General features: G+C 33.5%; 4 protein-coding genes and 1 pseudogene across 4 annotated transcripts; 4 read left to right on the top strand and 1 right to left on the bottom strand.

Moving 5' to 3' along the window:
- The window catches only part of LOC25498268 (protein SMAX1-LIKE 6-like), a 4,830-nt pseudogene extending 2,827 nt beyond the window's left edge, over positions 1-2,003 (top strand).
- A 6,665-nt stretch (positions 2,004-8,668) lies between these two features.
- On the top strand, positions 8,669-12,693 carry LOC25498267 (E3 ubiquitin-protein ligase HAKAI homolog). The gene is made up of 3 exons (XM_013593152.3): positions 8,669-9,212; positions 10,007-10,065; positions 11,468-12,693. Exons 1-3 carry the CDS (start codon positions 8,958-8,960, stop codon positions 12,456-12,458), a joined length of 1,305 nt encoding a protein of 434 aa, XP_013448606.1. The 5' UTR covers positions 8,669-8,957; the 3' UTR covers positions 12,459-12,693.
- Positions 12,694-51,347: 38,654 nt separating this feature from the next.
- Positions 51,348-53,227, top strand: LOC11436577 (uncharacterized). The gene is made up of 3 exons (XM_039827940.1): positions 51,348-51,639; positions 51,915-52,651; positions 52,736-53,227. The coding sequence occupies exons 1-3, from the start codon at positions 51,348-51,350 to the stop codon at positions 53,225-53,227; spliced, it is 1,521 nt and encodes a 506-aa protein (XP_039683874.1).
- A 2,617-nt stretch (positions 53,228-55,844) lies between these two features.
- On the top strand, positions 55,845-58,092 carry LOC25498263 (cell division control protein 45 homolog). Its single transcript, XM_013593148.3, has one exon. It carries the CDS (start codon positions 56,019-56,021, stop codon positions 57,825-57,827), a length of 1,809 nt encoding a protein of 602 aa, XP_013448602.1. The 5' UTR covers positions 55,845-56,018; the 3' UTR covers positions 57,828-58,092.
- Positions 58,093-62,135: 4,043 nt separating this feature from the next.
- LOC25498261 (RPM1-interacting protein 4) lies at positions 62,136-66,253 on the bottom strand. Its single transcript, XM_013593144.3, has 4 exons — positions 66,045-66,253; positions 63,354-63,872; positions 62,726-62,914; positions 62,136-62,641 (listed from the first exon to the last, which is right to left on the bottom strand). Exons 1-4 carry the CDS (start codon positions 66,051-66,053, stop codon positions 62,612-62,614), a joined length of 747 nt encoding a protein of 248 aa, XP_013448598.1. The 5' UTR covers positions 66,054-66,253; the 3' UTR covers positions 62,136-62,611.
- Positions 66,254-72,089: the final 5,836 nt, after the last annotated feature.

Genomic DNA, 72,089 nt, shown 5'->3' with positions numbered 1-72,089 from the left:
CTTAATTTGACTTTAAAATAATTTACCTTTGTAATTTATTGAGTGATAATATTATTTTGTATTTTTCTTTCAAAGTATATATAGCCAAAATTCATTATATTAATTATTAAATAGTGTACCCTATAACTATTTATTCCTACTATTTTTATGTGTGCACGTGTAGAATTGCTCATCTTTATCTCATGTTAGTATTAATTTAATTAAGTATAATGATCAGCCAATAGTATAGAACAAGAAATGGGACAGGTATACAATAGGATAACTAGTGTAGAGAAAAAGAAATGTGTATAAGAAAGAAAGAAAAAAACCGTGTAACCTACCATTCCTCAAGTATAGTGCCACTCATCTAGGAAGAGAGTTAGTGGGAGAGTTATTTAACTAATAACAACAATCAGTTACCTCTTCTCTTCTATTTAGTCACCACTTTGCTGATTCTACACTTTGAAGTATAGAGAGAAAAGGAAGAACCATAGCGGAGAAGGATGAAGGGCTAATAGAGAGATTAGAGCAAACCTTAGGAAAACTATCATAATCAAGTGTAGATTCAGTGGAGCAAAGACCATGAGTATAAATATTAATAGCTGCTATATTGTTAAGGTAAGGGAAAGGGCGCTCCATTTTTTATTTTATATATGTATTTACTTGTTTTTTTTAAAGGATGATGTTTTTAACATGTTTATATATTGTATCATGCTTACATACTATGTGAACTTGATTTTGTATTGCTTCGTTGTGAGTATAACTTGTTGTTTCATGCTTGGATTGAGGTCTTGCATATTTTGTTAGTCAACGTTACTGTCGGTGTAATCAATGTCTCTAGCAGGTGGTTAAGACAATGATTAATTTAGTCGGATACTCATTGTGAGTGGTCTATTTTGTGGAGTTAATAAGCAGGTGTCGCATGCATACATTCAGTGTCGCGTGGTGCTCATAATTGGTTGGGACCCGAAGTCTTGAGTGCCATAATTGGTTGGGGCTTATTGTTTCCTTTTGAGTGCTCATAATTGGTTGAGGCTTGTTGTCTTCTTTTGGTGCCCATAATTGGTTGGGACCCGTGGGGTATGTGGTGTCCATAATTGTTTGGAGCCATGGTGGAGTGTTCATAATTGGTTGAAGCCCACAATTATCTACGAAGAACTTTTGTTGCCCTATAAGGGAGGTGATATCCAGATCATTTGTGTCGCATATAGGTCAACTTTAAGGTGTCGTTCATTTGTCGAGTCCACTGGTGTCTTGGGTCTTGACATTTGTGTAGTTTATATTATTATTTGTACTATTTGCTTGTCTTGAAATACCTGTTAAATATATGTATAACTTGTATATTTGTTTGTTTGGGAGTTGACCTTTTTCCGTATTTGAAAATCAGATAATGATAATGACTTACAGTTGGAGGCTCCGAGATATGTGGACCTTTGGTGCGCCTTGGTGAGATTTTTCACAAGTGTCCAAAGTTATGACCAGCTAGGATGTGTCTTTGGGTAGTGAAAGGCGGAAAGCCTTGTTCTTAGGAATTTTATATTTTGATGTAAAACAACTCTGATCTACTATTCTGAAGATTCAAGAGAAACTTATTTATTTCAACTTTTTGAAGTCAATGAGTTTTCTGTTACTTTTATTATTATTTCTTAAAAAAATGTTCATATTTTTCACTAAGAATTTCCTAAGTTAATCTCTCAAATTTTGGGTCGTTACACGCATGGACGAGAAGTTAGTGTAAACAATGTACTATTTGTTTTTTCTTTCTCAGGTTGCCAAAATAGTTTGATGCAAACAAGGGAACCTTCCAACTATTATGAGGAAAAAGAATAATAAGTGTAAGGGGCGGAGGTATCAAGATAAAAGTTGAACATATGGTTAGAGACATCAGAAACCAAAGCATCGGTGTAGCTAACAATTCAATAAATGTCATTCCTAATCTAAATTTCATAAACAAACGAAAATTGATTGGTGACAATGAACTTCACGATCCACATTTTGTTGAGGATTTCCTTTTCCAGTTTTAGCTTTAATGGGGTCGGATTTGGTGGTTTGAGTTTTAGGGTTTTGTGGTTCAGTGTGAGTAGTTTGGTTTTCAGCAGAATTATTTGGAATTTCTTCAATCACAACCTCAGAGATTTTGATTGGATTATCTTCATGAGTAAAGGAGGGAAGATTATTTAAAAAAGAGCGGTGAACAATAATAGCAAGAGGATTGGTTTCAAAAGGGGTTTTGAGAGTAGAAGAGCGTTATGGAGAAGAGGCAGGCGAGGGTTGAGAGGAAGGTTCTGGAAATTCTTGCATGAAAGATGAAGGTGGAGTTAGGAGAGGTGCAGAGGATGATGATGACGGCGAGTTTGGTTTAGACGGAGGAGAAGGTGGTGACGGCGACCGTTCCGGCGAGGGAGAGGGAGGTTTGTGGCGTGAAACTTTGGCTCCTCTTCCTTTGGTTCTAGCCATGATTTGGAGAAAATTTGTCTTGGATAATTTTGTGTGAAGGATGAAGAGCAGAAGAAAAGACAGATTTTAGAGAGAAGAAGAGAGAATTTCGAAAATGAAGAGAGAAGGAGGTAATGAGTGATTGATGGTTGTTTTTTGTGTTAGAGAGTGGTTTCAAGACTAATGATGTTTTTGCATTAAATTTTGGCTGCAAAGATGCCATTGGGAAGCGTGACATGAGAGTTTTAAGGGATTTTGATTTAATTAAAAATATTAAAAACAAATAACACACAAACAAGAAGATTAAAAGATGCGTGGGGAGCAAGTATAGAGACATAGTCGGAAATAATTTTAGAGATTGATCTGGAGATCAATTATACACTAGGTTTTCTAATAATATATTTTTCTTTAATGAAATTAAAGCGATCTTCAACTAAAGGTTTAGTAAAAATATCACAGTTGTGTGTGAGTTTATTTTCAGTGGATTACCACTTCATCTAAGACCAAAAATAAAATAAAAAATATCAGCTAGTTGATTTTCAGTGTTAACAAAAATTAATTCAATTTCCTTTTTATTTACATGATCTCTAATAAAATGATGTTTAATCTCAATGTGTTTTGATCTTGAATGCTGGATGGGATTTTTTGATAAATTAATTGCACTCGTATTATCAAAAAATATGGGAATATTTTCGTACCTTATTGAGAAATCCTCAAGTTGATTTTTGATCCATAATACCTGGGAACAACAGTTGACAGCTGATACGTACTCAGCTTCCGTAGTTGATAGAGCAATAGTATTTTGCTTTCTACATGACCAGCTTATTAGAGCATTTCCGAGAAACTGACATGTTCCACTTGTACTTTTTCTTTCAAGTTTGTCTCCAGCGTGGTCAGCGTCACAATAAGCTGTCAAATCAAAACAAGACCCTTTGCTATACCAAAGGCCAAGATCAGTAATACCAACTAGATATCTGAAAATTCTTTTTACAGCTATTAAATGAGATTTTTTTGGAGAAGTTTGAAAACGTGCACATAAACCAACATCAAAAACAATATCTGGTTTACTAGCAGTTAAGTACAACAGAGATCCAATCATACCTCTGTATTCTTTTTCAGAGACAGTTTTCCCATTTTCATCTTTATCTAAACTTGTAGGTGGATGCATGGGAGAGTTGCCATTATTTTGGCTTCATTCATTTTATATTTTTTTAGAAGATCTCTAACATATTTTTTCAAGTAAGTTTCCGCAATTAATCTTTCTTCAAAATCTCAAATTTCATCATTAACCAAACCCTTTATATTAAAAAAAAAAAAATCCCCTTTTTTAATTTAGGGTTTATTTAGGGTTTCTATGTAGATAACCAAGAATTACATCGAATTCGATCCTCATTTTGACAACTTTAGATTGAATTCAATATTATACTACAAATTCATGTCGTTTATATTGTTTTTATTTGATTCTTGTTTCTGGGCATATTCTGCACTTCTATTGATATGTATAAAGCTTAAGATTTATTTTCTTTTTTACAATGTCAATCAATTATAACCGTCTGATAGTAAAATTTGTTTTTCTTTAAGCAAGTTTTTTTAAAGTCAGACATATCGATGATTATGATTTATTGATAGTGTAAAAGTCTTTACACAGTGTATGAAATTAAACCCCAAAGGGAAATGCTAATCATTTTCCTTTTCAATTTGTTTTGGTTAAACTAGTAACAAATCCGTGCTGACGCACGTGTACAATAAATGTTTGTTATCTGTAAAAGATCATTAAATTTTAATAAGAATTTTGATATAATTCAATTTTATGTAAATGTAAAGTAAATGTCGAATTATTTGTGTATTATATGTTTGATGGTAGAATAAAGTAAAATTGCATTGATTAGGTAATTTAAACTTTTTTGAATTAGTAGAAGACACTTAAAATCAATTAAAAATATAGAAAAGACAATTGAGATGCAATGTTAATGTATTGGTACAGAATTAGATGATTATGAATTTTTTTTAGAAAAGTCATCAATTAAAATGTCGAATTATTATTCATTAGTTTTAATAAGGATGATTATAAAAATTTGATAGACTTTGTTTTTTATATATTGTTAGCAGAATTAGATGTTAGTAGATTTGTGTCAGTGACGACTTCGCCCTTGTATAATAATAGTTTAACAATGACAACTTGTTTCGTGTTAATAAATCTTATAAAGTTAACACATGAAATTAAGAAGATAATGAGTTTTAATAAGGACGATTATGAAATTTTGGTGGACTTTGATTTTTATATATTGTTATTATTGTTAGTAGATGTAGAAGTTAGTAAATTTGTATCAGTGATGACTTCGTCCGTGTATAAAAGTAATTATTAGTAGAAGTAGATGTTAGTACGTAGATTTGTATTAGTGACGACTTCGCCCGTGTATAATAATAATTTTTAAAGTTAACAGTGACAACTTGTTTCATGTATAATAAATCTTTTATAATATATATCAGTGATGACATGTCAAATGGTTAATAATTATCTTGAAATTTATATTAACGAAAACTTGTCTCTTTTGTTATAGTTATTTTAAATTTGTACCTAATGATAACATGTATCACGTATAAGGGATAAAAAAATGTATCACGTATAATACTAATTTCGCCATACTAATAGCAGTAACAACTTGTTTCATGTATAATAAATATTTTATAATATATATATATATATATATATATATATTAGTGATTACATGTCACATGGTTAATAATTATCTTAAAATTCATATCGGCTATAACTTGTCTCTTTGTGTTATAATTATTTTGAATTTGTACTCATGATAACAAATGCCGTGTATAATTCTTTTTTTTTTTTAAGTTAGTTTTTCACTTACGTTATGGTTTGAAAAAAAAAGGAGAGTAAAGTATTTTTGAAGGAAGGAGAATAATGTTTAATAATCGGGTTAATAGGTTTTTACCCCCTGCCATTTGGGAGTCTTTTGGTTTACCCCCCTATGAAGAAAAAAAACTTGGAGATTCCCCCTTGTAAAATAAAGATTATTTGGTTTACCCACATAGCCAACAGTCAGCATGTGACTGGATAAATTTGATGACGTGGCATGCTGATCTGGTATTTTAATTATTTTTTGATTTTTTTTAATTTCCAGCTGGCACAAATAATAATTTTTTTAAAAAAAAAATAATAATTAAAAAAAATAAGTTTTGATATTTTTAAAAGTCCACTTGGATTAACATGTTTTTTTTTTAAACAAAAACCCAATTAATTTATCTTCCATATTTCCCCCTTCACGCCACCATCATCTCCCTCCCTTCCATCCCTTTCTCCACCATCTCCTTACTTTGTTCTTCATCACCATCACCACTATCTTCCCATAAAAACCATCACTGTCTTTAAATATACCTTTAATTTCCCTTCCATTTGTTCTCACTAACAAAATAAAATCAAACCAATATACCCATTCTTCACACACATTTCAAAATTCAATAACCATTCTTCTCCACCTCTCCCTTCTATGCAATTTTCTCTTTTTCAGAACACCCATTTTCTTCTCTTCTCTCTTTTTCAGAAACCACCACCGCCAACACCACGATCCACCACCGGATTCAGATTTGAATGGGTTTGAATCGGACCCAATCAACAACAACACACAAAAACACTCATTTTCGGATCCAAAAACAACAACAACAACACACAAACAACCCATTTTCGGATCGAATCAAATAAGAAGGGAATAGAAGAGAAGGATGAAGAAAAAAAAGGGTTAGAATTTTCGGGCCCTTTTGTTTTTATTGGTTTTTTTGGGACTCATTTTCGTCTGTTGTTGATGTTGACATTGTGTTGTTGTTGGTTTGACCTGTTTTGTTGTTGATTCTGTGTTGTGTTGTGTTTGTTGCTGGAAAAAGAGAAGATGAGTTGATAATTTGGGAAGAAGAAGCTGGAGAATAAGAAGTTTCTAAGAAGGTTATTGTTTGTGATTTGGAGAAGAAGGAGAATTTTGTAAGAAGGGTGGAAAAGGAGTGAGTAAGAGAAGGATGAAGAGAAGAAGAAGGAGGGAGTAAGAGAAGAGAACGGTGGAGAGAGAGGAGAGAAAAGAAGATGAATTATTATTATTATTATTTTTTAATGTTTTAAGTTATTTAAATTAAGTGTTCTTTTATTAAAAGAAATTTAAATAGAACAAACAAAATTGAAAAAGAATTTTGTTAAAAAAAATTGGGATTTTTTAATTTAGCATTTGGGGTATTTTAGGTATTTCACATCTTTGGTATTATTATTTTTAAAAAAAAAATATTATTTGTGCCAGGTGGAAATTAAAAAAATAAAAAAATACTGTGTCAGCACATCACGTCATCAAATTTATCCAATCACATGCTGACTGTTGATTGTGGGGGGGTAAACCAAAGAATCTTTATTTTACAGGTGGAATCTCCAAGTTTTTTTTCTTCATAGGGGGGTAAACCAAACAACTCCCAAATGGCAGAGGGGAAAATGCCTATTAACCCTTAATAATATATATCAATGCATCTCTTGTCTCGTGTATAATATATATAAGTGATGGCAAATCATATGTTCAATACTTATGTCCTCGTGAGCTTAACTCAGTTGGTTTGGACAATGCATAATATATGCAAGGTCCGGGGTTCAAACACCGGCCACTACCAAAATATGTTCAATACTTATTTTAAAATTTATATCAGCATGTCTTGTTTATAATAATTTTTTTTAAAATTTTGCGAAGTGACAACTTGTCTCGTTACAACAATTATTTTAAAATTCTGAAGTGATAAGCTGACCCTTGTATCACTCTTTTTTAAAACTTGTCTCTTAAACTATTTATACCTCGTCTGTTAGTCCCTCACTTCAAATCTATAGGCTCTGTTTGGATAGCATGAAACTAACGGAGCGGAACGGAATGGAGCGGAGTGGAACAGAATGGAATGGAACGTAGCGGAATAAAGGTTCCATCCTATTGTTTGGATATTTTACTACGGAATGGAACTAATTTTCCACTCAATTGTTTGGAAAGTGAATGGAACGGAATGATTTATAATTTTTTTATTCCATTTTTACCCTTTACTTAAAAACATCACTTGTTGAATTCTCAACTCAATTCAATCAATATGTAGTTATTTTGACATTATTCATAAATAGCACAAAATAAACAAGTAAAAGAATAAACACAAGTAGCACCACAAATTAAGATAAGACAAAACATTTTTAAATTTCAGTTCTGGCATAATTTGCAACTACAGTATTTCCATTTGTCAGGTTAAATAAAACAATAATAATATAGGTTACACGTTACAATTCATCTATTTTCTAGCCTATGTAGGTTACATTAGTTGCAAATTACTATTCATCGTATTTTTAGATATAATTCAATATCAATAGTTTTTAGATATAATTCAAAATCGATCTAAAAGAGGTTTATAAATAAGAAACCTATGTGTTTTTCCATTTGTAACTGCTATAGTCAATTTTCGTGACACTTTAATAAGAAAGAAGAAGAAAGAGATTTATAAACAAGAAACACTCAATGGAAAAAAGAAACACGGAATGAGGAGTGGCTAATGAAATAGAAATAGTAGGGATAAAAATGTAATTCGGTTATTAATGTGTTCCATCCCATTGGATACACCACAATTTGGGAGGAATGGAAAATTGGATGAATGAGTGGTATTGGATGGAATTAGTTCCATCACATTCCATTCCATTCCATTACATTTTTGCAAAACCAAACAATGAAATCTGACTCTATTCCATCCCATTCCATTCCATTCCACCACTCTCCATCAATCCAAACATAGTCATACACATCACTCTTTTTCTACTACTCTATTTGGTATTTTGTACGTATCAAATGATCAATGTTTTACCGTTATTTTTATGTGACAATGAAATTTATTTATCTTATGTTTTTATGAATATAAAAAAAATTAAATTTTAATATTCATTAATTAATGTAACAACACGTCTTTAGATCTTATAAAAGTTATATATATATATATATATATATATATATATGTATGTGTGTGTAAAATAACATTTATTAAATTATATTTTTAGAGGTTAAATAAACTACTACTATTTTTTTATTATTTGATAAAGAAATTATTATTATTATAATTTTTTTAAAGATTTTTTTTTATTATGTTACACTAATTTTGCAATAAAAAAAGTCTATACCCCTTTCTATCCTCGTACAAACCTAGAGTATTTTTTTATAATTTTCTTTTTATTTTATTTTTTGTCATTTAACTTTATTCCACACACACCATATTTATTTCAAAGTTAATTTTGTCTCTCTTCACCAAAGAAATCTGGAAAACTATCTCATTCTCAAACAAACCATAGCCGCCTCCTCCTCCTCCTCCCTCCTTCAGTGTGTCTCCGGCGGTCGTTACATTGGTCCACCATCTTCATCCTCTCCTTTTCATCTGTAATTATACTCTATCAAATTTATTTCAAGTCAAAGATGATTTTAAATTTCCCTACGACCATCTTTTCGGCTATATCTTGACATCCACGTACAAGCTTTTGAAATATGCTTCAGATTCGGCTTAGTAAGAATCCATCCTCTGATGGGTCGGCAGGCGTGAAGCAATCGCCTGTTGAGACTGTTACGGTTGCCTGCCCTGACCATTTGGTCCTTGCTGATCTTCCTGTTGCAAAGGGTATTGGTACAGCTACTGCTTCTTCCGTTGTTAGGAATGTGGGTCGCAGATCTCGTCGCCAGCTTGGTGAGCGAGTTCATTTCTGTGTTCGATGTGATTTTCCTATTGCGATTTATGGAAGGCTGGTAATTACTCTCTTACATTCTAACCTTTATATTTGGGCTTAGGGTTTGTTTGGCTTGACTTATTTGAGTTTATCTATTGACATAAGCACTTGTGAAACTGTTCGGGAGATGTTACGGAAACAAGCTCTCTAGGATAACTTATGAAAACAACTTATATGAAAATAGTTTTACTTTATTTTGCCTTATCTTATAGAAATATCTTATATATAAGCCCTTATATGATAAGTGTTTATGCTATTAACATTTAATAAAGTTGGATATATTCTTTGTTCTAGTTTTACCATGTGTTCACTCCAAAAAATTCATTGCAGAAACAAATTAGAATCTATTTAAGTAAGCATGCATTGCTAGCTGAATTGCTGGGCAGTAATTTAGTGGAGTAGCGGAGAGCTGTTGTATGTCCTTGTTTGCCTTTGATTTGGTGTTGACTTTTTAATTTTCTACTTACCTCGTAATATATTACTTTTACTATAATGACCTTGTGGTTTTGTTCTTTAGCATTTATAGATGAAACTCGTTATTTCATCAATGACTTTGCGTTTTTATCAGAAATTTGGTTGAAAATGACAATGTATTTTATACCCGCATCAAAACACCTTTTTTTCTTATGTAGTTTTTCTTTTGCTGTTTAGTGTTCTAGATGTCTCCAAAGGTGGTTTGGTTTGTTTTGTGATTTGGCTGCTATGTTTAAAATTTTGATTGTGATAATGGGTTTTCTCACTGAATATGTGCTAGAAGCCTAGAACTTGTTAGTTTCCTTGATGTTGGCTTACTATAGGGTTGTTTTGTTGCAGAGCCCTTGTGACCATGCTTTCTGTCTCGATTGTGCTAGAAGTGATTCATCGTGCTACCTGTAAGTATTTTTCTTATCTTATTCTCTTCATAAAGCAAAGTAATGAAGACCATTGACTCTTCACTTTGAAGCTTAATGTTTGCTAGTTACTTAAGCAGTGAGGTAGCTATTAGAAAACAGTCGCCACTGTTCCGTGTTGTAATCGTCTTGTTCGCATGCTGTCTTTCACTGTTTGAGTTCTTCGCTTCACTACTCTGTTTTTTTCGTTTTCACAATCATTGCCCCTCGTTTAGTTGTTTTGTAAATTTCTTTCACACATTAACTAAGCTTAATTGTAATGTGTACACATGCTTTTCATTTTCCAGTCATTAACGCTGAATAATATTTCTATAGGGATGCATTAAACCTTTCCTTTGTACATTATTTTTATTAAATTTGATTAATCTATGGACATACAATTTTGAAATTCATTCTCAAATATTTGTGCACTTTTTTTTTAGTCCCTCTACTTTTCCACTTGTTGAGTCATCATTCTAACCTGACATGTGGAGGTAGGTTTTTTTAGTTACATGTCTGTGGGACCATCTTCACACAGATTAAAATCTGCCCACTTGAATAGGTGAAAATGGTGTCAATGCTATTGGCATGTATGTAGCAATATCTGTCCCCACTTTGCAATAAAATAGATACTAGAGTGGCACATTTATTCAATCATTTTTTCTGTTTTCCTTGTGTTTTGTCTCTGATATAAAATTATTAATGATCTCTAACTGAAGACCTTTTTGTTTAAGGATTGTTGATTTATAAAATGATATCAAGTGGTCTAGAGTTTGAAAGAAATCTAGGTAACTCTGAATTTTAAAATTGAGAGTACGGAAGAGAGCATTTGTGTGAGATGAAACTGAAAATCTATAAAATATTTCATGAATTGTTTCTTTGTACAACATAGATTTATATTTAAGACGACCTATCATAAGTCATAACTGCCTAGCTGACTCAGCCTAACAGAACTAACTGAGTAAATTAGTAATTGAAGAGAATACTCAGCACATTCTGTTATTTACGAGTGTTATGTGCAAGTGTAAGAAGCATGATAGCTTATCTCAAGATGTTTCTGCTACTATATGAACTAAAGTACTAAACTCTAATGGAGTTCAGCACTTGAGTTCCGTCCACTAATAAAAAGCTTAATGGTACTTTATGAGCCTATGTGCAAGTGTAAGGCTGTTGCATTATGCATGCTTTAAGGCCAATAGGCTCTTTCGTGATAAAGCATGTTAAATATATAATCATTCACACGCTTATATTAAAAAACTTGAATTTTCGGGATGATATCAACCTTAATGTTGACCTTCAGGGATTATGTTTTGCAATTGATAGGTTCGATTGGTAGAAGTTCTCTTTTCTGTGTGGCATATTGTCTGTATGTTACAAAGGGTTTTTCATCTTCCTTGGTACACAGGTGTGAAGGACGAATCCAGAAGATTCAGACTATCAAAGTGATGGAAGGAATCCTGATATGTGCAGCTCCTCATTGTCTCAAGTCATTCTTGAAGAGAGTTGATTTTGAATCTCATATCCATGAATTCCACGCCGATCTTCTTCGCCCCAATGCAGATAAAGAAGATGGAAATGAGTCAGAAGCACAAAGTGTTAGACAACCTACAGCCTCAGACTCCACTGCTCGAGGCCCCCTAAGGCAAGTTTTTTCTCCAGGTTCAAATTCTCATGATCTGGAAGACAGAACCCGTCGGCAACCACCAAGAGATCAAGCTCCTTCAAGGCCAGCAATGCAGCAAAAGCCACCATTTTTCGGCCAACAACATCACCCTTCAGATTCCATTTCTGGTTCTGTCGGAGGTATGCAGCAGGGCTTTCATCAACAAAGTTTCGACATGCAGCAGCACCCCCCACAAGAACCTGTTCAGTTTACCGACAGGCAGCAATCGGTTGGTCCAGATAACTCATTTCCTGAGTATCCAACAATGCACCCTGCACAACCCACCAATGTTCCCCCACACCCAAACTCAATGCTGAACCCACCTATGCCATTTGGTTATCCCCCTTTCCTGCAAGACCGAGCTCAACCATTTTATGCTGCTCCCTATGATATGCCTAGGCAGGACTCGTCTTCTGATATTGGTGGAGACCCAAATTCATTAATGGGTTACCCACAAGGGGTCCCAAATGGCCCAAACTTTCAAGGAAATTATCCCCAACCCTGGAATGCAGCAGGTGTTCCTTTTGAACAAGCACAAGCTAGTGGTATGGCTGTGGATCCAAGGGATTCCAAAGGTATATTGACACCACAGCCCATGGCTCTGCCACCACCACCACCACCACCTCCGGCCCACATGTTGAAACCAAACTACTATCCTGGTGATCATGGACATGATGGTCAAAGTTATGGTTGGCAGCATGATAACCGTGATAGCTTTAATGGTCAAGGCTGATAAGGTTTCCTATCATTCATGTCATGTCTCTTGCATCTTTGAAATCACTAAACTGCAATTTCTATTACATTTTGGTCTTTTTGTATTTGTACATTCTGATCGAGTTGAGTTTTTCCTTTATTGTTTACCATAGGTAATCGAAAGTTTTATTTTGCGTATTTTGCACTAGAATCGTCAAGTGAAAATGGAATCGAATGTATTCGAAAACTTGGGATAATATGGCTCTTCAACCTCATCGATATTTTTTTTTGGGTATGAATGCGTATGACAACCATCAATTTAGATCGAACTATATGAGTAACAAAGTTTCCCTTCATCTATTATTTGATGGTAGCGTGGTTAGTACTAAAGCATGAAACTTGAAATGTACTATCAATCCAAATGTTATTTTGTATGAAAAATAAAGAGAAGAGATTGAAAAGAATGAGAATTAATATTCAAAATATGTAGTTTTGGTTTTTTTTTTGGACAAAGGGCCTTCAAAGGAGTTCAAAGTAGGAGATCAAAATTCAACTCTCAAAACTCTTTTTTTTTTTGTCAAGTAGCTTAGTGACTCTCCTCTTATAACTACACACTTATTAACAATTGCTTACAAAACAAACGAGTTAATTATTTTTAAGATTCAAAATCAATCTCATTTAAGCTGCGTTGATTTTTTTAGCTTATTTTACTTTTCTGAAGGAGGAAAATGCAGAAAAACAAACTAGAAGATCAATCAAAACAAAATCACAAGTATGTCAGGGCAAAATAGGCAAACAAAATAAATCAAACAATTCACACATACTTCCCCTTTCTTTCATATTATCACAAAATGGAAATGAAATGGATCTATCAGAAGTTCAACACCACCAAGGTTTTACAGACTTCGTCTTCATATTATTAAACCAAGCATACATCCATATTCATATTATGGTGTTAGAGAATAGTAAGCCCATTTTATAGCTGCAGCATGCGTTGATGCTGTTGATTTGGTCTATTATTAATGTATATTTTTAAGAGAAATGTTAACTAGTGTCCTCGGGCTCAGGTTAAGGGCCTTAAATAGTAACTTTTTATGAAAAGTTGTATAATCAGTGCATTGGAAATTGAAAACTTTGACATTTTTAAAGAATAATTTCTTAATTTAGCATGCTTAATAATTTCGTTAACAAAACCCTATTTTTAATTAAAAAAAATGTGAGTGTTGAATAATATATTAGTGGAAGGATCTCTATACACAATGCCTTAAGATAGAACTCATATATGATGTATCCAATGTCTTAGATTTCGGGTGAAGATATAATATCTAATGTAGTTGTGTGATTAATAAAGTTGAAATTTATGTCCCGTAAATAAGGTTAAACTAATGATTTTCATTAAACTATTGAAAATATTCATCACAATTCTAATTATAGTTACTCATTACCTTTCTCTTCGTTCTAAATTAATTGTCGTTCTGAATTGTTCGAGAGAATCTAAAATTCGATTTCTAATGAAAATATTTTTTTTTGTTAAACTTTATTTACCTTTCTAACGAACTTCAGATTACTAGGATCACTAACCAAAATAATTGTCGACGTAAGCAAGTTGTGTTAAACATTTTGGAGCCCCTGTTTTTATTTTAGTTCTCAAAATTTTGGATGCTAAAAATGATATTTGCATTAATTTGGACTCTTAAAATTGGTATACGTTAGAATTTAAACTGATAAATATTTAGAAGACATAAAAATAAAATTATACTCCAGTCTCTTATTAACTCACAAAATTTAAGATATTATAAAAATTAGTTATAATGATAAATTTGTTGAAAATATGTACTACTACCTCCGTCCCTAATTATAGAGCTCTTTTGAAAAAATAACGGAAATTAAGATAGTGAATATTTGTATTAAATATGTTTGTAAATACTATTGTTTTTACAATTTTATCCTTTAAGAGAGAGGGTTGGTTTATATTTGCAACATGTTATTTGTTGCTAATTGAAGAAAAAGATGTATAATAAATAGGGGTATGTATGTAAAAAAATAATTAATGTAGTTGGAAATTGCAAAGGGTCTTAAGAAAAGGGACAAAAAAATTCTCAAAAAGATCTTATAATTAAGGACGGAGGTTGTATTTCATAATTGCACCTACAATAATTAATTATATAATACGAGAAAAAAGAAATTTACTCAAATTATAAAATAGAGTCTGATAACTAAGCAAATTGTGGGGTAATTAAACAAACAAATATCTTAAAACAAATAATTACATCTCCTTCAAGTAATTAGACATAGCATAGGTTTACGAGCCTCTCTTTTTAATTTTTCCATCACATACTTTCTTTATCTCTTACCTTCTCCATCATGAGAGAGCAACATAGTGAGATGTTTTTCTACTGCTTTTTTTACTTTTGTGGCAAAATCGGTGGTAATGGAGCACACATTGGTATTCAACCCAAAGATCAACTTAATTTAACCATAAATTTATGCACTTAGGTTAACTTGACTAATTTAACCGTATTCTAGCACACATCTTATATGGTAGTTGATGGACAATACTTAATAAAAATCGATTTTAGCCAACAACTAGGTTAGACCAAAATTGATTAAAAAAAATCTTAAGTTTTGATGATAATAAGACATAGACAAAGCATGTTTGTGAACAATTACGATATTCTAATGTATGTTTAGGTGTATAGAAAATTCTAAATGCAATACGGATGGTGCTTCATCATGGAATCCATGTATTTTCTCTTGTGGAGGAATTTTTAGGGATCATGAAGCAAATTGTATTGGTTGCTTCTCTGAGCCTTTGGGAGTGTCAACCTCTTATCAAGCAGAATTGCAAGGTGCCTTGAGAGCTATAGAAATAGCAAAGGAGAGGAACTGGTTGAACCTTTTGCTGGAAACTCATTCATCATTAGTTGTGCAAGATTTCAAGTGATTAAACCTTATTCCTTAGCAAGTTAGAAACAGATGGAACAACGCTCTGATCATGCTTTGGAATATGAATTGTATTGTAACTCATATATGTAGGTCCTTCTAATCACAGATTCTCTTGCAAACTCTGGTTTAACCTCTGACCACTTCATTTTTTGGGATGACAATACTTGGCTTATCTTGGTCATTTTTATCTTGTATTTTGGAAGCAATCTTAGTTAGTAGTTCAATGACTAATCTCAACCATATAATCGTATCGCCCATCTTTAATGGGGTCTGTCCTTCTAATCACATTTTATTTAACCATTAGATTCCAACACAAGACATTGTTCAAAATATGTGATTCAAGTTCTACACATACCAGCATAATATATTATTGGCGCTCTCTCTCTCTCTCTCTCTCGTTGATAGTGTAACCATAAAACATTTGCTCTCAGAAAAAAGAAAGAAGAGAATTGTAACGCCCTAGTTGTTATTTATTTTATTTTGAATTATTTGGAGTCTCATATATAATTTTATATGATTTTTGGTGATTTATGTGGTGTGTGCATTTTAATATATGGTTTAATAAAATAATAATTAAAATTAGTGGGAATTATTATTATTTTAGAAATTAGGGAGTTAATTAGGATTTAATAGAATTAAGGGGAGTTTAATGAAATAAAAGGGGAGTTATAGTTTGGGAGTTAGGAAAAGAAAAGGTCAGGAGCAGTTTTACGTGAAACAAGTTTTGGGAGAGAAAACCAAGAACAAGGGGAGAGAAGAACAAGTAGAACCAAGATCAACCGTGTGTCGTGCGATTTTCTGAACTAAGGTAAGGGTGAGATTTACTTTCAATAGTATAGATTGTAATTCTGATTTTGATTTAACATGTTTCTGGTAGAAATTGAGAAATTTGGGATTAGGTTTTGATTATTGGTTTTTGAATGAAAAAGTGTAGAAACCATAGAATTGAATGGTGAAAAGAGTTGTTAATCAGGTAGGTTAGTGATGGGTTAACGTTTTAATGATAGGGTAATCATACGGTGATGTTTATGGATGATTTTGGAGAGTTTAGGGTTGAGAATTGAAGCCAAGGAGGCTCCCATGGTAGAAAATCGCAGAAAATCTGTAATTTCAGCATGTCTGATACTGTCGAAATCATGAGGCGATTCTAGAAATCATGAGGCGATTTTGACAGAAAAATCTGTAATTTTAGTATGTCTGATACTGTCGAAATCATGAGGCGATTCTGGTGATCATGAGGCGATTTTGACAAAAAATGTGTAATTTTAGTATGACTGATGTTGTCTTACCATAAACCCTAAAATGCAATTTTCTTCACTCCAAATGCTTCCAAACTTCTTCCTAAGTGTAGGGACTTTATCCTAAACGTATAGAGATGTTTTTAGGAAAGATATAACGTTGTATAAGGGTCTAATGAGTTCATGAGTGGTCCTTGGGGTAGGGATGGAAGTTGTCTATAAGGGTATAGTCTCTCAATGTATCTAAGCTAATATAATTGATGTTGTTGATTACTAATATCCTTGAGTTGTTGAATCCTGTTTGAACGTTTTGAATGGAGCTTGATGTATGAGCATGATTAAGATAAATTGTGCATTTTTCTGGATTGTTGGATTGATTAATGATGAACTATTGATGACTGTGTTGTATGTTTACATTCATTAAATCATACAAGTGTGGAGTTATGGAGAGTTGAGTCATATACATATATATATGCATTTGGTGAGTTGTATGTAGATATACACAGGTTGGGTAGTTGCATAACATCAAAGTGGGAGAGCTTCGGCTCTGGAACGCCTTGTCGTTCAAAGTGGTGGAACACTAGTTGTTCAAAAGCGGTGTTGAGCGGTGAGGACTTAGGTCCTGATGAGAATGCTTTAACCATTCGACAGCGGTGTGGGTCACGGCCCTGATTATGGTACCACATGCATATTTGCATTTATTGAGGAGTCTAGGGTGCTGTCTTAGCGATGTTGTCATGTCATTTGCATGAGTCGGTGTTGTTGGTTGTAGTTGCCGTATTGACGATGATGATGTTGTTTGATGTAGTATATATTTATACCTATATGATGATGATTGATTTGATGATGATGATGTTGTTTTATGAAGTATATATACATATGCATATAAGATGATGAACTGATTATATTTAGGGTGTTAGATTCAATTGACGAATTTTAATATCTATATCTTATTGTTGTGAATCTCACCCCTTCTGCTTGAAAATGTTGCCCTTCCTATGGGTAACTTGCAGGTGATCCTGAGTAGTTGGTGGTGGCTCAAGTGTCTAGGGCTCTGATACATTTGGGATGGGTTTACCTTATTTATGTTTCATTCCTTATGTATCATATTTTGAAACTTGTTGTTGTAGCCCTTTTTAGTGGTTGAATTTATGTTGTTGAGGCTTTTATGCCAAGGATTATCATGGAGAATTAAACAGTTAATGTTGTTGCTCTTAATGCAAATATTCCGCTGCAGATTATTGAGGTTTAATTAAATAGTTTTATATTTCTATTTAAGAAAAATTTGAAAATGTAGTGTGACATGCCCGTTTGGGATTTACTCTGATGTATGTTTAATTATTTAATTACTTTTGGGTAACGGGGTGTTACAATTGGTATCAGAGCAGGTTGGTCCGTCCGGCCAAGTAGTAGAGTCGTGTTGAGCCACCTAGGATAGAGTGTCAACTCTAATGTTGTCTTTGTTGTTGTTGTTGTGTCCTTGGTATGAACTGGTTAGAGTATAACCGAGTTCATATCAATTGTTTTAGTAAGACGGTGCATTTTTCTTCTGCTGAAGAAGAAAATGGAGTTGAAATTTTGACTACGAAAGAGATGAAGCAGCTAGAACGAGATGAGATTCTGATGTATTCTTTAATGGCATATTTGTCGTTAGAAAACCAAGCTGTGGTTGGCAGGTTACCAGTGGTGAACGAGTTTCCTGAAGTTTTTCCGGATGAGATTCCAGATGTACCACCAGAAAGGGAGGTTGAGTTCTCCATCGATCTAGTACCAGGAACGAAGCCGGTGTCGATGGCACCTTATCGTATGTCGGCATCCGAACTTGCTGAGTTGAAGAAACAGTTGGAGGACTTACTCGACAAGAAGTTTGTAAGACCAAGTGTTTCACCGTGGGGAGCGCCTGTGTTGTTGGTAAAGAAGAAGGATGGTAGCATGAGGTTATGCATTGACTACCGTCAGTTGAATAAAGTTACGATAAAGAACAGATATCCGCTTCCGAGAATTGACGACCTGATGGATCAGTTGGTTGGTGCAAAGATTTTTAGTAAAATTGACTTGAGGTCAGGTTACCATCAGATCAAGGTGAAAGATGAGGACATGCAGAAGACTGCCTTTAGGACACGATATGGTCATTACGAATATAAGGTGATGTCTTTCGGTGTTACTAATGCGCCTGGTGTGTTCATGGAGTATATGAACAGAATTTTTCATGCTTACCTGGATAAATTTGTGGTTGTATTCATTGATGACATTTTGATCTATTCGAGAACTGAGGAAGAGCATGCAGAACATCTGAGGATTGTATTGCAAGTATTGAAAGAGAAGAAGTTGTATGCCAAATTGTCAAAGTGCGAGTTTTGGTTAAGTGAAGTGAGTTTTCTTGGCCATATTATTTCTGGTAGTGGTATTGCAGTGGATCCTTCAAAAGTTGATGCAGTATCACAATGGGAGACTCCGAAGTCGGTGACAGAGATCAGAAGTTTCTTGGGTTTGGCTGGTTATTACCGCAGGTTTATTGAGGGATTCTCAAAGTTAGCTTTACCGTTGACTCAGTTAACCTGTAAGGGTAAGTCTTTTGTATGGGATGCTCAATGTGAGAGTAGCTTCAATGAGTTGAAGAGAAAGTTGACAACTGCGCCTGTTTTAATTTTGCCTAAGCTAGAAGAACCGTTTGTTGTTTACTGTGATGCGTCTAAGCTGGGTCTAGGAGGTGTTTTGATGCAAGATGGTAAGGTGGTAGCGTATGCTTCTAGGCAGCTGAGAGTGCATGAAAAGAATTATCCTACTCACGATTTAGAGTTGGCTGCGGTGGTTTTTGTTTTAAAGATTTGGAGGCACTACTTGTATGGTTCCAGATTTGAAGTGTTCAGTGACCATAAGAGCTTGAAATATTTATTTGATCAGAAGGAGTTAAACATGAGGCAGAGGAGATGGTTAGAGCTATTGAAGGATTATGATTTTGGGTTGAACTATCATCCGGGTAAAGCCAATGTAGTTGCAGATGCTTTGAGTAGGAAGACGTTACACATGTCGGCCATGATGGTAAAGGAATTCGAGTTGCTTGAACAGTTTAGAGACTTGAGTCTTGTTTGCGAATTGTCACCCCAGAGTGTGTAGTTGGGTATGATGAAAATCAATAGTGAATTCTTGAATAGTATCAGAGAAGCGCAACAGGTTGATGTCAAGTTTGTGGATTTAATAGTTAATAGTAATCAAGCTGAGGATAGTGATTTCAAAGTTGATGAACAAGGTGTGTTGAAGTTCAGAGGCAGAATTTGCATTCCTGACAACGATGAGATGAAAAGGTTGATTTTGGAAGAAAGTCACAAGAGTAGCTTGAGTATCCATCCGGGAGCTACGAAGATGTATCACGATTTGAAAAAGCTGTTTTGGTGGCCTGGTTTGGAGCGTGATGTTGCTCAATTTGTGTATGCATGTTTGACTTGCCAGAAGTCTAAGGTTGAACATCAGAAACCTGCAAGGTTGTTGACACCATTGGATGTACCGGAGTGGAAATGGGATAGTATTTCTATGGATTTTGTGACAAGTTTACCTAATACTCCGAGAGGACATGATTCTATATGGGTTGTGGTCGATAGATTGACGAAGTCGGCGCACTTTATTCCGATAAATATCAGTTTTCCGGTGGCTCAGTTGGCGGAGATTTATATTCGGGACATTGTGAAGTTGCATGGTGTAACCGCAAGAAAATAAGAGGAGGAGGCTAGAACATCTGCAGACAGTGAAGAAGACAAGGTTAGGTGTATTATTAAATGTCAATGATTTTGATGTGAATGCTCTGTCTGATTTTTTTATTGATACAGACAGAAGTTGTTGTCTTGCAAGTTGATGAAGGAGTGTGTGACGTAAGGTGGAGTTTCAACAGGAGTTGGTCTTGGTCAATTTAAGCAATCGACCCCTTGAAATGAATATCCGCTTGAAGCGATGTTGTTTGTGCGTCTATTACACCCATATATGTGCCTCATTCTCCCTTTTTCAATTATCAGGCACAAGTTTAGGAATTTCATTACAATTTTTTGTTTTCATTCCAACACAATTTAGACCGCCTAACCTTATCAATTATCATTTGTGTTTATTGAAGGGTCTGATCAAGGAAAACTAGTTTTTGTACTCATTGGTTTGTCTTGCTGTAAATTTATATTGCTCGCCTCTAAGTGTTTGGCTATTTTAACAACAACTACTTAGCAAGTCACTCTTCAATGATAAAAAAACTAAAAGTACACATCATGCTCTCATGATAAATCAGTACTCTCACTTGAGTTGGTTTAGTGGTGTTGGCTTGGGATCTTGAAGTGTGCTCCTCTCAAGGTCTCATGTTCAATTACCCCTAGTTCCAGTTTCTGTGGGGTGGTCATACATAGCTTTGCTCTGGCTTCAAATGGGGCGCCCGCAAGTGAAGGATGGAATTGGACCCCTCGGATTAGTCGGTCATAGGGCAGGATACTGAGTTTTAAAAAAAAATCGCAATGTATAATTTTTAGACACGAAGGTTAACGCTTTTAGGTATTGTTTCAGTGTTGGCATTATTTTCTGTTAGAATGTTTTCTTTCATTATCAAGACCTGGAATAATAAAAGAAGACACTTGATTGGGCAGTTTTTAGCACATTATTTTCTAAAATCAAGCTTCATTTTTTGTGACAAGAAAGTTTAAATCCTGTTCTTGATTTTATTTCATGAAAAGGAAATTAGAGGGACATTAATTATATTTAAAATTCAGGCTGATAGTTAGAGCAGATTCAAAAAACTCTTGTAAAACCATTCTTTTAACAAATTGTAAGAATTAGTTAGGCTGATAGAACCCTTTTTATCTGTTATAAGATGACTGCAAATTACTTAAGTTAAGGTCATTTTTGAGAGATTTTGTTCTTTTTTACCACCGGTTAATGTTGAGATATATGAAAATGCATAATATAATGGATTTAATTATTTTCTAGACAGTAAAGCTAGAAATAGAATACTGTTGTTATTACTTTATCTATATTGAATTTAAAACAGCCATTGAAAGATGTTTCCTACACTATATATTTTCATGAATTTCTTTGGGTCATTTTGGAATTCTTTATACTTTTTCTTTAGTTTGTTGCTTATTTTATTATTTTCCTTGTCAAAAATGCATACATTAATAGGAACATAGATCATTAGTTCCATATGAAAATATGTCTTGCCATGTTGGTGCGACTATAACTGACAAACTCATGTGTTACTTTGACAGAACATGCCTAAAACAATCATGGATAGCCAAACCATGAGTTGATTCCAGATGAGAATGCCAACAACGTGATATAGTTGTTTTCTTCACAAATGTGGAAGCAATTGGTGATTTTCATCTTAATTTTTACAAGTTTTTATTTAGCTTTACCATAAACATCTGTCTGTTTGTCTTGTTTTAGGACAGGGTTTGATGGTGTGGTAAAATTTCAAAGTGATTTCTTAAGAGTCGTGAGAAATCACTTAATATTCTTGAAAATCACTTATGAGTCGTGAGAAATCACTTATGATTCTTCACTCGGTTTCAACCATTTCAGTTACGATTCTTGATTTTGCAGCATCGTTTTCTTTGCCTAGGTTCCATCTTGATCCAAATTTTCTAATCATAGCAATAGAAAATGATTCCTAATTTGCCTCTTGGCACAAGTACCTCATAAAACTCTTTTTTTTTTGTAGGGTTCATTTGTTACAAATTATAAAAAAGTGATTTTAACATCGAGATTATTAGCCCGTTTGTTAAAAAAATTTTAAGAAAAAAAATAATCACTTTTAAGAGTATTGCATCCATTTGTTATAGCTTTTTTTTTTTAAAATCAGAATTAAAAAAAAAAAATCTAAAAATAGCTTAAGAGCAGCTTCTCAGAAAAGATTTTTGATTTTGATTTTTCATAAAATCTCTATAAAATAATCTCTAAATTATTTTATGTCAAAACCACTTTATTTTAATCCGTAATAAATGAGCCCTATATAAAGGAAGAAGAATTAGTTTTGTGTTCGTTTACCGTAATAAATATTAATTCTTAAAAAAAATTAGTTTGTTTTGATACAACTATACAAAGGATTTTTTTTGTTGCAAAATTGTCCTCATCTTTTCTCTCTCTCCGTTTGTTATAGATTAAAATAAAATTAATTTTAACATTCAATAATTCAGATATCAATTTTTTTGGAGATTTTATAAAATATCAAAATATATTTTGTGTTTGTTTATGTTAGTAAAAATCATTTAAAAATAATAATTTAGTTTGTTTGAATATAACTATATAAAAGGAATTGTTGGTTACAAAATTCCTCAATCTTTTGACACTTACTTTATCTCTTCTCTAAAAAGATTTTTTTTTTTTTTACAAAACACAAGTTCAAAAAGATGCAACTTATATTTTTCCTGACCAAAAAAAAAAATGCAACTTTTATAATTTGAGAATAAATGATCCTCAATTTACAATCTTGTAACCAAAAATAATAAAAAACACATCTCAATATTTCTTGCTTAAGCGTCGTTTGTTAGTTAGGGGGTTCAGAGTAGTCTTCAACTCCAACAGCACGCCGCAGCAAAGCAAAGCTCTGACTCTAATGAAACCTCCTCAAGCCACCAAGTCACGCCACTCCAACTGCACTCAAGGAATGTCACGGAACTCCAATGGCACTCGAGGAAAGAGGCGCTTATCGCTCCCTAATGAGTTAATCACCGAAGTCCTGTCATTTCTCCCGGTGAAATCTCTGATGCGATTTAAGTGCGTCTGCAAGTCATGGAAAGCTCTCATATCCGATCCCACTTTCGCCGACTTACACTTCATATTAGAGACATTTACATTAGAATTATTTGTTTCCTTTCTATGTATTTAGCCAATTTATTATTGCCAATTTATTATTGATGTTGTTGACCATATATATAGGTATATATAGGTCACGCTCCCTCAGAGTATCAATCACAATTATAATTTCATCAATGTCAGATTTTTTCCTATCATCAGAACAAGTTCTGTAATATGGTATCAGACGAAACCTAGGGTTTCGGTTATCCCTTCCGCTGCCAAATTTCTTCTTCAACCTTTCTCCGATCATCAAACACGATGAGCGAATCAAATTCCGATTCTGATCGCGATGTTAATCTGACCGGATCCAAAACAATCAAAGATCCATCGCAGGATCCAAGAAGTCCGTTCTTCCTTCATCCTAGCGAAAATCCCGGTGCGGTGTTGGTTTCTACTCCTCTCACCGATCACAACTATCACAACTGGAGTAGAGCAATGAAACGTGCTCTATCTTCCAAGAACAAAATCAGGTTTATCAATGGTACTCTCCCTAAACCTTCTTATCTTGATTCCACATATGATCTTTGGGATAGATGCAACAACATGGTGCTTTCTTGGATCACCAGAACCTTATCTCCTCATATTTTTCAAAGTACAATTTGCATTGAGTCTGCATTTGAACTTTGGAAAGATCTTGAGGACCGATTCTCAAAAGGAAATTTTTTTAGGGTTTCTGATCTCCTTCGTGATCTTCATTCCACTCAACAAGGAGATCGATCCCTCTCAAAATATTTTACTGATATGAAAATCCTTTGGGATGAATTGGAAGACCTTCGACCTACCCCTTCTTGCTCCTGTGTAAACCCTTGTACTTGCTCTCTTTCAAATTCTGTTCGCAATTACAAGAATATGGAATATATCATCTGTTTTTTGAAAGGTCTTAATGCAATTTACAGCAATGTTCGCACACAAATTCTCTTAATGGATCCTTTGCCTTCGATTTCAAAAGTGTATTCGTTAGTGTCTCAACAAGACTTTAACCATTCTGATGATTCCACCGCTGTTTCCATCAATTACACAAACCCTGAAAATATCTCAAATCAGTCTAAAGGTCGTGGCAAAGGTCCAAGAACCCCAATGCTTTGCACCAATTGCAACAAAACCAATCATACCATTGATAACTGCTACTTCAAACATGGATTTCCTCCAGGTTATCGATCCAAAACTCAGATTGAAGCCTCAAAAAATGATTCCAACAGTCTTGCTTCTCATCACAGAGGTAACTCCCAACAATCAAGAACCAACAGTGTTGAGCAACATAATCATGACAACAATCTTTCCTTGTCCAAAGAAGAATACAAATATCTGATTAATCTCCTCAAGTCATCCCATTCTGAGTCTTCTTCAAATAAGCAATCGACAGAAGACCTCAAGACTCACATGGTTTCTAACATCAACAAATCTGGTAATATGTTATTTTCCCCTTCTACATGGATTTTAGATTCTGGTGCTAGTGATCATGTCTGCCCTCATTTGCATTGTTTTACTAGTCTTTACAAAATTCAACCAATATCTGTCTCTTTTCCAAATGGAACCACCTTGATTGCTCAGTATTGTGGTTCAATTAAATTTTCAGAACAATTTGAGATTAATAATGTTCTTTTCTTGCCTCAATTTCGTATTAGTCTCATCTCTATTTCTCAATTAACTAAAACTGTGGACTGCAAACTTATATTTTCCCGTAACTCTTGTGTTCTTCAGGATTTGCATACCCAGAGGACGATTGGGCATGTTGAGTTGATCAGCAACCTCTACATTCTCAGTCTACACTCTCAGGGCCCTGCATGTCATGCTGACACTTCTTTACACATTTTAGATTCTAATAAAATTGTGGCAGATTCATCTGTTTCTAATTCTATAAGATCTAGCAATTTACATGATTTTGATGTATGGCACTATAGATTAGGCCATCCTTCTACTTCTGTTTTGCAACATCTTTGTACTACTTTTCCTTACATTTCAATAAATAAAAACATTGTTTGTGATTTTTGTCCTTTGGCTAAACAAACAAGAATTCCTTTTCCCTCAAGTGAGCATAAATCTTCACATTGTTTTGAAGTATTACATATGGACATATGGGGACCAATTAGTACTGTTTCTTTACAAGGTCACCAATATTTTCTAACCATAGTTGATGATTTTTCTCGTTTTACTTGGATTCATTTAATGAAATCAAAATCAGAAACTAGAACTTGCATTCAAAATTTTTTAAAATTCATCTCTACACAATACTCTGCTAAAGTCAAAGTTGTAAGGAGTGATAATGGCCTTGAATTTGCCATGTCTTCTCTTTATTCTTCCTTAGGCATTTTACATCAAACTTCATGTGTAGAGACACCTCAACAAAACTCTGTTGTTGAAAGAAAACATCGACACTTGCTAAATGTCACTCGTTCTTTACTTTTTCAGTCCCACCTTCCTAAATGTTTTTGGTCATATGCACTCACTCATGCCGTTTTTATAATCAATCGGCTTCCTACCCCTGTTCTTAAAAACAAAACCCCTTATGAAATTTTCTTTCAAAAACCACCCACTTTTCTTGATCTTAAAGTATTTGGTTGTCTCTCCTTTGCTTCCACTTTACTACAAAAAAGAGACAAACTTGATCCGCGAGCAAGAAAGTGTGTTTTTTTGGGATATAAATTCGGAACTAAAGGCTACGTTGTATTTGACTTACATACTCGTAATATTTTCATTTCTAGAAATGTTATTTTTCAGGAACACATTTTTCCATATTCTCATAATCCATCTTCCATTAATGATCAACCGACCACTCATAATGATGACATACTTGATCCTTTGTGTTTTGATGACTCTTTTTTATTTGATCGCATCCCTTCCCCTCAAAATGAACCTGTTTCAAATTCTACATCTGATCTTACAAATGATATACCTCATTCTGCATCTGATTTACATTCTAATCACATTAACGAAAGTCGTTTGAGAAAATCGGAAAGAGTTTCTCAACCCCCATCTTACTTAAAAGATTTTCATTGTTATAATATTGCTAATGTTGATGTTTTGTATCCCATATATAAGTCTTTATCATATGGCAACCTTTCTGCACCTCATTATGCTTTTATTTCTGCTATCACTGTTAATCAAGAACCTAATACTTATAAGCAAGCAGTTCAACATCCTCATTGGCAAAATGCCATGCATGATGAACTCCAAGCTCTTCACCATAATAACACTTGGATTATCACTTATCTTCCACCTGGTAAGAAACCTATCGGTTGTAAATGGGTCTATAAAATCAAATATCATGCTAATGGCACCATTGAAAGATATAAGGCTAGATTAGTCGCTAAAGGATATAATCAAGTTGAAGGCATAGATTATTTTGATACTTACTCTCCTGTTGCTAAATTAACAACTATTAGATTGCTCCTTGCTATTTCTTCCTCCAATAATTGGCACTTACACCAATTAGATGTTCACAATGCCTTTTTACATGGAGATTTGGAAGAAGAGGTCTACATGAATTTACCTCCTGGACTCTCTACTTCCAAATCCAACCAAGTTTGCAAATTGACCAAATCTCTTTATGGATTAAAACAATCTAGCAAACAATGGTTTTCTAAATTAACCGCCGCTTTAATCAGCAAAGACTACAAACAATCCTTATCTGATCCATCTCTTTTTATTAAAAATTATAAAGGTTCATTTACTGCTTTGTTGATCTATGTAGATGATCTTGTATTGGCTGGAAATGACCTAGAAGAAATCACTACCATCAAGTCTTTCTTGAATCAAAAATTCAAAATCAAAGATTTGGGCTATCTCAAATTTTTTCTTGGGTTGGAAATCTCAAGATCACATCACGGCATCCATTTATGTCAACGCAAATATGCTTTGGATCTTCTGAATATGCTTTGGATCTTCTGAATGATACAGGCCTATTGGCATCCAAGCCAACCACCTCTCCTATGCAACGGGGAACAAAACTTCAACAGGACTCTGGTACCGTCATGGATGATCCGACTTCTTATAGACAACTGGTGGGTCAACTCATTTATCTCACTAATACCAGACCTGATATTTCGTACGCTGTCCAACAACTCAGTCAATTCATGAGCAAGCCAACATCAACTCACCATGAAGCTGCCATAAGAGTACTCCGATACATTAAATCATGCCCAGGTCTCGGTCTCTTCTATCCATCTACCTCTCACTTGCAACTCAAGGCCTTTTGTGATTCAGATTGGGCTACTTGCCCCGACACCAGAAAATCAGTCACAGGTTACACTATCTTTCTAGGTGACTCTCTCATTTCCTGGAAATCCAAAAAGCAGCCCACTGTTTCCAAATCTTCTTCTGAAGCCGAGTACCGTGCCATGGCTACAATTGTGTGTGAAATACAATGGCTGACTTACTTACTTCAAGATTTTAATCTGCAATTTCATACACCAGCCCTGCTGTATTGCGACAGTCAATCTGCTCGTCATATCGCTGCCAACACTTCATTCCATGAGCGAACGAAGCATATTGAATTGGACTGTCATATTGTCCGTGAAAAGTTACAACAAAAGCTTTTTCATCTGCTGCCTGTTTCATCTTCTCAGCAACTAGCCGATGTCCTGACCAAACCTCTTGACCCTCTTCCTTTTTCCAATTTCATTTCCAAGCTGGGATTGAAGGATATTTATACTCCAGCTTGAGAGGGGCTATTAGAGACATTTACATTAGAATTATTTGTTTCCTTTCTATGTATTTAGCCAATTTATTATTGCCAATTTATTATTGATGTTGTTGACCATATATATAGGTATATATAGGTCACGCTCCCTCAGAGTATCAATCACAATTATAATTTCATCAATGTCAGATTTTTTCCTATCATCAGAACAAGTTCTGTAATACTTCAAGCAATCCCCAAAACACAAACACATCATATTATTTCATGATTATACCAGTATCTTACCTTTCCCAGTTCGTTGTTTACTCGGCAACAAAACATCCCTTACCCTAGCGGACGACCCTTACTTCCGGTTGAATTCTCACAATGGACCCAACAGACTCCTTAAAGTCATTGGTTTTTCTAACGGATTGCTCTGCTTGCACAGTTCTGTTTTCACCGCTCATTATGAAGAGATTTTTTTCTATATATGGAACCCAGCAACGAGGATATTTTCTGAAAAAATAGTGTTTCTTGACAGTGAGTTTCACCGTGGTAACCCTCCTCCTCCTATTCAAACCAATAGACCTTGGAAATTTTGGTTTGGTTATCATAATTCAACCGACACTTATAAGATTGTGGCACTCTTTCCAAAGGCTAGGGAGGTGAGAATTTTCAATTTGAGTGATGGTGTTTGGAGAATTATTCAAAGGTTCCCGTTGGTTTCTCTTAACACTTCTGTTTTTCGCTATACTCATATGGCTATTAATAATGGTGTGTATGTGAGTGGTACTCTTAACTGGTTGGTCATTCAAAACACCGGAAACGAGTCTCCATATGACTATTTTGGTGAACGTATTACGGTTGACAATTTTGTTATCATCTCCCTTGATTTGAGTACTGAGACATACCGTCAACTTCGTCTGCCTCGTGGTTTTGATAAAGTGCCACCTGTTGAGCTGACCCTTATTGTGTTGATGGACTCCATTTGTTTTTCTCATGATTTTCATAAAACTCACTTTATTATATGGCAGATGAAGGAATTTGGAGTTGAAGACTCCTGGACTCAATTCCTTAAAATTAGTTACCGTAGACTTTCAATTGTTTATCAAGGCCCTAGTTACATGTTGTTCCGTCCTGAATTTCTCTTGTTGCCATTGTGTCTTTCTGAAAATGGAGATACATTGATATTGGCATCGGATAACGATAAGCAAGCAATTCTCTATAATTTGAGAGATAATAAAGTAGAGACAACAAGAATTACCAATCAAATACAGTGGTTTCGTGCCAAGGAGTGTGTTGAAAGCTTGATTTTGCCTAATAGAATGTAAGTTTCTTTTTAACTATTTACTTGTTTGAATGTATGATGTTTTAAAATTCTTGTCCTTTCATAATAAATTTATCTGCTTCTACTTGGTAGAAATTTGCACCATTGTTGTGCATAGGACAGGGTTTGACAGTATGGTGAAATTTCAAATTGCCTTATGGTATGATCATTTGGCTCTAAGACTGTTCTTCCTGTTTCTATTATCAGAATCAGACGCAAAAGAAAGAATTCCATTGGAGTTGAAAAGGGTGGCAAGTCCAACACGTTTTAGAACTCGCCCTTCTCGGTGTTTTTGAATTGGTAGCCTAGAAGAGAACAACTACTGGACATGAATCAGCATGTTAACAATTTCACCTTCGTTGGATGGGTGCTTGAGGTTGTTAAATTGTCTCTAATTTATTAAAATGCTTTCTGTTCACTGTTTCGATCTATTGACACCATTGGACATATTTCCTACAAAATCAACTTTTGGATAAACCGTTTATTTCACGTATCGTTAAATTTCACATTCATGCAAAAAAAAAAAAAAAAAAAAAACAAAGTTATGTGCGCGACAGAAATTACCATTTAATTTGTGTTGATTTGTGCTAATGGATGGAGCCTATATCTAGGAATGGTGTTTATTTTACTCATCTTACTTTGCATTGATCCACGGTGGCTGTGAATAATTTCTTTAGTGTGTTCATGCATTGTCTCATCTCTAATAAGTTTTACGAACATCATGCTCTATCTCTGCTCTCATGGTTATTTTTTATCTATTAGCTTTTTATATCAATACCAAAATGCACCAGACAATTCCTCAACCTACACATAACATGATCCTCCACCTAACATGTTTTCCCTTAGACCTCTAATTTCATCTAATGAAAGATATACAAAAATTGCTGTCAATCACATTCATGTAACATGGCTTAAACTCAACACTAACCGACACCTAAATTATGCAGAAGCAGTAGGCTGCTACTAGAGCAGCACCAAATTGAACAACCATCCAATGAGTTTTAGATTGATTGAATACACCTACTAAACACCAATACATTTTTCACCGAGGCTCCGAAGTGTTAGACACGTTTGATATGTTTTGAAAACCCTTGCATTGTTACTAAAAATCTTAAAATTCATCAGTAGGTTCCGATCCATCAACAGTCTACTATCCCCAAACATACCACTGTTATTAAAGAATAATAACTCAGACACCAAAAAATAAGAAAAGGTATGGACTCTTAGATAGCTTGCAGTGCAAGTTACCCAATTATCACTAATAATTGCCTTGTAACCAATTTCCAGCTCATCAATAGTTATGCTCACAAGCTTAGTTTGTTAGATGATGAAACGACTTTTCCTTCTTGTGGTAATCAAGCATGTAGACGATTATCTAGTCCACATTTCTCTTTGCTTGTTCATCTAATCATCTTCAACCATGAGATTCTTTTTCTTCACAACTGTCGAAAACATGTTGCGTACTTATTGGAACACCATGAAATTTTCCTACCTTCCATATTACTCAAACCGAAGCAAACCAAAGCAAAGATGTTCTTTTATGTAGAACTGACTCCAAAAAACAATCTGTTAAATTACTCTAGATGGTATCTTAACTTATACGGGAGTAGGTTCAACTCCCGTTGTCGACATGAGGATGTCGTTGGCAGAAGTTCGCATTTTTGAAAATGTTTTTTGAATTTTTTTATTTTTCAAAAACACTGCACTCACTCTTTTGGATTATAATACTTATTGTATTTAATATCCTATATTGGATTATAATAAGGACAAGCCAAAAATTCAAACCGAAAAAGTATCTGACCTCGTCTTATTTTGGTTTAAATCGAATCAAATCAACCTAAACCCGATCTAGTTTGTTTGATTCACGGTTTTTTATTTTGAGATCCAAAGAACAGATGAATCGAACAGATGCTAACCTCACTTCTCATATTACTAATATTTTCTCTCCTCACACAAACTTATGATTATGCCTAAAGTTAAATCCCAACATAAAATACTTATTAATTTATAATTCATTTTCTCTCATCTCATCACTTTTTCAAACAAAAAAAAATCTCATTGTCATTCAGACTCAATTTCATTTCTACTAAAAAAGAAAGCCACATGTAACCCATTGTTCCTCACTGTCATTGAGATCGTTTGTCTCTTGTATGTTTTAATTTCAGGATGCTTTTTTTTTGGAATTTTTGTGTTTGATGAATGATGGATTTATGGATCATAGATGATTGAAATATTTTAGTTTGATGAAGTTGTGTTTGATGAATAATGAATGAATGGATCATGGTTCATGGATGTATGAAATGTTTGAGTATCTTTATGAAGTTGTTTGAAAAACAGAGAAAATGAAAAACAAAATGCATGAAATACAAATTTGTGACAATATGAATTTTTTTAATTGTATTTTCAAGCAAACTGATCAATCGATCCAAATTGAACCAACTCGATTAGTTTGGCTTGGTTCCATTTTTAGAAAAATAATGAAAACCAAACCGATGAAGATTTCATCAATTCAGACATTTTTTTGACTTAAACTGAACCAGTACACCCTAATTGATATACTTTCTTTTCCTCTTCAACAAACTCTTTTTTTTCGCACACTCTACTTCCATAACAAACATTTTTCTTTTTATAAATGTTAAGCAAAATAAAGAATTTTAACTTCACAATAATCAAAATATAAATATTTTCTTCAACTTTCCTACAACTCCTTTAGTTATAATGAAAATTTAGACTTCAACTATGTCTTCATCCAATACTAAATTCATATCGTGTGACATAGATTTGGATTGTTCTTCTAATTTGCACTTTAATTTTTAACAATGTTACAATCGTATTTATAGAATTTATACTCTATATGGATATATTATTATAGGTAACAAAAGTTCGTTTAAAAAAACACTTTTCTTAAAACAAAACAAACTTGTATTTTTCAAATACATATTAGCTGAGTTAGTTTTATTGAAGAAAAAATATGAGTAATTGACAAATTGTATCTTAAAATATCAAAACGACGGTTAAATAGGAATAAAAAAATATCATCTTTCAAAAAATAAATTGTAACGCTTTAATCGTTATTTAATTATTTTTTATTATGTGGAGTCTTATATATGATTTCTGATGATTTATGTGGTGTGTTTATTTTATTATATGGTTTATTTTATTAATAATTAGAATAAGTGGGAAAGATAATTAATTAGAGTTTTGGGGGTTATGTTATGATTAATGGAATTAAGGGGGAGTTAATTGATAATTAGGGAAGTTACATTTTGGGAGTTAAAGAAAAGAAAAACCAGAGAAACTGTTTTACGTAGAAACAAGACTTTTGGGAGAAAAGGGAGAGAAGAGCAAGTAGACCCAAGGATCAATTTTGCTGTGCATTTTCCTTCTGCAAAACTAAGGTAAGGGTGAGGTTTACCGCAATTGTGTAGGTTCTGAATTCTGATTTTGTTTCTAACAAGTTTATGAGAGAATTGGGAGAAGTTAGGTTTTGTTAAATTAATGGATTTTGAGAGTAGGGATTGTTATATTGATGTTAGAAATGGGTTCTGAGTGCATATAACCTTTCATTGCATATCTGTAAACTGATTTGGAGAGTGAATTGGAGGAAAATGGGATTTTTGGGAAAAACCTGCATTCTGCCCGTACAGAAGTTCATCGCTCGCCACGCGAGTAGCCTTTGCTCGCCATGGCGAGTACCTGTGAGGAAAACTGAATTTTTGAAGTGTTGTTATAAGCCGCATTTTGGGTAGTTTTATGTACCTAGATGATTTTAGAGAGAACTGGAGCAAGTTTTGGATTAAAAAGATGAATAGGGAGCTTAGAATTGATGATTTAGTGAGAAAAATGTCAAAACTCCCGAGAGCACCTTATTTTCGTTCGCCTCGAGTTCGCCTCGAACTCGCCATGGCGAGTGTCCTGTTTCTGAGCTCGCCATAGCGAGCAGATGTGCTCGCGAGGCGAGTTGCCCAGTATTTGTTGGATTGATTTCTGTTGTTGTCGGTTGATTTATTTTGATGATTAAGCATGGCTTTTATATTGGTGTATTTTTCTGGATGTTCTAATTTGGTTGTAATGAATGGATGCTGGCTGGATGTATGCTTTTATTTAATTAAGTTATACATGAATGTTGTAAATTGGAGTGGTGAGTCATATACATATATATGCATAGGTTAGGTTGTATGTAGATATACACAAGTGGGTCAGTTGCATAAGCATAAAAGTGGGAGAGCTTCGGCTCTGGAACGCCTTGTCGTTCAAAGTGGTGGATCACTAGTTGCTCAAAGTGGTGTTAGTGGTGAGGACTTATGTCCTGAAAATAAATGCTTTAACCATTCTACAGCGGTGAGGGCTACGGTCCTGATTATGGTACCACATGCGTGGGTGTTGTTAGAGGAGTCTTAGTGGAGTGGTGATGAGTTGCATGAGTCGTGAATTGGTTTTTAATTACCATTGTTGATGACATTGAAAATGATGATATAGTATATTGTTGATGAATTATTATGATAGGGTGTTAGATTCAATTGATGCATTCTTTATCTATATTATTGTTGTGAATCTCACCCCTTCTGCTTGAAAATGTTGCCCTTCCTATAGGTAACTTGCAGGTGATCCTGAGTAGTTGGCGGTGGCTCAAAGTGTCTAGGGCTCTGATACGTGGGATGGGATTTATTTGTTTAATTTCTTTCCTATGTATCAAATTTTGAATATTGCTGTTGTAGCCCTACTGATGTTGGATTTTATGATGTTAAGGCTTTTATGCCAAGAATTTATTATGGAGTTTAAAACAGTTATGAATTGTTGTTTGGTGATAATATTCCGCTGCAGATTTAATGATAAATTCGAAGGATGTTTTATTAAATAGATTTTTATATTCTATTTAAGATGATTATTATAAATGTGATGTGACGTGCCCTTGAGGTTTTACTCTGATATTGAATTATTATTATTTAATTAATTTTGGGAAAACGGGGTGTTACATAAATCGTATCAAACGACATTTTTTTTGGGTGGTCGGGGTTTGAACCCCGGACCTTGCATATATTATGCATTGTCCATACCAACTGAGTTAAACTCACCAGGACATATCAAACGACATTTAAAAAGAATGAAACGGATTGAGTCATTTATAATGATTAAAAATTATATAAACATGACTTGCCATGCTGAGTTTTAAATTGAAAATGACACTTTCTTAACTTTTTAAGAATTATTTACGTTTTGTACCAAAAAAAAAAAAAAGAATTATTTACGTAATTTTCAATACAATACCTACTATTTTTGCTTCTTTAACCTGGGTCCGAGATTTCGGTTAACATTTTCTTTTTCTTTTTCTTAAGATAACATTACAAATACAGGAAAATAATAATAATACTAATAAATAATAATATATTCTTCCCTCAAAAAAGAAAAAACAAGAATAGACTATGAACCGTCTAAGATATCTGTTAGGGTTGCGATCTTAAAACTCCAACATCACAACATTTGTAGCAGCAGAGCTCTGAATTCCTTTCTCACAGCAATCCAACCAGTCGCTCGTATTCCTCCCTGATGAACTTATCGTTGAAATCCTATCATTCCTTCCTGTAAATTCTCTTGTGCAATTCAAATGCGTCTGCAAGTCATGGAAAACCCTAATCTCTCATCCCACTTTTGTCAAACTACACCTCAAGCAATCTGCAAGAAACAAACACATTGCACTTAACTCGTGGAACGATACTATCGTACCTTTCCCGATATGTGGTTTACTTGACAACACCTCCATAACCCTCCCCAACAACCCTAACTTCCAATTGAAAGACAAGGAAGTGAAGGAACCCCTCTTTGTTGTTGGTTCCTTCAACGGATTGCTTTGCTTGCTCAATTATTCTCAGAACAATAAATTTGGAGAGGTCTTGCTTTATGTATGGAACCCAGCAACCAGGTCATTATCTAACACAATAGTGTTTTTTCACGACAGGGCCATTAAATTTCGTAATCGTCATTATCCTACTCATCGAAGGTTTTGTTTCCGTATCCCACAATTAAGTACGCCACAATCAAGCGAGTGTATTTTAAGATCTTGGAAGTTCGCATTTGGTTATTGTAATTCAATTGACACTTACAAGATTGTGGCATTCCATCTAAAGAATAACGAAGTGAGAGTTTTTGATTTGCGTGAAAATAGCTGGAGAGATATTCAATGTTTCCCTGCCACCGTGGTTCCTCTTGACCATGGTCGTACATTCTATCATCATTTGTTCATGAACTGTGGAGTGTGTGTGAGTGGCACAATTAATTGTTTGGCCATTCGATATGAGTTCCCACTTGATTGTGATTATGGATCTGAATGGCCATTTATGACTATTGACCAATTTGTGATCATCTTGCTTGATTTGATTACGGAGACATACCATCAGTTGTTGCCCCCTCGGGGTTTTGATAATGTGCCACCTGTTCGCCAACTCTTGTTGTTTTGATGGATTCCCTTTGTTTTTGTCATGATTTTCATGGAACTGATTTTATCATATGGCAGATGAAGGAATTTGAAGTTGAAGAGTCATGGACTCAGTTTCTCAAAATTAGCTATGAGAGTCTCCCAATTGATTATGATGCCGTTAGGGGCTTCGTCTTGTTCCCATTGTGTCTTTCTGAGGATGGTGATGCTCTTATACTTGTATGGGATGAAGCTGAGCAGGCAATTTTCTATAATTTGAGAGCTAATATAGGAGAGAAAGCTAAAACCACCAAAGAAATACAGTGGTTTGGTGCCAATGAATATGTTGAAAGCTTGGTTTCGACTAATTAAAAGTAAGTTTCTTTTCAACAATTTACTTGTTTGAAGCTATGTTAATTCCTTATGCTGTTTTAAAATTCTTGTCATTTCGTAAGATTATGTGTGTTTGTGATTATGATTATGTGTGTTTGTGAATCTAAATGTATGTGGCCTATCTAGGAAGAGTAATTATTTTACTATGACAACAGTTACTTAGGAAACCATTGTTTCATAATTTGTCAATACATGATTTAGTGAGTATTAAAATTCAAAACTTTTACTAGGACTGTGGATAAAAGTTAATACTACACATCATGCTCTCAGAATATATATCAGTCCTCTTACTTGATGGTTTTCTTTATACTTGTATGTATTTACTAGGCAATTATATTTCACAATGTACAGTATATTGGTTCTTAGACTAGAAGATTAAGAACTCTTTGATAAATTACAATTGTTCTCTTTCCATATCCAAAATCCACAATGGAAAGAAGTTTTGACACATTATTTTTGAAAATCAAGCTTCATTTTTGGGAGCATGTAACAAGAAAGGCTGAGTTATGCTCAATATGTTTTTTATGAAAAAGAAATTAGGACAATGTGTTTAAAATTTAGACTGATATCTCAAGTAGCTTTTAAAAACAGACCGATTAGGTTCTTTTAGAATTGTTTTCTGTATCATTCTTTTAACGAATTGTAAGCTTAAGCAAGATTTTATTAAAACGTGTACATGGGGTACTCGAAGCCCATTACAAAGAAGTCAGGAAATTACATGCTTTGAATACATGCAATGGGGTTCAACAACCAATCCAAGAAAACAAAAGTTTTATTACGCCCCTCCCCACAAATGAACCAAGATCACGATAGACGCTTAATGTGATCTACCACTTCCAAAGCATTTGAAACTTTGCCTTTTGAAGAGAATATCATTACACTCCATCCAAATACACCACGTCGTTGTTAACCATATGAGGTGCGATTGTGTAGATATGGGACTTCTACATATGTTATTAGTTTTTTATGAAATATTTTTACATATATTTTTCCGTCAATCGAATCCACGCATAGAGCATGAAGTTTAAAAATTTGATTATCTTTAAAAGTGTTGTTTTTTTGTGTTTATCTTAAAGTTTAGAAAATGTTGTAATAACAGTGATCTACAATTAGCCAAAATATTGCCAAACTCATATTTGTTGTTTGATGTATCCATGATGGCTTCCACCACTAGCTTCTAATCTGGCTCAATTTGCATCATGGATAATCCTAATTCCCCAAGCCAAGTTATACCCTCCCTTAATCCCAATGCTTCTGCTTCTAAAGGAGTAGGAAAGTACTCAAACCTCTTTGTAAATGCTTAAACAAAATTATCTTGAGCGTTCCGAAAAATATTCCAATTCCAAAACATTGTTGATCACGAAAAAATGCCGCATCAATATTGTACTTCACATACCCGCCCAACAGTGGCTCCATCGCACCTCCTGCTGGCTGCCGCGCTGCTGTTCTGACTATTGGGGCTGCCATTGCAACAAAGAATCCTGCGCCATTTGAAAAACTGATCGGATAGCCTGTTGTTTTGTCTCCCACACTTTGTTGTTCCTTTGACGCCAAATGCATCATAGCATCATTGCTATTTCGTTGCAAACATTGTCCGAAAATCTGCACAAAAAAGAGAGCAGACACATTGCAAGACTAGCAGCTCCATCATGTATAATATCCCACACACCCGCCTCTTCCAAACTTGATTTGCCTCATCACATCCAATAAACACATGCCAGTCATTTTGATAGTTTTTTTTGCAATATGCGGACAAATATCGGAACATGGAACTCCCCTCCGTCAACAATTTATACGCATTGAAAAGTTTCTTATAACATGAGGTATGAATATGAGTTGAAGAAACTTAATGAGTACCTTCTCACATGCAATTATATATATTACTGGGTAGGTCATGTTGTTTTCTATAATTTATATGATTTAATTTTTTTGTTTCTTATGAATTGGCTTTAGGTTACCCTTGGGATAAGTTCCATCATATGAATATGTGAATGTGGCTTGGTAGTACTAGCATATTGATGCTTTGTTGAGAATTTCGTAAGTTCCTCTTCCCATTTGTTTATGCAACAATTTTATGCGATGTTATCAATGTGGTTTGTGTAATGATTTTAGTTGTTAGCGGGTGATATCACTCGACAATCGTACAAATAAATTCTGAAAATGAAGGCTCTCTAATCTGAGGCGGTTGACTGTAGTGTCTATGTTCATGAGAAATGTATGGATATAACAATTTTAAGAAATTTTGTGTTCACCTTGTGGATTAGATTCGGTCAGTTAAACAGCATTTTTAGATGGAGATTAGCTCAACTACATTAACGGTTGGTCAACTTCCTTCTAGCTTTGATATCCAATCCATCCATTAACAGACACCGGATCCAAAGAATAAGGATCCATGACAAACTTCTAGCTTTGCTATGCATTTCACTAACACCAATATTCATCTCAAAAACAACTTTTATTCCATTGTAAACACTGCATCACGCAGACAAATATTTTCCTCCCATCGTAGAATTGAGTTTTTGTTTCATGGGTTATCTTTGCTAGTTATGTGTCCTTGGTTTAAACCACCAAGACGCGTAGTGTATATTAAAATCCTTGAGCGCGATCAGTGCGTCTCAAACGATTTCACATTTTGTTGGTTTTGCAGGTCTTTGTATTTGTAATTGATCCAGTGGCAACCTTTGATTTGAGATGTCAAAGATGGTGATAGAGTTGTGTTTGTGGCCATATTTACAACTATCAGTACATTTAAACTCTGTTTCATCTTCAATTGTAACTTTAACTTCAATTGTTCCATTTTCTTATTTAAATACTTGAGCAAATAATATATTTGAATGATTTCAAATCAATCAATAATAACAAGCTTTTGAATGCATTCCCTAAAATTCAATGTATGTCATCGTCACACATTGGCATAGCTTCTGTACATAACAAGCATGGAAAAATGAGTTATGTTAACCGTAAAGGCAACATTTCAGCACTTTGGAATTGAAAAAAGAATTGGATTTTAAAAGAAAATGAGAAAAAAAATAACCAAAATTAAAAAATTCAAAAGTAAACTCGGACAAGTTTACTCCGAGTTTACACAAGTTTACCGAGTTTAACACGTGTTAACTCGGTCAAACTCGTCAAACTTTCCGATTTCACCAAAAACCGAGTTTATCTCCTAGTTTACACGTTTTGCCATCTAAAAACGTAAACTCGGGCGAGTTTACGAGTTAAAACTCGATTTGTGGAACAGTGTCTACAATGGAGACACACATATTTTGGTACTTAAATGGTTCTCATGTGTACACCTCACTCATATATAATTTCTTAATTAACTATCAATAACTTTATATCATTATATTTCAATTTTTTAATCTTAAAAAGGTGTGGGTCTCACTTAAGATTGAGAGTCTTAAGTTAGACCCCGAAAAATTTTAAGGAGGAGGAGGAGGAGGAGTGAAGTTAGGGTGTGGAACTTAAACCAAATTTATCAAAAAAGATCAAATACTCACTTGTACGGTGTACAATACTTCAATTGGAAAAAGGCAACAATTCATTAATATTATTCAGGTGTGTACAATACATACTTCAATTGTTGAAAGCAAAAATCAATTCAATTAGAATTTAATAATGGTGAGAATTAGTGAATTAAATAATCGATTCAATTGGAAAATACATAAACCAATTCAATTGTAATTCAACACCTGAAGCAATTAGAGAATTGAAGCGATCATTATTAAAGAGAATTGGGATAAGAAAAAAAAAACGTAAACCTAAAACAATTCACCTGAAGAGAGAATGATTTAAGAAAATGGTGAGAATCAATAATGATTTTCTTACAAACTGCAATTGTTTGGTTTTGGAACTTTTTGGTTTTTCTCTTTAGGTTTCTTTTCTCATCTATTTTTTTACTTCCACAAAAAGATTTTTTTATTTAAATGTGTTTTTAAGAGTTGGGTCTTTTCAACTACACAAAAAGAATTTTTTATCTCTTTAGGAGGCCTAAAGAGATATGGGGGGTCTAAAAAGTAACCTTCTAACATAAGAATTTTAATCTTGCCATGCTAATACGGACTTTTACAAGTTGGGCCGAGATAAGGATTTTAATCTGACCCTGCTAATACGAATTGCTATACGCACCCCGATTTTTCTTAGTTTTGCTATAGGCAGCCCCTTGCTTTATAAAAAAAAATTTGGACCCCTACGAGCAAGGACCCTAGGCCATCGCATCCCAGGCCTATGCCTAGGGCCGGCCCTGGCGATGTCGTGGACAGAGAACGTAGAAAGTTATGTTGGGTTGACAAAAGAAAGGACGACGGGATAGGTATTTTACATAGTGGGTCCTACGCTAATTTCGTATTTGACTTTGAAAAGAAAAATACATCAAGGAAGAAATGATGCATCAGCACTGAAAGAAGCTAATATTGAACTTTCCATGGAAATTCAAGGTACCGAAGTTGCAAAAGAGAGCTCAGATATTGTTATATTAGATGACAATTTTGCATCTATAGTAACAATTTTAAATTGGGGAAGATGTGTTTACAACAACATTCAAAAATTCATTCAATTAGTGAATGTGGCAGCACTTGTTATCAATTAGGTGAAGTACCATTAATAACAGTTCAATTATTATGGGTGAATAATGCCTCTTATTACACAAGCCTTGTACCAAATACCAATTATGTTGACTTTTCAATTCAAAGGTGACAATAATTTTGGTGTGACACTAAAGGTAAACGACACATTGATATTTAATACATTTGTTCTATGTCAAGTGTTTAATGAGTTTAACGAAGAAAACAGCAGTTGAACACGAGTATCAGGAGAAAGTATCGAACGATCATGAAATAGTTAGGCTGGAACTGAAAGCTCGGAGGAATGATTCATATGCCATGTCTTCAAGTGGAGGAATAGTTTCATTATTCAACATGGTGCATGAGCAAATGGATTAAGAAGAATTCAGTGTCAATCCAAATGCTAGGTGGTGGAAATGCACCAGTAGGTGAAACTAAAGTTCAATTTCACAAAGATCAAGTGAAATTGTCGGTCTGCCATGAGACACATCCAGCAATATATGATGCTTCGAAAAATCCTACAAGAGAAATCCTAAAATTAAATTGAATGACCTCATCAAAATAAAATCAAAAAGTCCAAAATAAATTATAATACAATTAGAGATAGTTTGTGTGTATCATCTTACCAGTATTTAATCAAAGAAATCACACTCGTCGAAGATTTATGTTGAGCATTGCCAACAAAATTGATATAGCAAAGCACAACAAAGAAGATGAACAAATATAAAACAAAATTAATTGTCCCTGTTTGATTAGGTATCGAATCACGACCCATGAGTAATTTTTAAGCTTCTATCTTGCTTGAATCTGATGGACACAAAACAACACAAAATTAAAAAGGAGAAGTGATCCAGACTACGACAATTAAAATAAATAACAAAGATCTGTCACCTAAAATTTTACATGTAAATGGTATTTACTTGAGTAGAGTAAAATTCAATAGATCTACCCTCTCGAAAATATCACATTATTCAATTCAATCAAACAACTAAACAAGCGTGAACATTGAAATACAAGATTACCATGAAGAAGAAAGATGATCCAGAAAGATCTGACTTATTGATCAATACAAATACAAGATTGTGATGAAGGTGATAGAAAAATTGAAGATTGTCATTTGGGAGAGCGCCGTCTGGATATTGTGAAAGTGAACTCATGTACGTGTTTATAAAGATTTCACTAGGGTAGGGTTTTGTGTTAGATCAAATGTTTATTTGATTTTTTACCCCTTAAGTTTCACAAATGTGCAATTTTGGTTCCCAAATTTAAAATGAGCGATTTGGATCCCTTAACTTCTCCAATTTGCTTTAAATAGTTCCTATGCATATTTTGACCGATTTTAACCAAAAATAAAATTTAAAAAAATCAAAAAATAAATAGAGGAAATAACTTCACAATTCCACACAATCCTCCTCCTTCCAATTAGACATCAAACTTTCATTCTTTTTCACTCTCACACTCTCATCAGGGTAAGGTGTTGTTTTAAGTTAGCATTTCACATGATCTATTGAAAAAAGTCTAATATTTTCAATAAAAAAATTCACATGAATTTTTTTATTTAAATGTTATACAGGTTGAAGGTGTTTTTCATTCCTGCCATATGGGCGAGTTCTAGTTTTAGTCCTTGTAAAAAAATTAAGATTCCACCCTTGTAACATAAGATTTCTTAGTTTTAGTCCCTCGGGACATCTGACTATGTAAAACTGATGATGTGACGTGTTAATTGTATTTTTTAGTTATTATAGCTTTGTTTAACTATTAGTTAATTGTGAGGATATTTTAGGCTTAATTACACTTTTGGTACTCGTGTTTTGGCCTACTCACGAAACTGGTCCTGCCCTTTTAAAACAGAACAAAACGGTCCTTCAATTATCATTTTTGTTGCATTTTTCGTCCTACCTCCTATTTTCAAACTCCAGAAACGCAGAGAAATGACAGTTTTAGGCGGTTTTAGACCTACCCCTATGCTCAACCATGAAATCAACAAGGAATAAAACATGTGGGCACAATGAATCTATTCTATTCATCACACTAACCAAAAAAACCCTAATTTGAAACATATCTTAGAAATTATGGTTTTTTTGGTTAGTGTGTTGAATAAAGTGGATTCTTTGTACCCACATGCTTTATTCCTTGTTTATTTCATGGTTGAGCATAGGGGGTAGGTCTAAAACTGTCATTTCTCTGGGTTTTTGGAGAATAAAATGGGGGGTAGGATGAAAAATGCAACAAAAATGATAATTGAAGGACCGTTTTGTTCTGTTTTAAAAGGGCAGGACCAGTTTCGTGAGTAGGCCAAAACACGAGGACCAAAAGTGTAATTAAGCCGATATTTTATGTGGAACCCAAAATTCGTAATCAGGTGACCACATTTCCCCTCTTGTGTGTTTATTTGAGTGTGTGTTGGCCATTAGACAAATAACAAAATAAAAAATATCTCAATTGGCGGCTATTTTATAAAAGTAATTAAATAAATTTTATAAATTATCAATTTTTTCATCCAAATCTTGATCACTCCAAACCATATCTTCATCCAAATCCAGAAAAATTGTGATATACCAGCAAAATATAAAAACATTCATTTTTCATCTTTTAAACTCATACACTCGGTTCTAAAGCATAACCATCACCGACAACTTACCTTATGATATCATCCAAATCATACTAGGATTATGAGTAGGGATGTTCAAAACCAAACCAACCTAATGAAAATTGCAAAAAAAAAAAAAAAAAAAAAAAAAAAAAAAAAAAACTATTTTCATTTGGATGTGGTTTAGTCAATTTTTTACTCAACTAGACGATTTAGTTCTGTTTTCCGTTTTTGTTTTGTCACTTGGTGTCTCCCAAAACACTATGAGTATTTAAGGGTGAAAAGACTGGGTGCAAGTATACACTGTCCAAGTTATAGTATAAAACAATATTGAGCCCACATGGACTTGAGAACTTTAGCTTCCTATAGCTTTCCAATAGAAAACTTGTTTGCAAAAAAATAGAATAAATCATTTGTCACAACAATAAAACAAAGATAAGATTTGGGAAAAACAGTTAAAAATATAGGTCGTACTAAACCTCTATCATAACATATTCTTTGTTTAAACCACATTTTTATCTTTGAGAATTTCTAAGTATTTTTAACTGTTTTTCCCAAATCTTATCTTTGTTTTATTGTTGTGACAAATGATTTATTATATATATATATATATATATATATATATATATATATATATATATATATATATAGCTATAACTTTTTATGGCTTCCTAACAATTTAGTGGCCACTAGGAGGTGTTTCACTCAACCTTCATGTTAAGCACGTGAAGACAACATCTCATAGTACAATCACATAATCTTAACACCACATACAATATTAAGTTAATAAACAAATCAACACCATAAAATGTACATAGTTGAAACATCGATAAACCATTTCAAGCAAAAATAACACATGCATTCAAAACATATTGTAAATTGTACAAAATTACCGCAATGGCAAACTAGAACGTGAAGATACAAATATTCAGAACACATTAAGAATTGTACAAGTTTACCACTTGGGCAAACTAGAACATGGGGATTCATGACAAGTTTTCTAAACATCACATGGTTATACATAAATTTCCACCTAATAAGTAGAATCCAACCATCCAATTACTGGAATTAATCGCTATGGATCAGAACCTAGACTTATAACAGTCATTAGCGCACAAAGAAGTTTAAGGTCGTGGCTGATACAGCCAATTACTTATAGAACTTGCGATTTTTCTCTATTGTTGATTGGTCTTGTTATACACACACTAAGGCAAAGTGCTTGACACCGTGACCCTTTTTAAGTCTACCTGGATTCTTTTGAATGAATGATCAATAATTTGGTCACCAATAGTTTAGCAAATTATCCAATCAAATAAATAAAATAGGGTTATTTACCACATCAAATAACTGGTTAATCCATATAGTTAACACTTAAACCTAATAAACTATGAAAACAAAACATAAGTCATCGCCGAAAAAACATAAGACATTACAAGTTACTTTGTTCCTCCAAAATAATTTCAATGTTTCTTCTTAAATGAGAGTTTGCTCGATATGAGTTGATGAATTAGACTTTTGAGGTAGAGTTTATGGAATATCACTTGATATTACGGTTCTCGAGTGTGAGTTTTTTTAATATCAATTGATATTAAAGCATGTAAGTGTGATCTATTTTTGATTAGTTCAAATTTAGGTTCTTAAGTGATAGTTTGCTCAATATGAGTTAAAATTTGGGTTCTTAAGTGAGAGTTCGTTAAATATTAGTTGAAATTAGATTTCTTAAGTGAGAGTTTGTTGAATATCACTTGATATTACAGTTCTCAAATGTGAGTTTGTTGAATATCAGTTGATATTAAATTTCGTAAGTGTATGATTTGTTGTTGATTATTTCAAATTAGGGTTTTTAAGTGAGAGTTTGCTCGATATGAGTCGAAATGATGGTTCTTAAGTGATAGATTGTTGAATACCACTTGATACAACGGTTCTTAAGTGAGAGATTGTTGAATATCACTTGTTATTTTGGTTCTCAAGTGTGATTTTGTTGAATATAAATTAATATTGAAGTCCATAAATGTGATACGTTGTTGATTAAATTAAATTTGGGTTTTTAAGTAAGATTTTGCTCGATATGACTAGTAATTAGGGTTCTTAAGTGAGAATTTGCTCAATATCATTTGAAATTAGGGTTCTTAAGTCAGAGTTTGTGGAATTTCACATGATTATACATTTTTTAAGTGAGAGTTTGTTTGATATGAGTCAAAATTAGGGTTCTTAAGTTAGAGTTTACTCAATATCATTTGAAATTAGGACTCTTAAGTGAGAGTTTGTTGAATATAATTTGATATTGAAGTCTGTAAATGTGATTTGTTGTTGAATATAATTTTATTCGTTTTTACTTCTAGCCTTTGAGTTTGTATATGACTATGTACGGGTTGTTAAACCAAAATAAAATTTCTCGGTCTTTAGTGTGCCACGTGGCGTGTCATGATTTGTCCACGTGACACACCGTTAGTTTTGTTTTTTTTTTTTAAACTGAGACTTAACAGAATGACTAAAATCAAAAGTTTTACAAACTGCATGGACCAATGCCAAACAAAAAAAGCGCAGGGACCAATGCCAAAATTAGATGAAAGTGCAGGGACCAAACACATTTAAGCCGATATTTTAATGTAGCTGAGCTAATCTCCATCATCTAAAAATTATAGATTTTTTTTTTTAAGGAAAGATGCTTATAGCATTTCATTAAAGATGATATTGTTTATACAACGCGGGATATTAAAATAAATGACGGGACTAGCTAAAGAAGTGGCCTCCCTTGCAAGTGCATTAGCTGCCGCATTCGCTTGTCACCTAGTGAACTCAACCCGAGAGTTTGTAAAGTGAGTGGAGAAGAGAGCTTGACAGGCTGAAATGATATGTCCAAACTCGGAGACGTCATCTTTATGAGAGTGAAAGGCATCATAGGTAATTTTTGAATCCGTCGCAAAGTCTACATTGTCAAATTGCATATCACTTAGCCATTCCAAAACATGGTATAAAACCAAAGCTTCGCCAACCCGGACCGTGTGCACAATGTCGAAGATGATTGCTTTAGCAAGCACGTAAGCACCGTCATCATCTCGCACACAAATGCCTATTCCGGTTCTGTTCTTAGCTGTTGAGAAACCTGCATCCACATTGCACTTAAGACGACCATGGGATGGTCGCTGCCATGTAGCAGAATGTGCAGCAGCCGTAGGAAGTTGCTGCATGTGCACAGGAGGCTGCTGTGCAGTAGTAGCTTAAGCCTGCAGATGCATATTCTGTTGTGCAGGAGTGGAACGGTTAGCAGTCGCGAGTTGCCATTCTTCCATCATTACGCGCACTCGATCAACAGTCATGGCACACGACTCATTTTTATTCTCCCACACCATTAGGTTCCTATGCTTCCATAAACTCCACATTGTAGCAGCAAAAATCTGACTTTGTTCTTGAAGTGGATAAAATAGTCACAAGGAAGGGGGGTTTGAATTGTGACCCTTTAAAAACTAAACCTATAACTTAAAATTGATTCTCAAGTTGAAACTTGGAATGGTTAAGTTAAAAGCAGACTTCAGAACGTTATGATGTCTGAGTGCAAAAACAGTTTAATAAGGTAAATGTGTTTGTGTGTGTTGTATATGCAGTAAGTAAAGAGTATAGGGAAGAGAGAATCAACACACAGAGAATTTATAGTGGTTCCCCCAATGTGGGTTAGTCCACTCCTCACAGTCTTGTGAGAGTTTCCACTATGATGCTTGAGATAATCTCTCAAATCATGCACCTTACAATCTTTGTTCACCTGAACAATTACAATTCTGTATTCTCTAAGCCTCAGCAGGCTTGCACCTTGTTGCTAAGTTAACCACTTAGACTTTTACAACCTTTGCTCAAACTAACACTTTAGTACCCCTAAAGCTAGATGAGACTTTGTTACAATTTGTATGGAGGTTGAATGTTTGTGAATCAAACAGATGAGGAAGAAGAAGAAGTTATCTTTAAGATAACAGAGAGTATTGATTTGCACTAAGTAAATGAAAGCCTTAGAGATTGATCAATTTCAGTTTGCAAGAGCTTCAAACAAAATCAAGTTGTTTTCTTGTATGCTTTGCAATGGTGCAAGTAATGTTGAGCCTTTGATCTCTATTTATAGAGTCTTTGGGCTCATATAGCCGTTGTAAGGTGACCAATGGTGTTATGCCACGTGTCCTGGGCCCCACAAGCTTTTACTTGAAAATCTGGGTGAACATTCTGAACATCAGAATGTTGTTGTGTTCTTCATCAGAATGATTGATATTCATGATGTTCTTCATTTGGGTTCATCAAGGATGAATGTCTGATGAGTTTCTGGGACCATCCAATACTTGACATGAGATTTGTTCAAGTTTTATCCTTCAAAAGTTACTTCTCCGTATGCATCAAAAGTTGCTTGAAAAAGTAGGATAAAGTTGAATCAAATCTGTCTTGGATTTGGTGCAGGAGAGAGAGGATAGTGGATCTGCAATCTTCATGCTCATGCTTCAAGGAGATTTGCTTGATTCACATCAGAGTACACATTATCTCTGATGCAAGATCTCCTTTTGCTAGCTTTTCCATCTTTCCACCAACTACACTATCATGGCTGGAAGCATGTGCAGAAGTGAACATTCTAATCTCAGAATGTTCCATTTGTTCTTACTTTAGGTTGATTTGTATGACTTAACTTTTAATGTAATCAAACCTAATAGTAAGATACAACTGAAGTGCAGTGAATGCATCATCTAGGACAATATTCTCATTGGAATACTCCTAGTACTTTAATGTTCATAGTCTTGGATGAACATTAAAGATCTTTTTGACATAGTTCCTTGTTCATGCCTTTATTTGTTGATAGATCCATGCAGATGTACTTTTCTGGACCTTTTATTTATGTCAATTGTACTTGCATGCTCTTCATGTTCTTGATGAATCTGGGTTGCTTATGAACAACCTTTTGAACTATCATCAGAACGTTCTGATCAACTCTCTGATCAACATTTTGAACTAACTTTCTGAACTTCAGAATTAGTTCATGGATTCAATGTCATTTGATTTTATGCATCTTAGTATGATTCAAACCTTGTTCCTGTCTTAGTGAAAACACTCAAGAGCACAAGTTAAATACTAAGGAATTAATCAAAATCCATTTAATCCTTAATCATTAAAGTTTATTATCTTTAAAATTAATTAGGGATTTTGCCTCAACAGTTCTATTGTAAGATGTTGCAGCAAGTGGAAAATGATAGCAGAAGCTGTGTCTAACTGACTTAAGACTTGCTGAATTTCAGACCACAAACCGGACATCTGCCAGGCTTGAATAGTGTAAGGGCAAGCAAAGAAAAGGTGTGACACATCCTCCCTTGTTGCTGGACATATAACACACGCTTCTGGACATTGCAAGCAAAGAAAAGGTGTGACACATCCTCCCTATGTTAATGAAATGGATATCAAAGTTAGAAGTCTATTATGGATCCTAATGATTGGATATTTAAAAGTAGCTGAGCTAATCTCCATCATCTAAAAATGATACATCTAATTTCCCAGTTTAACTGACTGAGTCCAATCCACATGGTGAACATAACATTTCTTAAAATTGTTATATCCACAGATTTCTCATGAACACATACACTATAGTCAAAGCAGCAATATGCTTGTACCACCCAGCCACATTTCCATATTCATAGGATGAAACTTATGTCGAAGCTGAAAATACATTGATATCATATCCTTTCAAGCTTTCCATGTCTCGGTCAAATTATATAAGTTTACTTTCCCCTAACTTATTTTCTTTAAAGTTATATTTAATTGATCGATACTTTATTTCTTGTTGTTTATAACTTTATAATAATTCTATTAAACCAAAATTATTTAAAGAACATAAACCCTTAAGTTTTTACGATAACAAAGCATATAAGAATAATTAGGATACTCTAATATGTGTTTAAGTGTGCAGGAAATTCTAGGTGAATTAATGAAGTTATGCCTTTGGACCTGGTCAACGCTCTGAACCTTAACGTGAAGCTTTGTGTCATATGTAAAAACAAGGCTCTATATCCAGATTAAGGTCAACCTTTGGGGAAATCAACGCTCTATGGTGCAAGCCTCTGGACCGGAGATCCTTTGTACCAAGCGTATGACTAAAAAACATGTCATTGATGTATGCAACGACTCTTTGCTAAGAAAGAAAACTTTATTCTGACTTGTGTAATTGAGTAAATTTCATTAAGAGCATCATTTATAGAAATGAATGGCTGATTCGTTGACTACAATTAATTAAAAATATCACAGCATTCAATCAGACATTCAAAGACAAGGATTTCTTTAGCAACGGACATCGAACTTCATTAAGGACAAGTTTTATCCGAAGAAACTGACTTACGCACGTAATCATACAAATTTTAACCTATTCATATACTACTGTTCTTATAATTCTTATTTGTTCATAGTATATACCTTATAATAGTCAAAGAAAATCAAAACAGATATATTTTAGTGTACTGTGCTTAATTTGTTTACCACTCTTAGAGTTTATGTCAACACAACTGTTGTAATCACTTTTTGTAAATCTCTGGATTGAGATTAGGAAGTCATATATACATCTGAGTCAAGGATATCTAGGACTAGGTTGTCTTTATAATCAGGTTTGATTATAGTGGAAAACTCATTTGGAGAGGTGCAAGGGGACTGGACGTAATATGGGGTGAACCGGGATAAATAATTTGTGTCATCTCGCTTCCCTTATTTTTTACATTTGGTGTTTATCTTTATCAGTTAAAAGAGAACCAAACGCTAAAAGAGACCAAAACAATTAACAACCCCCTGCGCCCCCTTTTTTTTTTTTTTTTGCGTTTATGACCTTCAAATTCTAAGTTTACTTTTTCCAACAATCTCAACAGTATTTCTTTGACATAAAATTATACTACTTTTTATTTTGAATTTATTAATTATCGATGAAAAGATAAATTATGAAAATTGAAGTTGATTGATATTGTTAGAAAGAAAATATGAGGCTGATCGGTATTTAAATAGAAATTAGAACTTAGAAGTAGGAAACAATCTCGATATAGTTTTAAAATGGTCTTCATTATAAAGGTACACATTCATTTTTGTCATTATAATCATATCACAATAATGGACAATGAAAATTACATAAACATCAAAATTATGTCTTCAAAGTTAATACCAATAAGATTTTTGAAATTCTAAGGTCATAATAATTTATAAATTCTACAAACACTATCATGAAAGACAAAACTTCATTTGAGTTTGTCTTATGTTGTTGACTTGGGATCTTAGAATGTACTCCTCACAAGATCTTAGATTATATTCATCTGGTGTTAATTTCAATGGACTAATCTATAATTTTAAATAAAATAAAGCTCCACCACAAATGAATGATATGATTGGACTACTCGGGTTAATATGTCTTCGATTCAAATACCGAGTTCTCAACAAAAAAAGATGAAACAACTACAATATTAATATAACTTCTTATCCAACTTCATTTGCATTTTATTAAGATTTTTTTAGGGGATTTTATTAAGATTTATCTCACAAAAGGTGAGTACACGGTCATCAAAAAATCTCAATATCACTTACTCCCTCCGTCCCTTATTATAAGTCGCAAATAACTATATCATCAAGATTAAAAAAAGGTGGTTAGTAACGATAAAGTTGTAGGTTCTTTTAAATAAATTTCCTAAATTACCCCTATTTAAAATTTTATCATTTCAAAATTCTTCTCTCTACTTTACTCCACATTTATAATCCACTATCTCTAAAATTACTCTCCCAATTACTTCATATGCAGTTATTGGAACGGTAACCAATAGACATATGAAAAGTTACTATATTTTCTTCAATTTTGATGCTAACCTTTTTTTTTTTTTTTTTTTTTCTTCAGTTTCACAATAGAACCGATGAATAAAAATTGGATATTTCAATGTTCCCTCCATATTTTCCCACCAATGTTTATTTTGGGAACTAACAATATTCCAGCTTAAATATTCAAGTACGATGTGTGTTCCAAATCATTGCTTCACAAAATGACAATAGATATTGATTTGAATTTATTAGCTGCAGATGAAGATGAAGGTATTGAGCAAATTGCTTTAGGGGAATCACAAAACATTGTACCAGACCTTAACCAGGCAGTGGAAGATGATTTTACTGTTGGCCTTGACCTCAATATGAGTTCTGAAATAAGAAGAAGTCAGAGAGAATTTGATTTGAACGAAGAACCATACTTTACAGAGAATAATTCTCCTGAAGATGACGATGACACAAATACAGAAGTGAATGATGAAGCAATCCCAAATTCCATTTTGAATTCTACTGGTACCATACTTCTTCTCTTATTGCTTTACAATTAGAATGTAGTTCAAATTACACCACTTTAATTAAGTGATGCTTCTTTTCAATCCCTGCCATTTCTTCACTCGTTCTTTCATCCACACAAGAGGGCGCTTTTTTTATGCTTATTATTTCTTTTAATACGTTCCATTTCATATTTATGAATTAATTCACTACTTCTATACCATTGCAAATAGCTAGCCTCTGAAGTTGCTTCTATTATTGATTTAATTTAATGTTACTCTAATTTTTTTTATTAGGAGATATAAATGAAGCACAAATTGATGATAGCAGCAAGCGACGTAAATTTTTAACCACTGAAGAAAGAAAATCAGTATCTCGTCTCTTGTTGCAATCTAGTGTGAATGGAAAATTAAAGAAAGGTACAACAAAAATGATTTCTTCATTGTATCCGGTTTCCATAAGAGTTATCCAGCGTATTTGGAAGCAACTAAAGGACGTCGGTGATGTGTCTCATAAAAAGACAAAAAATTGTGGACGTAAGAGAGTTCAAATCGACCACACTCAATTCCGCAATGTTCCTTTATCAAAAAGGACTACTTTAAGATCTTTATCTTGTGCATTGAATATAAGCAAGTCCTCATTGGCAAGACTTCTTAACCATGGAACTATACGGCGTCACTCTAATGCCATAAAACCATTTTTGAAAGAAGAAAACAAGATCTCTCGATTGAACTTTTGTTTGTCAATGCTTGAACGTGGTAGCATACCGCATAATCCAACTTTCACAGCTATGCATAACATTGTTCATATCGATGAGAAATGGTTATACATTACCAAGAAGTCCATGCATTATTATTTGCTACCAGATGAGGAGGAACCATTGCGCACTTGCAAGAGCAAAAATTTCATTGCAAAAGTAATGTTTTTGGTTGCTGTAGCCCGCCCGAGATTTGATGCAGAAGGGAATGAAGTATTTTCAGGAAAAATCGGTGTTTTCCCTTTTGTCACTCAAGAGCCAGCTAAAAGAAACAGTGTTAATAGAGCTGCAGGGACACTATAAACAAAACCAATAACTTCGGTAACCAAAGAAGTTAGTAGAACTTTTTTAATTGAAAAGGTTCTACCTGCCATCAGAGAAAAGTGGCCAAAAGATTGTGTACGGGATCCGATTTTTATTCAACAAGATAATGCCAGAACTCACATTGATCACAACGATGCAGAATTTTGTGAAGCGGCTAAATTAGGTGGGTTTGATATTCGCTTAATGTGTCAACCTCCAAATTCTCCTGATCTAAATGTCTTAGACCTTGGGTTTTTTAGTGCGATTCAGTCATTACAATATAAGGAAGCTCCAAAAACTATTGATGAACTTGTGAGTGCTGTGGAGCGTTCATTTGAAGCTTTTTCTGCTGTTCAATCTAATCGCGTATTTTTAACCTTGCAATCATGCATGATTGAAATAATGAAGACAAGAGGTTCAAACAATTATAAAATTCCACATATTAAGAAAGCAATATTACAAAGAGAAGGTCAACTCCCTACACAAATGAAATGTGACCCATCTATTGTGGAAGATGTTTTACAATCTTTGAGAAATGATTCTAATTGATGCCTATAGTGATCGGGTTGTGATCACATTATCTTTAATTATGTGTTTTTTGCTTCATTTCAATTTCTAATGTTACTTTTGCTTCATTTTGATGGAAAAATTCAGCATATCGTATATAGTCATCTTTTTTGTTTCATTGTCAAACATTTGCTAATAACTGGATTAAACAATGACAATTCATATGCTAATACTAACGTTGATGGGCAAGCTTGATATTAGAAATAAAAAACAGCTCATTTTCTCAAATTCATAGATGAGATCAATACCACTCTAATGAACTGAAACATAACAATGTTTAGTCAAAGAAAAACAAAATGAAATGCATGATATGTAAAAATAAATTTCCCAACAGTTGCTGCACTTGAACTTCTCATATAATCTCAACTTTTCTCCACTTGACATCCTCAGTACCAGGTTGGGAGAATGATTTCTAACATCTGCCTCACAACTTGATTCAATTCGGGTTCCAGATACAGCTTTTCACCATCATCACGTGGAAACTTGTTTAAATCAAAGTCACGTGGAGTATTTTTCTCAACTAGAAGAGCAACTTTTTTCTCCTCTTCATTATGCAGCGCACTTGAGTTGATTAAGGAAGTATTGGAATTGTTATCACTCTCTATTTTTTTTATGAGCAAAGTCTTTTCTTGAGAAGTCTAATGAACAACAAAGGAGCACTTTTCCAATTTATTTATACCACTGTTTAGACTTTAGAAAAAGCACCATTGTTATTAATGAATGGGACAGTGGCACAGAGAATTGAAAATTATTTAAGAGGAGTATGTGCTTTGGAAAATAAAACTAATTTTGAAAAGTAGCCAATTTCTGTTAATGCTCAAAACGACTATTCATTGTTTTTACTCCATATTTAAAAGTGCATGAATATAAAATGACTATTCATTGTTAATGCTCAAAATTTCTGTTAAGGGTAAATTGGGAAAAATTTAATTAATGAGGTATAGATATTATAAAACGACTTATATTTTGGGACAATTTTTTTCAAAAAAAGACGACTTATAATAAGGGACGGAGGGAGTAATATTTTTTAGGGTTAATTAAGTTTTTAGTCCCTATAAATATTAACAGTATTATGTTTAGTCCCTACAAAATAAAATCACACTTTTTAGTCCCTGTGACATTTTCCTTAAGCATTTTAGGGACCAAAACTGTTGATGGAAATTTTTTACAGGGACTAAAAGTGCTGATGGAAAAATTTATAGGGACTAAAAATGCTGATGGAAAATTGTCCAGGGACTAAAAAGTGTATTTTATTCTGTAGGGATTAAAAATAAAACTGTAAATATTTATAGGGACTAAAAACTTAATTAACCCTATTTTCTAATTATACAAGAAAACACCATATAATACTATTATACAATTTTAAACAATATTATAAATATGAATGTGTAAAAAAAAATCAGTGCCTCGAAAAAAAAATTGATGAACCAAGCAATTGGTCCAAAATGGTTAATGAATTTTATCAAATAACGAATTGTTCAGAAAAAATTTGAGTTCGATTTTTGAATAAAATAATTTTTAATCTGACTTTACTTACCTCCCAACTCTAAATTAGTAAAGCGCATTTCCTCTCAGAACTAAAGGCTTAAAAAAATTGTAGCATAAAAAAATATGAGTCTATCATAATTGATTTGCTATTGAAAATTTAAAATATGGTGTGTCTAAGCAAAGAATGAAACAACCTCAAAAGATTTGACATAATTGCATCCGGCCCTATGAATACGAAAATGTTAAATATTTTGAATGAGAATTTTATATCCATTATTTTTTTTTCCATCCATTACAATTTTATATGACTTCAAGAATTATTTTCTGCAATTGCACGCAATAATACCTCATTCACATTAAAAACAATACAATATCAAAATTGAACTTAAGCTTTATTTTAAATGTGTTTTATTGAGTTAAATCCTCTTCATTTGCTAAACATAAATGGATATTGTCATTTGGTGAGAAATAGATACAAAAAGATATATAGTGAACCCTACCTTCCATTAAGTTGGTCTCATTACTATTAATTATTTTCAAATTTTTTGTGTCTTTATCTCTTTAAATTAAAGAAATAGAGAGGATCTTGACTCCATTTGATCGGTTAAAAGGTAAGTATTATGCCCCCGTGAGTTTAACTCAGTTGATTTTGACAATGCATAAAATATGCAAGGTCTGGGGTTCAAACCTCAGTCACCACAAAAAAAAAAAAAACTAAGTATTCAACATAACAATGTAAGATATAACACCACATTACAAACTTTTAAGATATTGAATAATTTTTTGTCTTCTACGATGTTTGATGAACCAAAAAAAACGGGTTCAATTTTAAGAGCTTGATTTAATTTTATTATTTTTAATAACTACGACTAAAATTCTTTGTCAAAGAAAAATGAAAAACAGCTAACTAAAATCTAGAGAGTTAAAATTTGAAGAGCACGATCCATAGTCAGTCAATAGTCAACAGTCATGTCAATCCAAGATCACACCCATTCCCTTACGATACATCCCTCCACACCATATCCCCTCCCTCACCGCGTGTCAAAGTCATCATGAATTAATCACTTTCATTCAAATCCAAATCCAAATCCAAAAAAAATCACAACAATACCGCCAAATTTTCACGCCGCGCCTCCTCAAATTTTCAAATTCCCCCATCTTCATAACTCTCAAATTACCCCAAAACTCAAATTCAAATTCCCCAACAAAAACAACCTTAACCTAATAAAAATAATTTCATTCATTCAATTCTCAACCCCTTCTTTCTTCACTCAATTATCACACTATGGTTCGTGAACACAGAGTCGATTCATTTTACACAAAACTCCGTCAGTCCGCCCAACTTTCTTCCACCACATCCCCCGTCCTCATTTTCCCCTCAACCTCCGACGTCGATTCCCTCTGCGCACTCAAAACCCTTTTCCGTATTCTCGAATCCGATTCAATTCAATACGCATCTTACCCCGTTTCATCCTTCCGCGAAATTCATAATTATGCTAAACCCACCCCCCAAAACATTAACCACACCTCCATTGTTTTAATCAACTGGGGCTCTCATAAAGATCTTCGCAAAATACTTAACTTAGGTCCTTATGCTACTATCTTCGTTATCGATAGTCACCGTCCGATTCATCTTCATAATCTCAGTGACCAGAATGATTCTGTTGTTGTTCTTTTTACTCAAGAAGATGAAAAACAAGCGGATCTCGCTTATGATTTTGATTTTCCTCTTACTGCTCTTGCTAATGCTTCAACCACTATTGATTCGGAGTCTGAGTCTGATGACTCTGACTCCGAATCTGATTCGGATTCAGATTCATCTGAATCCGGTAAAAAATCAAGAAAGAGAAAAAGAAATTCCAATTCCGAAGATGGAGATGGAGATGAAGAAGAAGAGCGTCAAGATCCGGTGAAAATGTATAGGAAGAAGAAGAAAGAGTATTATGGATTGGGGACGTTTCATGGGAAGCCTTCAGGGTGTTTGATGTATGAGCTAGCTCATTTTCTGAGGAGGAATACCGATGAATTGCTTTGGTTAGCGTGTGTGGCGTTGACCGATCAATTTGTGCACGAGAGGTTGAGTGATGAGAGGTATAGTGATGGTGTTATGGAGTTGGAGCAGTATATTAATGATTCTGGGAATTTGGATGTGGTGAATTCGGTTACTTTGAAAGATGGGACGAAGATTAGGGCACCCAATTCGTCCAGGATTGCTTATGAGGATGAGCCGAAGCTGATGCTGTTGCAGGAGTGGAATTTGTTTGATTCGATGTTGTGTAGTTCGTATATTGCGACTAAGTTGAAGACGTGGAGTGATAATGGGATGAAGAAGTTGAAACTGTTGTTGGCTAGGATGGGGTTTGCGTTGTCGGATTGTCAGCAGAAATTTCAGTATATGAATGTTGAGGTGAAACGTAAGATGAAGAAAGAGTTTGAGAAGTTTTTGCCGGAATATGGACTTACTGATTTTTATTATCGTGGGTTTTTGAGGATTCATGGTTATAGTTCTAGGGTTTCGGCTGCTGATGTTGTTTATGGCGTGACTGCGCTTTTGGAATCGTTTGTGAATTCAGATGGGTCGTGTGCTTCGATGCAGTTTAATGTGGCGTTTGATGCACTTTCATTGAACAATGTTGATAAACTCAAAGATGGGATGCAAAAGGCTATTAAGGTTCAGAGGGCAATTTTGAGGCAGGGAAGTCTTGCGATTATGAAAAACGGGTATATTCGAAGTGGAAGGAAGTTTAGATGGTTGAAGCTTGACGAATCTGCGGATTCTAAACTGTTGGGGTATCCTCAAGCTTTGACAAAGTTTTGTTATTTTCTAATGGATGCTTTGAGAGAAAAGGGTGCGAGGATGAAGCCTTTGATCTGTGCTTGTATGTCTCAGGAACCAAATAAAGTTCTTGTTGTTGGGGTTTGTGGGAGGCCTCGTTTGGCTGCTGCTCAAGGAAATGCGTTCGGGGTTGCGTTTAGAAGTGCAGCTGAGGACTCTGACAGTGAGTTTTTCCATGAGTTGTTTGAGTCTTCTTGGATAGTGTTAGAATCTAAAGCAGTTAATTCTTTCATGGTTAAGTTGACTGAGAAACTTTGATGCTGTACTGAGCTTGATGACTCATTTCATTTATCTTAATTTGTTGTATTATGATTTATAGCATCCTCGATTTAAATTGTACCTTTTACACTGTTTTTACCTCAGTCACCTTATGATTTGTTGAGTAGTTACTTTCATGTAAACATATTAACACTACAATTTCAAATTGATGTTGAAATGGTGAATACTTCCTGGATGAAGTTCACATATCAAATTAACAGTGCTAGAATGTAATGTTAAAGATGACCTATTGTTATAGAATTAATTCATGTTTGATTTTGAAGTATTGCAAGTTCATAAGGATAGGTTCAGTTCTGATGCAGTCTGAAGTCCAATCTTCATGTCATGATTGTTTCTAGGTGTTTTTCTTGCTTTACAAGAATACTCAAATCTTCTGACTGAGAGTAGTATGTTTCAGGTCTTGTGTTTATCAGTGTTTTCTTTGTTTGGTTGGATAGTAACTTTACAAACCAAGTTTTCAATAACCATGAGTTTTATACACCCTCACGGCCTCACTGATCACATTGTTTCCCTTGTATCATGTTATTTTAATAATTTCTAGAGTTTCAGAAGTGAGTGTGAGCTATTTCCTTATAGATCTCCACTTCCTGAAGTTGTTTATTCAAAACAGAATTTACAGATGAACATCTTGCCAAATTAGGTCTTTTAGTTTGTTTCAAGTTCTGATCTCATCCTTTCAACAAAAGTGGATAGTTTTGTACTGTTTGAGATGAAAATTTTCCTGACATTTCCTTGTATTATTTTGGCAACTGCATTTGCTGATCACTGGAAGCAAGATTAGTTTCGGAACTCATCAGACAAACTAAACTTGCTTGGATTTGAACCAAAATAGGGGTTTGTGCAGTTACTCAGCTGTATCCCCCTTTTTGTGTGGAGGTAAAAGTCTCGATGCTAGTCCCAACTTTTTTGCTTTTTGTTTTTTGCATTCACAACTCAAGTCCGTGTTTGTAAAATTAAATAACCACGGTGTCACTGCACAACACACTAACCATGATTTCCAACTTTTATAAATCCATGTTGGATTAATATAGGGATGCGAGAAAACCCCACAAAACATGAATCCGAACATACTTTAAAAGTAAAAAAATTGTCGATTTTAGTGGTACATTCAGTCCCTGCGGTTCTTTTGGCTGATTGCTAGATCTTGTGTTACAGGCTTACCATAAATATTTGTCTTGTGTTTTGTATCATGAAGAACTTCTTAGCTGTTTAAAATGTCTTGTTAAATAAATGTCATTGCCGATGCTTGTGGCATGATATGCGTTTGTTGTTTTCTACATTTGTTGCTTTAGTTTCCCCTCTGATCAAAAAAAATATCTTGTTAAATATATGGTGATTGAGAATTTGACATACTCTTGTACATGTACTACAACATAAGTACAAACTAGTACTTTTCTAGTTATAGATCAAAGTTTTGATGGTACATGTTGACATTGCTTTTGTACACGTACTACAACACTATATACACACTGTAGCTCTGTTCCAATAATAGATCAAAGTCTTGATGGTGCATGTTTGACATTTTTATATTCTTTACAAGATAAGTTACCGTGTTTTGGATCTATACTATTATGTTATGTTTGGATGAAATGCAAACAGAAATCCCTTTGGTCTAAGCTTATTTAAATTGTCATGCTGACAATTTAAGCTTATTGTGAATTGGTAAGGTCTAAATGCTAACAGCGTCCCACAGAGAAATCATATTGGCTATATGTGTTTGGAAAGACTCCATAATACTACAGAAGACAAAACTGTAAAATTGTCCTTTTGCTTTGATAGAAGTTTCCATTTCCATAGCAGCGTAGCTAGATGTTTGGTCTATGATCTTGGGGTCATTGATTTTTATGATTTATACTCTTGTTTTAAATTGTACTTTTTACACTGTTTTACCCCATTTACCTTCTGATTTGTTGACTTGATACTTTCATGTAAACATATTAACACTTTGCCTTCTGATTTGTTGACTTGTTACTTTCATGTAAACATATTAACATTATTTGTTTTTGCTTTTAAAGTATTGGAAGTTCATATGGATAGGTTGGTTCAGTTCAGATGCAGTCTGAAGTCCAATTATCATGTGATAATTGTTTCTAGGTGTTTTTCTTGTTCTACAAGAATACTCAAATCTTCAGACTGAGAGTAGTTTGTTTCCGGTCTTGTGTTTATCAGTGTTCTCTTTGTTTTGTTGGATAGTAACTTTACCAACCAAGTTTTCGATAACCATGATTTTCTTACTTTTTTTCTCTCTAGTTTTACACAGCCTTCTCCTAGATCACACCCATCATATTTTTTCTCTTGTATGATCTTGTTATTTATATAATTTGTAGAGCTTCAGAAGTGTGACTGTCAGCTATTTCTTTGCAGATTTCCATTACTCACTGAAGTTATTTCTTCAAAACAGAATTTACATATGCATATCTTGCCCAATTACGTCTTTTAGTTTATGTTTTAAGTTCTGATCTCGTCCTTTCAACAAAATTGGATAGTTTCGTACCTGTTTGAGATAAGAATTTCCTGACATTTCGTTACATTAATCTGACAAGTGCATTTGCTGATCTCTGGAAGCAAGATTAGTTTCTGAATTTATCAAACAAATTAAACTTGTTTGGATTTAAACCACATAGGGGTTTGTGCAGTTATTCAGTTGAATCCCTTTTTTGTATGTCATAGTCCCATGTAACTATTTTTTGTTTTCTGCATTCACAACTAACCCAGTGCTCATAAAATTAAAGATGCACGGTGTCGCTGCACGGTGCACCGACTCTGATTTTCAACTTTTATAAATCCATGTTGAATTAACATGGGAATGTGAGAAAATCCCACATAACATGGATCCAAACATACTGTAAAAGGAGGGGAAATGTCGATTTTTGTTGTGCATCCCTGTGGTTCTTTTGGCTGATTGCTAGACCTTGTTTGTCTTGTGTTTTGCATCATGAAGAACTTCTTAGCTGTATAAAATGTCTTGTTTGTGACTTGTGCAACATATGGTGATTGACAATATGACATACTTTTGTACACGTACTAGAACATAAGTACAAACTAGTACTGTTCTAATAATAGACTTCTCCCAAAGTCTTGATGGTGCATGTTGACATTGAAGCTGACATTTTTATATACTTTATAATATAAGTTAATAGTATATTGGGTCTATACTATTATGTTGGGATGAAATGCAAACCAAAATCCATTTGGTCTAAGCTTATTGAAATTGTCATGTTGACAATGTAAGCTTATTGTGCATTGGTAAGGTCTAAATGCTAACAGCATTTGAGCATACTACAGAGAAATCATATTGGATACACTGTCTCTGCAAATCAAAGACTGCATAATACAGAAGCTGTAAAAATGACCTTTTACTTGTTCCCTTTGCTAGATGTTTGGTGGTATATGATCTTTGAGTGTTCGATATTGTTGAATCCTAAAGTATATCTGAATTTATCTCCATTTGTAATCTTAAAGTATCTGATATCTTGGATTATCCATTAGGATTCGTTTTTGTCACTTAGCTATTATTAGTATCTAATATCTTCAAATTCATGGTATGTGTATAATTAGTTGCAATTAATGATGGGCTGTTTCTTCAATTCACAAGCTGGACCATATGGTTTAATGATGTCAATAAAAGCTGGTTATGGAGAACCATTTTTGTCAAAAAAAAATAATATTAAAATAAATTGCTAAGAAATTTTAGTGACAAATGTAGAAATCTTATAATTTGGAGGGAGGGACTGATTTAGCAATAATCAGCAAAGACAACCACACAACTAAGCTTAATAAAGTCATTAACACTGTATCCTCTGTAAGTGGATCTTTATTGATCAAAATCAAGAGTTTGTAAAATGGTCTACCCATTGGAAATTAGAGTAAAACCTGTTCCAATTAAGTTGTGACTGAGATTAGCCATAAAATGAATTAATATAGTTTGTGCTTTTGAAACTTATTCCACTCCAGTGGCACTCTTCTAGTTTGTACCCTGCAATATTTTTCACATGACTTTGCTATGTTTCTGGATGTTATTATGTTAATTCTTAACATAATACGGATCGATTTACACCAACAAGTTAACAATTAACATACTAACATTGTTGTTTCAAAAAAAAATGGCAGGGGAACATAAAGGTAACAAATTGACAACCTAAAACATTAACTCATCTAAGAACCTACTTGATCTTCAATGACCAACAAAAATATCTACTTCCAATACAGTTTGGTTATTGAATTATTTTGTGTTAAACTAAACTAGAACTGGAATCACAAATCATAAGTCATCATAGAAGAATTATGTAACAAATATTATAGATCTCAGATAAATACAGAAAAATTGAATTTAAAGTGTGGCAGTTACTTATACAAAAGATCACAATCTTGCATGGAAAGCGTGCTTACTGATCAAATTAAAGGAAGATACACGTGGGATATAAATTCAAGACAACGGCACTTCTGCGATGTTTATCCTCGGACAGAGAGAGCCTTAAATATTTACATATATAAACGAGTAGAATTTAGATCCTCTAAAGTGAGGTGTGCACTTTGAAGAGTGAAGTGCGGGTTAACTGCAATGAATTACGAATATGTGTATAACACACTATCAAATTGCTAAAATATCAACCGTTGACAGTTGTAATTCCGCACTTTACCCTTTAAAAATACACCCCTCGTAATAAAGGAGTAAAATTATAGGAGTAGTACACGCCGCACGACCGTTCACAACACTATTCTTATCTTCTTTTCTTCTTGAATATAAATCGCACTTTCAATAATCATTTTCTACCCCAGAAAAAGCAGCAACCCTGGAAAACCAAGAACGAGAAGCGATGAAGCATCAATATGGTAAGCATTTATCACGTCTTAATAAGCAGGTGTTGTAAGTATACCTGAGCTTTGTCATTCGCAGGTTGGTTTCGGATAACATATGATCTCCCGTTGGGTGTGCCTGGCGTATTTCCAGCCGCAACATGCTTCTCCTCACGCACTTTGTTGAAAATGTGAGTATAGCCATCAGCAGATGCAGGATCACTCTCATCCCACTCACCAAACTTTGGAACAGCAGCACTTTTATCAGGCTGCCAAATCAGAGTCATATAAACACAGAAAAACTCAAATCAATTGTGAAGGGAACTTTCATAAAGATTCAAAAGTCGAACGCATAAAAATAAAAATTTCAATCACTGATGCAATATATATTCAAGATTTTTACATTTCATGAACTACCTCTGTTCCTTTTTAAGAGCGTTTAAGGTTGTTTTACATAAAATAAGAAAATCAATAATTTTTATTGATTTTGATTAAAAAAAAACAATTATACCCTTGGCTGTTTATTATCTTATTGCACATATTTCTCTCTTTACAATAAATAGATAAGGGTATAATTGACAAAATAGTAGTTAATGTTGCATATAACTTTGAAATCGACAAGTAAATAACAACACTTAAAAAAAAAATCAGTTATAAAAGAACAGAGGGAGTACGTGATAGAACAGGATAACAGAAAAGAAAACTAACAATTTCATCATCTCGGTTAACCGGTCTCAATCGGGATCTTCCAGGTGTACCATGACTGCTGTCATATGTACTCTTTCCTTCCCAAGAAGGACTATCTCTGCCAGGGGTTTTAGCCTGGCGATGAAGAGGTGAACGTTCGACACTGTACTCTGAGCTAGCAGTACTTTGTCTTGAAGGTCTTCTGCGGCTATCAGCAGAACCTACTCCATGACCTCCAGGACGAGCCGGCGAGTTAACAGAATGCTTAACATCGCCCTCCTCCTTGTTCTTTTGTAGATCGTTATGTGTTAGTCTCACCGTTCCTTTTTCTGATTGATTCTCTGAACTAACTCTTGGTTTTGGAGGAATTACGTCATCAGAAGATGAATTTTGAAGAACTAAATCTGGATTTTCCTCCGGATCGTTTGGGTTAATCATTTTGGAGCCAGGTCGACTTTTCCGAGCTTTGTCGAAATAAACTGTATAAGGAACGTCATCTTCGCCTTCCCAATTGCCAAACTTTGGAACATGAGAACGTTGCTGCCAAATTAACACAAATTGAAGAGATCCTATCAAGTCAAGTTTCAATAAAAATACTGTAATACAGGTTTTAAATGCTAACAGCTATCCTTTTTGTACCAAAATCAGTGTTAATAATAGGTAAATAACGGAGAAAGGTACTAATTTACGCATATATCCATTCTGAGATTGATATAGAAATTATTCCAATTTACCACCAAAGCAAAATTTAACACTGCAAATAGTAAACATAATACAATATCTTGTTCAAGCCATCCATTTCCCTCTAGAATTCAGAAAACATGAAATGAAGACTGCATGTAAGAATAGTTTTTAATCAATTTTCAATAACAACCATCAAGCCTTATTCCACATGGTGGAGTCAGCTAAAAATTCATCTTTCATATTATTATACTGAAAGGAAAAACACACGGTTAAAAGACACATTTTTATTTTCATGCATATACCTTTTTAACACTATTCTAGAATGAATTATATCAAATAATCATCTTTTACGCTAAAGTGAACTTAAGCCATTGCAGCCATATTGGTCCAGAAACAGACAACATAACGAAAAGGTTCATGCAATTTGAAGTTTATAAACCTTAATTATATGTTGTTTCTACTTACTACAATGGTATTCTAAGACGTCTCTTGGTACAACTTATTGGAATTGAGCAAAGAAGCTCGTCACATTTTACCGCAGAGAACTAGTTTCTTATATGAGAATATCACTATTTATATTAGATTCAGTCCATTAACATTTAAACAACATCCAGACTGTTCTTCATTACTACTCCAGAGCCGAGAACAAATACTATACAAATAATAGTTTTTTTTTTGGTACAAGAACAAATAATAGTATTACTATTGAAAATTCTTTAATATGCTTAAATTTCAATAAATAACAATATTTATCAAGTCCATTGTCCTGTTATATAAAATTTAATATTCCAAATGCTCTATTGTAAAGCTAGTTAATTTAGTAAAAAAAAATAAAAAATTAATCTTGAGGAAAAGGCTAGGAATTAATCAGAATAAACCATCAATTTAGTCCCTGAACTTTCAACCTCTCACCAATTCAGTCCCTAAACTATAAAAAATATACTAAATAGTCCCTAAACTATATGAAATTCATCAACTTAGTCCCTGGTATTGACATTTTTGGGGCCAAATTGATGGATATTCATATACTTTAGGGTCTAAACTGATGAATTTTGCATAGTTTGGGGACTATTTAGTATATTTTTATAGGTAGGGACTAAAGTGAAGAGAGAGTGATAGTTTAGGGACTAAGTTGATGGTTCATTCAATTAATCATGTTGATGGGATATGCACATATGACATATCAAACTGCAAACAACCAGCTGCCAAAGAAACAAAGTTATCGTGATTTCGTAATCACATAATGTGATCACCATTATTCTAGTGCTGGTATATAGTGTCGCATATATTGTTTCCTCAATATAACTTTTCACCAAGTCTCTTAACTCTATCCTGCAGGTGCAGGGTTAAAGTTTTTGTTTCCTCTGTTACAACATCAGTTCAGAAACAATGCTATTCCATCCAACATTAACATCTAGCTTATAATTATGTTTTCATTTTTTGTCTACCTTAAGGTAGTTGTTGTAGACGGAACTTCACAAAAGATGATTCAAAATCTCTTCATGTGCCAACACTATTACAGCTCAAACAATGTTATAGTTTAACACTAGCTGCTTGTTTTTTCTGTTTCAATTCAACCAAAAATTAAATTTATAAATTCCTGTTTTTCTATCCATGGAAACAAAACAAATCCATTCATAAGACGAACTTAAATTTCGAGCACCCCGGTCTGATTTTTTATGTTAATTTCCATCATAAACTAAGAAAATCATCACACGGGCCATAATTCTAATTGAATTGCTCTACGAAAAACCAACACGTTTCATACATAACACTAACACATAGACATCACTAATATAGTCATGTGTAGGTTTCATATCAGTGTCGGATATCAGAAACACTTTCAATATGAAGTGTCGGTGCCAATAGCATAATAGTACACAGAGACATAAGTTATAACTAATAATTTCCTACCCTTTTCCTAAAATTGTTTCAACATAACAGTAAACAAAAAACATGTTAAAAACAAGACCAAACAATGATCAAAGACAAAAGAAGAGAGAGAAAAGAGAGAGAGAAAAAACTCACTGTGGTCATCTGATTGAGAAAATAAGCACAACCCAAAAATTGTAGAGATGAATTGTTGAAGAAAGTAGAGATTTTTGGTTGGATCAGAGGCTTTAAAGATGACAACTCAGAGTCCTCCGTACAATTTCAAAGACTCAATAAGAAGTGATTATTGAAACAAAAAAAGAAAGAAAGAAACTTTTGAGTATAGAAAAGAGGTTTATGTTTATCAACCTATCACCGGCGCCACCGGTAATGTTTGACTATTCTATCAAAAATTGAAAATGCTACGTAAACATGTTTAAATTAATTTGATTTTTTTTTTATTATGTTAACGCTGCTTATAGTTCCGAGTTTGACATAAAGATAACTAAAGTTTAATAAAGAATTATTAAATGTATAATTGATTGAAGTTCTCTTAAATGATTTGTAATATTTATTAATCAATTGAGTTCAGTGAATTTTGTTTATCATCTATATATTTTAAAATGATTTGTTTATTATGATAAATTGAATGTAATTGGCTTTCGTTTGATTTGGATGATAATGTTAAAATAAATTCAATGCTTGAGAAAAAAGTAATTCAATAGTTATTAAAAAAAAAATCAATTATTTTGTCAATTGTTTCTCTAAAATCAATTTGGTATATATAATGGTTAAGATGTGAACATTTTAAACTCAAACAAGACAATTTGAAGTGTCTTTAAATTTTTTTGTCCAAGACTCCAAACTTTAAACCGCCGGTTAAGTTGAAAGAGATATTTTACCATCGTATAAAAATATTTTTGGTAGATAGAAACTATTCCATTTAAAAAAAAATAAGAGGAACAATATAAGTTGGAATATAAAAAAACAATTGCGAGCTATCATAAGGGAAGGGTTTGTATTTCATGTTGGTGTTGTCTATGAAAAACATCCTAAATTTTGTAATAACTATCAGACTTTAGGTCATCACATATCTCAATGTAACAAGTTGAAGCATGGAAAAATGATTTCAAGTAATAAGCAGGATAAACCTAAAGCACAAGAGGTTGTGATAACAAAAAAAATTCACTAATCAGGGTGAGAAAAACCCTAAAATTATTGCTTCCCCTTTGCCTTCTTTAGTAGCAAATGCAGAAATTTTAGATACAAACATCGATAGTCTTGCACTAAAAATCATGATGTTGATCTCATTCTCATTGTGGAGTTAGATGGCAACACTGTTCTACCAGATTCCCCATCAGATCAAAGCAAGATTGATAACATTCGTGAAGAAGCATCTGATGCAAATCTCTGTCGTGTAGAGTTAAACAAGGATATGGTACCGATAGATAATGCTCAAGAAGAACTAGGTAGGGCCATAGTGGCGACAGACTCTAACTTGTCACACTTTAGTGAAAATGTTATTCATGACATGCAAGTTTTAGGGCTGGTTCCTACTGTGGCTCAACAAACTATGGATTTTCTGAGTGATTCATGGGCTAACATGGGTCAAAATGAAGATTTTGTTAATTCATACTCAAATCAACAATTTCAGTTGGTGGTTCCAAAGAAAAAGAAAAAGAAATTAAAGCAGCACTCTGATACTAGCAAAGGGTTTTAGGTTGGGGCTTCCAGTCGTTCGCCTCGCTAGCATTATGGTTTAATGTTGCTCCACTAGCTCCTGGTTGGTTTATCTGTTTTGCATTTTTTTTTCCTTTTTTTTTTTTTTTCTTTTCTTTTATCCTCGAGGGTTTTGGTTTATATCCCCCCTCTCTTTTATACTTTTTTTCTATCTATATATTTTAAGGTGCTGTAGTTGGGGATCCCTCTGCACCCTTTCTTTTGCTTAAAAAAAAAAATTGCGAGCTATCATATTAATTTGCCTTTTGATAAACTCAAATGAATAATTTCGATAAATTCAAGACCAACTTACACCTACATAGAATGTTTGATAATGGAGTACCCCCTGCATGCATATGTAATGTTCGCCACCCCTCTCTTTGAATGCACTTAAATATAGTGTTTAAATTCTCAAAATAATAGATAACCCAATTTCCAAATCCAAAAATGCAAAGTAAGGCTGCAGAGTGACATTTGTGACCAAACTATATGGAGTTACTATAGTTAGTTCTTAGCTCAGTTTTAAGTTTTAAGAGAAGGTTCCCTTGAGATTCAATTATATCATTATGAGCTTGACGCATATTTCAACAATATCCAAAAACATTCTCTTTCACTAATTTGTTTTGATCGGTAGAGTAATTTGTTTTGTGTTTACTCTCATGATTACTAATTTTTTTTCAGTCATGAAGCTTGTGAAAACAAGACTTTGCAATAAAATTGAAGATGGATTTCATGTAGAGATGCTTTAACTAGTTATATTGAATTAAAAAAAAATAAAAATATTGCAAGTGACATTCAAACGTAATATACCTCTTTAAGAATGTGCCTAGCTCGTAGCTAGCTGCTAGGTTTAGGTAGGAATCTCTCTTTGAACACAATTTTAATATTACCACTTACTGATGTCTTAGACTAATTCGTGCCCACATGGCCGTTTAATTAATATACTTCCAAAAACATGTAGGTATAGTATAGGTATACATCGGAATGATAATTTACAAAGAAAATTCTGCATGCAAAAAATATGTTGGTTCACCTCAAAACAAATACCAACTAATTTATTAGGTTATATTAAGACAATATTATACGAACATTTTTTTTTAAAGACAATATTAATAAGTACTGATTTTGGTTTGTAATAATAAACTCGGAAATTAATTTACATGCGTTTTAAAATATATTTTAACAAAGTTCAAAACCAATGATTTTAAAATATTTCACAATGGCGTTTTTTTAATAAATAATGACTTATTATAATTGATATTTTTATAAAAAACTTGATGAGTTTTTTTGTCTTTTAGAATAAAAACATTTAAGTTAGATGAAGTATTCATTAAAAAATGCCGAAAATGTGGATCCCTCTTGGTAGATTGTCTAATTGCATGACATAAAGTCCCATACCAGCTGTTATGGGCCGGCCGGGACACTAGGTAGTTGGATATTTTTAGCTAGTAAAATAAAATAGCATTAAAAATGAAATACAGCCTTCATATTTAAAAAATATATTAATTATACATAAAAATAAAAATATTTTACATATGTATCAATTAATCTACTGTCACATCGTTTAATAACTAAAAGTTAAATTGACTTTGACAATGTGAGTCAATGTATCTAATATACAAAATGTTTTAGTAGTAGTAAATAATCAAATATCAAATTCATATATATGGTAACCAATAATATGATTTTCAAAATAGAATATAACAATCTTAGTAGGTAATATATGATTTTTCTTTTTTAGGTTTAAATTTCATTTGAGTACACCAGAAAAAATATCTTTTTTTTGGTTACGAAAAAATATCATTTGATGATTGCATGGAAAATATACTTCATGACTATACAATAAAAACAAATTAATCTTCAAAAGAAAGTTTGTAAAGAGGAGACGAGTGGTGGTAAATTTGAAGAGGATAATATGGACTAAAATGCTATTCTGGATAATAAAATTGTAAATTTTGAAACTCGTTTGATTTGTCTGGTTGATTAAGTCTATACAAAGCGATGCTCGTTGGTTCTGGCTATGGAGTTCCACAAATAGATAGGGAGATTGAATCTTTTGGATTAGTCGGTTATTAGGTCGAATACAAAATTTTAAAATGAATATTATAAATTTTGGCAATTTGAAACCGCAAATTTAAGAAATATCAAATTGTTAGTGTTAATTGCCTAACGTATGACAAAATGTTTTCTCCATCACATATACTAACTGTATTAGAAATGTTGATGTGTAACACTATAAGTAACATTGTGATTTGTTCAAATAATGTCACATTACAGAAAGAAGAAAAAAAACATAAAATACATACAATTTTTTTTTTGGTGACAATTAGAGTACCCATGGAAGAATGGTGGGTAATTTACCTTAACCAATACACATTAGCCACATAAGCACATTTTTAAGTGATATTCATGAACTATCTTGACCCCACCAACAAATTGTTCATTTTCATTGGTTGGTGGATAAATTATCCACCATTCTTCAAAGGTAATCTAGAAAAAACCTTTTTTATTATTAGAAGATAACATATATAAAAACACTACAAAGGATACTGAATACTCGCATTTGTTGTGTCTTTCAACAATAGCAAGTTTACTCTTTTTTTATTCAGGCAAGTTTACTCTTAATTATTCACACCCAAAAGAAAAAAACAATTTACTCTTGTTGTGTAATAAAATTGTTGATGGCGACCATTTCAATATGCCATTTAGTAACAATGATGCTCGATTCAGAAGTTCTAGCTCAACTAGTAAAATGCCGAAATTGTTAGGTCGGATGCCATGATCGGGGTTTGAACTCCGGTATCTCCACTTATGTGTGTGAGTATAATGGCTTTGCCAATTCGTCTATCAATAAAATAAAATAAACAATGATGCTCGAGGATTAGATAGAAAATTATCATTTATAATTATATTATATATATATATATATAAATAGGAGGTACAGATGAATGACATATGGTAATGTACGCATGAATCAATTGAACATGAGGTTGTTCCATAATGCTCAATTGTAACTTAATTATTGGTTAAATATTTTGGAACCAACATGCACACATTTGAAATATGCTTGAAAATGTTAAGAGGGGTTATACATGTAAGAAGGAAACAAACGTATTTCAATCTCTTACTGGATTGTAGCAAAAAAGTCGTGTGCGAATTGGAAGGGAAATTATGTCCTGTGAGAATCTCTTCAGAAAATTTTGGCTTAAATATATTTTTGGTTTTTGTAAATATATAAATTTTTTATTTAACTTTTAAAGATTTCTTCAACTTTTAGTCCTAATTTTTTTTTTTTCTATCATAACTTTTGCTTCCGACTTTTAGTCCCCCAATCAGTGGTGGCTTGTATTTATGCGAAGTTATAAGCTAAAATTTGTTGTCCCTATCCAATTGTGGCTCGAGGAATTGTGCTTACAAATTGAAATTACCTGAGGGATCACGAGTGCACCCAATGTTCCACATATCCTTGCTCAAGAAGACAATTGGGAATTACAATGAAGAAGAGGAACTACCAGACCATTTAGAAGGAGATGGGAATGATATAGGTGAGCATGACACAGTGCTAGCATCACGAAGGGTTCAACTTATATTCACATTTTATTTTACTTTCTCTCTATCTATTACTTTGACTTTCGTGTAAATACATACTTTTCTTTGTAAAAATATGGTTATCCGTTAAGTTGTCAAATATTGTGCCACTATGTTTGAAGTTTTGTGTTGTTCATTGGGTGGAGACACTTAATATATGTTTGGATTAGCTTTTGCATGGCAAATATCATGTCCCGAGACAAGTTAGACCTGAAAATCCTAAAGCTACAAAAAGTAAGCTTTTGTAAAAACATGAAACCACTGTTAAATCAAACAAACACTTAATTGGTTTTATATTTAAGGTTTTTGAGGTACTATGATAAGGAAAAATTTACCCGATCTGTACTTCTACACTTGTATCTTCTCCCTACAAACTACTAAAAATATCAATTGTATCCTTTTTGTATTTGATTTTTTACATTTTATTTTTCACTCTCAATTTCAACCTTTTCGAATCTAGCGTAAGTTCGTTCATCCCCCACATGAGTTTTCCAATTTGAAAAGTTTTCTAGAAAACTTCACTTCAACCTTTCATCTTGTAATGCATGACATCTCACTTAAAACTCCATGTCAACACCATTAACATCAAGACTTGACAAAGGGATCAATTTGATAGACGTTGAACAAATCCAAGAACGTTCTACCTATTTCGATTAATTTGGGTTAAAATTGATCAATTTGTGAAAATTCAAGGATAAAAAAGCGCAACCAAAAAACATTGTTGCTAAATTATTTAGTTGTATTGCAGCCACGATTGTGTTACAGTTGCTTTATACACCGATGTGATTACAAATTGCAAATTCGCAATCACATTAAGAGATGTTATTCATGATTTAAAACTTTGATGGACGATATCGAAGTAAACGATTGTGTTATTCATGAATTGTTATCTGA

Source organism: Medicago truncatula, chromosome 7 (assembly GCF_003473485.1).
Source record: "Medicago truncatula cultivar Jemalong A17 chromosome 7, MtrunA17r5.0-ANR, whole genome shotgun sequence".
Lineage (NCBI taxonomy): Eukaryota > Viridiplantae > Streptophyta > Magnoliopsida > Fabales > Fabaceae > Medicago > Medicago truncatula.
This window is presented reverse-complemented; position numbering and strand designations above follow the sequence as displayed.

Excerpts from the sequence above, each read along its gene's own strand:
- LOC25498267 (XM_013593152.3), top strand. The coding sequence starts at position 8,958 with ATGCTTCAGATTCGGCTTAGTAAGAATCCATCCTCTGATGGGTCGGCA. Across the intron at positions 9,213-10,006 it reads TTGCGATTTATGGAAGGCTG|AGCCCTTGTGACCATGCTTT; the intron begins GTAATTACTCTC and ends GTTTTGTTGCAG. Across the intron at positions 10,066-11,467 it reads AGTGATTCATCGTGCTACCT|GTGTGAAGGACGAATCCAGA; the intron begins GTAAGTATTTTT and ends CTTGGTACACAG.
- LOC11436577 (XM_039827940.1), top strand. The coding sequence starts at position 51,348 with ATGACAATAGATATTGATTTGAATTTATTAGCTGCAGATGAAGATGAA. Across the intron at positions 51,640-51,914 it reads TTCCATTTTGAATTCTACTG|GAGATATAAATGAAGCACAA; the intron begins GTACCATACTTC and ends TTTTTTTATTAG. Across the intron at positions 52,652-52,735 it reads AGCCAGCTAAAAGAAACAGT|GTTCTACCTGCCATCAGAGA; the intron begins GTTAATAGAGCT and ends TTAATTGAAAAG.
- LOC25498263 (XM_013593148.3), top strand. The coding sequence starts at position 56,019 with ATGGTTCGTGAACACAGAGTCGATTCATTTTACACAAAACTCCGTCAG.
- LOC25498261 (XM_013593144.3), bottom strand. Across the intron at positions 62,915-63,353 it reads TTAACCGAGATGATGAAATT|CCTGATAAAAGTGCTGCTGT; the intron begins GTTAGTTTTCTT and ends CTGATTTGGCAG. Across the intron at positions 62,642-62,725 it reads CTGCGAATGACAAAGCTCAG|GGTTGCTGCTTTTTCTGGGG; the intron begins GTATACTTACAA and ends TTGGTTTTCCAG.